The 61,580-nt window shown below is 34.2% G+C and overlaps 2 protein-coding genes across 2 annotated transcripts; both read right to left on the bottom strand.

The window, feature by feature from the left end:
• Positions 1-19,582: 19,582 nt before the first annotated feature.
• On the bottom strand, positions 19,583-23,577 carry LOC133180207 (uncharacterized). Its single transcript, XM_061314771.1, has 4 exons — positions 23,536-23,577; positions 21,348-21,785; positions 21,045-21,257; positions 19,583-19,828 (listed from the first exon to the last, which is right to left on the bottom strand). The coding sequence occupies exons 1-4, from the start codon at positions 23,575-23,577 to the stop codon at positions 19,583-19,585; spliced, it is 939 nt and encodes a 312-aa protein (XP_061170755.1).
• Positions 23,578-24,236: 659 nt separating this feature from the next.
• Positions 24,237-29,687, bottom strand: LOC133180206 (uncharacterized). The gene has a single exon (XM_061314770.1). The coding sequence runs from the start codon at positions 29,685-29,687 to the stop codon at positions 24,237-24,239; it is 5,451 nt and encodes a 1,816-aa protein (XP_061170754.1).
• Between the last annotated feature and the right edge of the window lie 31,893 nt (positions 29,688-61,580).

Genomic DNA, 61,580 nt, shown 5'->3' with positions numbered 1-61,580 from the left:
AGCTTTGACAGTAGCAGATAAGATAGTTAATGAATTTGTCTGTAGATTTGGTGTCCCTAAACAGATTCACTCAGACCAAGGTCGCGAGTTCGAGTCGGAACTATTTTCTATCTTATGCGAGAAGTTAGGCATTGAAAAGACACGCACCACTCCATATAGCCACACTCAGATGGTTTAGTTGAGAGGATGAATAGGACACTTTTACAAATGTTATCAACTTATGCAAATGAAAATAGGGATAATTGGGATGACAATATACCCTTTTGTCCTTATGGCATATAGGTCAACTATTCAAGAAAGTACAGGTTGCTCACCAAATTTAATCATGTTCGGCCAGGAAATTATGAGCCCAGTTGATCTTATGTTAGGGAATCCTCCTTCTTCACCTATTCCTACTTGCCCTGTAGAATATGTAGAGTGGTTAAGAATAGTTTTATCTGATTCATACAATTTTGTGTCTGAAAATCTTAGGCAGCTTCAAAACAGAAGAAATACTATGATAGGGGATTAAAACCTAGAGAGTTTTCAGAAAATGACTTTGTCTGGAGATGGTATCCACCCTCAGCTGGTGTTAAGTTAGGATTAGGATGGATAGGGCCATACAAAGTTATTAAGAAGATCACTGATGTGACTTACCAAGTTCAAAAAGACCCTAAGAGCCCTCTCATTGTGGTACATGTAGATCAGTTAAAACTAGGGATGGCAATTTGTAGCCGGTTAACCGATTACTCGGTCGGAACGATGGCAATCGATTAGAAAATCTGTAATCGGTTAATCGGAAAAAATAAAATATTTGTTAAATTGAACAGATTTTAAAAAAAAAAATATTAAAAAAAAAAAGAGAAATCTCTGCACAAAGAATAATCATTTAGGATTTCACTGATCTAATTTGGACGTACATGTAATTATGAATCTCCAGATTGAGACCGTAACGTAATTTGTCAGTTTATGTAGTGTTAATTACTGTGAAAACACCATGTCGTTATCCCGACTGTCCTGTAATTCTTTAATGATAATTGAATCATTGAGCACTGTGAATTGTTTTGTTTGTCGTTTTCAGTTTTCAATTCAATTTAATTATCAAACAAACATTGTAAATTAAGGGCTAGAGTTCACATGTGGTTTTGATTATCATAGTGAAAATGCAGAAATAACTTTTGTGTCATCTTCTCTGGAAAATTATCAAATAATCCTTAGGCTTTTTTCATGGTTTTCTCAATTTTATCTTGTCTACTCAAATTTGAATAAAAAATATGCACCCGTAGTTTTCTGATCCAGAATCAAGACTAATGGAATGTTTTAACTTCTATCATCTTATTTGGGTCTATTTGTGTATATGGGCAGAGCTACTTGAAAAACAATTGTCAAGAAAACGTGCATTTTGATACGATTAACCGGTTAATCGGTCGGAACGTCTTACGGTTAACCGATTAGCAATTCTGTAATCGATTGCCATCCCTAGTTAAAACCCTATGAAGGCATTTTACCTCCTAGAAACTGGACACCAGTAGTTACTTCCCTGGACGAGTCATTAGAACCCCCTGTAGATAATACTCCTGTAGATTTTAATGATCAAGAGGAAGTTGAGGAGACTGCTCCTCCTGTTTTAAGAACATACGCAACGTACCTTACCTACTGATAATTTTTTAAGATATTCTTAATTTAAGAGATTATAGTGCCATCAGATGTTCTTAGACAAAAAATCAGCTTGCATTACCAGGGGTTTTGAAAAGATATCAATTGATGAAAATTCTTGTATAATTCAAAGAAAAATATACAAAAATTACTAAACACATATTCTAGATGTTTTGTTTATCCAAATGTGTTTTAGAAGAAATGTACAACAGCATATATAGACATTAAAATGTAGCACACAGTTCCTTTAAGTATTGGAACTCTTCAACTCCAGGGGAAAAGACAATAAAGTTCAAACTACATTGCGTATGCCCTTAATTTACCTAGTTCTGAACCCCTTAGACAGTCCAGGTGGGGTAGAACAATCAAACCCCCTGTTATATACTCTCCTCGAGACCAGGCATCTAGGCATTTTATTTTTTAATTTTTTTTAAATGCCTATGTAAATAGTTTTTTTATTTTTGAATTCTATATAATATGATATATAAAAGGTTTGAGTTGACCTTTTGTAGAGATAACAAATGATATTTAATTTTTTGATGATTTAGTTTTTGGTAGTCATTTATTTTCTTGAGAATAACATTCAAGTTAGCACTGTGTTTGACTTTAGTAGATACAAGGTCAATGATAGATGTTTTATTTATTTAATAAGACACAGTAGTTGGCAATAATTTATAGTTATCTAGGAGTCAAAACTATATTTCAGATCTTTCGGTTTATTCAGTTACAGTATTAATAGATATGAATCATTGAGAGCTTGGTATTCTAAGTTTAATACTGACCGTAGATGATCTTTAAATTATCTCCCTTGTACTGTGCTGAAATCAACACTTAAGTTTTTCATATAGTTAATCTATGGAAGGTGATGCATAGGTCATCCCTTGTTTAGGTTATGTTATAAGTATGTGCACTACTTGATAGCATATTAGTTTTAATTCAGTGGATTCTGAATTTGATAGATAACTATATTGATTAACTTTCCATATATTAAGATATTATTAAAAGTCTTAGAATTTAAGATTTTAATTTTGAAAAGTTATTTTCTTAGGGATATGACTCCAAAACTTGTATTGATGGTGATTAATTTGCTTTGATTATTGTCTAATCCTTTTTGTACAAATTTTCACAATTAACAGATGGATGACGTCCTTGAACTTGAGGTGGACACCCAGGAAATAGAAGAACTTGTTGGGCAGGAGTGGCCAAGTGAGGGTCAGCAATGTTCGGTTGAAAACTGTACATCCAGACCCCATGTGTTTCAACGGATCGGGTCCTACCGACAACATTACCTACAAGTGCATAAAGCTAAGATCCCTTTCTACTTTTGTGCTGCAACACATTGTGGGTTTTTCACCACCAAAATAAACCCATTACGTAAGCATATGCAAAAGAAGCATAAAGATCTTCAAGGATGTTTCCTGAAAAAATTCACTGTTAACCCATGATTTTGTGATCCAGGGACCAATGTGATGCCCCTACCACCTGTGCATCGGGAGGCAAGAGACCTTGCAGCTGTGGCTAGAAGATCCTCAGTTCCACAGAGACCTTTATTTAAACTCCCTGATAATTTCAACCCAAGAGACAACAAACCACCTTTTCACTAACTCTGATAAATTTGTTCAACTATTTGTGTAAACAAAAATTTATTATGTAAATTTTGTTTTTTTAAGGGGGGAGGAATGTACTGGTTTAGATTTCTATTTCATAGCCCTGTTTTCGTAAATTATGTTTGCAAGTATTTGTTGGTATTTCAGTCTGATAATTTTATTTGCCTTTATTTTTGTCTTTTATAAATTAGGACATGTGTTGACATTCCACATGTTTTACTTTTTAAACAGGAAGTGTCATCCATGTTGATTAGTAGAGTTCATATTGGGTGATGTAGCTCATTTCCCTTACATTTTTCCAAATCATTGACATTTATAGCAGTTTTTAATAGATTTTTGACCTTTTTCATAAGTATGGAGGCTCAATAGGGACACTGATATTTTTGTTTAAGCATCTTTCATTTTTCAAAGGATTTCCACATTCCTCCCATTTTTCCTATTAAATTTTTCACAAACTTCGTATTTATTTATTGAGATCATTGTTATTCACTTGCCAAATTAAATTATATTTTTGATAAAACTATTTATTCCTGTGCAATTTTGAAAGACTTTATTCTCTGTTAAATTCTGATTATTATTTATTATTTGTTATCATTTACAAAGGTTAATTCTCACTTTATTAAATTTATAAAACTTACAACTGTGTTTTCATTTAGCGTTGATCATAGTTCAGATATCCCCTTACCTGGGTTGACAATCATAACTGGAGATAGTTTACTGCTTTAAGCTAAGTTGGCTAGAAACTTTGTTAAGTTATTCATTAAGGAGTTCTACTTCCGGTTACAAGTGAATTGGATATACGACATCGAATTCAATACTGCCGGTAAGAATTATTTTTTTATTTGATTTATTGTCCCCTTGGTTTAAATCTTATGTCGTTCCTACAATAAAATGCTTTTATTTGTTTTTGAAGACACCCAGCTTGTATTTATTTTAATCAGAAAATGCGCATTTTGCACCACGGAGCAGAGATATTAACAGGTTCATTTTTAGAAGACATGTTGTGCCCTTAACAGCTACATGTATAAGAGTGGTTTTTAAAGTTTTCATATTAATAGAAAATAGTTTTAAAAATGTTTTCATAAAAATATCTGTTCGTATGTGATAAAAAATTGGAAAATAACAATGGTAAGAACTTACGCGTTCAATTCCGATGTCGTACACAAATGAAAAACCGGAATGCTAATTTTTGTGTAAAATTCAGTCAAGTTTTTAACAGTTACAATATATATGTCCCATTTTGCATATATATCCCTTTTATTATGCATATTTACTTCTCAAAACGTATCATTTTCTCTGTAATTGATCTGACTTGTAACGTTAACTTTGAAAGTAAATATCTCCTTTTTTGCAAATAAAATAAAAAATCTGACAAATACGATCTCTTCCGAAGTCTTTTGTTTAGCATTTCTGAGTACTGGCATAATTGCCATACTTTTCAAAACTTTGCACGGACAGTTTTTGTAGACCCATCATTTTTGCCGAAAAATCGCCATTTTTTGTGTGTGTGCGCATGCGAGGACTCAATTTTCGGAGTCTTTTTCAGTCTCAATTTCTTACTTTCGGAAACGCTGTTTTTGGAGTTCGTCTAGACTGATTATACTCTGTCCAGAAAAAAGGAGTAGGGGACCGGGGGGGGGGGGGGGGGGGGTAAATGTTTTGTAAGACACCATCAGATTTTTCATTGTACAAAAAGTCAGCTCGTACCCAAGACTTCAGGAGGTAACACAGATCTTTGGCATCCTCTCCTGAAGAAAAAGGTTAACAATAAATGTCATTACTACTAAAATGTTAGAGAAAAAAATCTGTGGCCTGCAAATATTTTTTAAAACAAATTGAGTAAGGTAACCAACCTATCACCAGATGGGCTTAAAATACATCATATTGTGGTTGTGTCTGTTACGTCAAAAATGTCAGACTGAACTTCAATTCCTGTAGTTGAGTTTGCGTTTCTTTTACGTTGATGCCCTTTAATCTTCCTGGCAGTGTAGTCTTTCTACTGCATGTACATCTTGTTTTCAGAAAAGTTGAGTCTTGTACATCATTGTCTTCGTTTTTGGCTCACCTGAGCAAGTAGTATTATTAATGTTCTGCTTTCTCTCTTAATGAAAATGGGTAAAACTCTGGCCGTTACTTCTAGCATGTCGTGAGTAGTAAAACACTGGCCTGCAAATAATTTCTTTTAACAAAATCGGTGACCTAACCTATATATATAAAATATACATCTGGTAGTGTCTGTTACGTCAAAAACATCAGTCTGGATATTTTCCTTCAAGTTTCGTCGCCCGCGTGGCGCAGTGGTTAGAGCGTCTGCTTTAGAGTCGCGAAGCAAGGAGTTGATCCTTACGTCGCGGGTTCGAATCCCACTCTGGGACGTGGAGACCGGTCCTTTGGATGAGACCGTATAAACCGAGGTCCCGTGTCGCAGTAGGTGCTGGCACGAAAAAGATCCCTCACTGCTCAATGGCCGTAAGTGCCGAGTATAGGACAAAATTTGCAGCTCTCCACCGGCAAGTGGTGGCGTCTCCATATGAGTGAAAAATTCTCGAGAGGGACGTTAAACAACATACAATCAATCAATCAATCCTCCAAGTTTCGGTTTTTCTTCATTTCTTTCAGGCTAACAATTGGCAAGCTGATATATATTTAAAAAAATACCATCTGTGTCCATTCCTTTTAGGCTAACAATTGTCAAGCTGATATATATTGAAAAAAGTACCATCTTGTTGTGTCTGATACACCAAAGACGTCAGTCTGTACATTAATTCCTGATTAAGTTCGCGTTTCTCTCCCTTTCTTGTAGGTTTATGTCCTATGATCTTCCTAGAAGTGTTGACTTTCCACTACAAGTACATCCTACTACTTTCAGATGCATAGTCATGTACATCATCATTTTCGTTTTCTTCTGCTTCTCTTTATTCACGCATTTGTATCCCTTTATAATCTGCACTGATATGCGAACTGTAATTTTATACAATAAAATACTGTGTTCAGTGGAATTCACTTAAATTCTATGTCACGAACAATTTTAATGTTACTCATGTATCAACTGTACTTCAGTATAATAAAGAAAACATCATATTCATGTTTGAAATGGGACATTTAATGAGATTTATTTGCAATATAGACGGAAGGGCCATTAAATGGAGAAAGTGAACCTACCTCCATTAAAAAAATTAGAAATAAAAACAGAAGACAAAATCGTGACTTTAGTCAGATAGAAGGATTCCAATTTACTCCCCTGCACTTCATTTGCAAGGGGCGTGGGTCCGGTGGCGTCGGGGTTATCATTAATTTAAGTATCATATGCTTTGGTGTATAATTCTTTGACACCTGTCAGTTTCAACTTCCATTTCGTTTCTAGCTATTCTTGTGTTGTTGCCATGGAGTTGTCACATGCTAACACGAGCCAAGATGAGTTATCTAACAAACCCTGAAAAATATAGACTTTCATATGTATTTTAATATATCTAAATTTCATCAACCTATTCTGAAGCTATATAGCTTAATCAAGAGATTGTGCTGGACCTGATCTTTACAAGGAGTACAATATTCACGCATGAAACTCCCGTGGGGAACTCCACCATATTCCAGAGAACCTGTATTGATGAGAGTGAAATTAAAAACTTCATAATATATAGGGTATATTTAAAAATTAACCCATTCAGCTTATTTTGTATAACAATCAATATTCTACCGCTTGTTCTTTAGCGAATTCTCCCGCCTTGTGCGGAACCTCTATGCAACGAGTATCACACAATATCTACGTTTGAGGTGCCTGTGGGTAACTCCACCATATTTCAGAGAACCTGAATTTAAGACAGTGAAATTAAAAACATCATATGTAGAATATACCTAAAATTTAACCCATTCAGCTAACTTTGTACTTACAATCAATATTGTACCGCTTATCCTTTAGCGAATTCTCCCGCCTTGTGCTGTACCTCTGTGAATCGTTCACGGTAGCTCAGTCGGTAGAACGCTCACTCCGTGGTCGGACGATCGTGAGTTCGAATCTCGGCGTTGGCACGATGAAGAACCCTCACTGCTCGATGGCCCTGAGTGCCGAGTAAAGGTCAAAATTTGAAGCCTTTCACCGGTATATGGTGACGTCTCTATACGAGTTAAAATTCTCGATTGGGACGTAAAACAACATACAATCAGGGTTCGACATTCACGCTCGTCACCTCGTCATTTCCATCCTGTGATGATTTTTGACGACCTGATTTTCAGTCTGGCTCGCCCAAATGACGACCTGGGACGAGTTGGGAATATTCAATAATGATGTTTAATATTTTAAAATAAACTTTACAAGGCCTTGAAAACATTGTTTCCTCGTGGATTTTTCTTTCTGCCAAATCTGTGTTTGATCAATCAGTTGATATAATTTTTACCAAAAGTATTAAATTAAGTTTTATTAGAGATATAAAATATGTCAACCTAGTCAACAATCGCCATAAATATAAAGAGTAATGATCATTTTTGTGACATATAGTATTTCCCCCCACAACTTTCTGATGTTCGTACAGCCATGTTGGGTCTCCACTGTAAAAATCACATCTGGTTAATTCAGTCCAGGGATGTTTGACCCCATTTTTTTAAGGCCTTTATGGTAAGTGAAAATGAATGTTTTAAACTAGAAACTTTATTTTGTGTCAATATGTGAGGTGAGATTATACATTACAGCTTTTGACATTCCATAAATGTCTGGTTTACATTTTATAATACAAAAGCACAACTTCTGTTATCTTAACAAATTTTTAACAATTGCACATTTTTGTTTCATTTAATATTTTGTTTGGGCGACCTGAAATTCATTCGGGCAACCTGAAATCAGTACCAAGGTTGCCCAAATGGCGAGACCAAATTTTGACGAGTGTCGAACCCTGTACAATCAATCAGTACCTCTATGCAACGAGTATCACACAATATGTACGCTTGAGGTGCCCGTGGGGAACTCCACCATATTTCAGAGAACCTGTATTTATGACAGTAAAATTAAAAACTTCATAACATACAGAATATACCTAAAAATTAACCCATTCAGCTTACTTTGTACTTACAATCAATATTATACCGCTTATCCTTAAGCGAATTCTCCCGCCTTGTGCTGAACCTCTATGCAACGAGTATCTCACAATATCTACGCTTGAGGTGCCTGTGGGCAACTCCACTATATTTCAGAGAATCTGTATTTATGACAGTGACATTAAAAACTTCATAATATATAGGATATATTTAAAAAGTAACTCGTTCATCTTACGTTGTACTTACAAACAATATTGTACGCTCAGGAGACATTCCGCTACTCCGGCTAATCTGCCTAATCTGGTAATGACACATCGGGCTCGATATAACAACCATTGTAATAACTAAAAAAACCATACCGAAGCTTGTTTTTCCGAATTGCCCGACTGGTGAAGTAATACACTCTACCAGGGAAAACAGTACCTTACGCCAGTTGATCCCAAATTGACCCTGCAAAGGGAAATAACTTTTGTATGTCGGGGGGGGGGGGGGGGGGCTCTGCATTCCCATTACCTTGATATTGAAACCATCTGAATCAGATAGCTTTAATTAAAACTGGAAACCTCTAAGCCGTGTTTGTATTATGACACTATCGTTATCGGAACGTCGTGAGTTGGAACCTTGGCGGCGACTGACGTAAGTCAATAAAAAAATGGGTAGCAACTGTTCCTTCGCCATGCGCTTTGCACTTTTAAATGAAAGTTGCGGGTCCTTCGGATGAGACCTTAAAACCGAGGCCCCGTCTCACGGCAGGCGTAGGCACGAAGAAGACTCCGAGTGCCGAGTAAAAGTTTTAAATTGAAGCCCTTCACCGGTATATTATGACGTCTATATGAGTGCAAAATTCTCGTACGGGACGTAAAACAACAATCAATCAATGAATCTGAATCACATTCAGGATGTATGAAATAAAATATGGGACTACAATTAAATATTGGACTACAACCTTTATGCAGAATTGTCAGTGATTTGCAGAGTTAAGTTTGTGATGTTTATAAAAATATTTGTGACAAAATAAAACTTAAAATATAATAATGATTTTTAGTTCTATTAATTTCAAGATTGAGATGTAGGTTGAATAGGTATTATGACATTTTGTGATACCAATTTCGATTCTGGAACTCATCCGGTTGGGAGCTGGGGTGGTGAGGTAGATTGCTAGCTTTTCTGTGTGCTCATTCAATCTCATATTGTTAACTGACGTGAAAGCAGCAATGATTCCTTTGTGTTTATTGCAATAAAATTTATATTTGTACTGCACTTGAATATTATCAGTCTTCAGTGATGGCAAACACCATCCAGGCTTGCCCTTATATTCAGAATAAGTAAGAGTCTGAGGTGTTAATTATTTTCAAAATGTGACAGATACAGATCATGCCCTGGATTTTCTGCAGCAAGCAACTTGATTACTTTTGATGTACCTGTCAATCAAAGTTGACTGTTGAACTTGATCAGTCAAAAAAAAATGTAAAATACAAAGGATATTTTAGACTTGGTATAGATACAATTTTTTAATAACATTCAGTAATTCAAATCCTTATGTCAAGAATTGCCAGAGTTTGAGAAATCAAGCTTTTAACTGCAATCAGACATGCCTTAAATTTTTCGAAGTAGTATACTTTTTATTTTGTGAATCGTAAGCTAACCTGTCTATTACAGATGCAGACGACTGAAAATTGGCACGCTATATATACACACCCTACATCTGGATGTGTCTGTTACCTCAAAGACATCAGTCTGGATATCAATTCTTCCGATAGCGTTTCCGTTTTTCTCCATTTCCTTTAGGCTAAAAATTGTCAAGCTAATATAAAAATATATTTATTTGGATGTGTCTGATACGTCAAAGATGTCAGTCTGAATATCAATTCCTCGAGTTGGGTTTGCGTTTTTCTCCATTTCTTTTACGATGATGCCCTATAATCTTCCTAGCAGTGTTGACTTTCCACTGCAAGCACAACCTACTACTATCAGATTCTATCAATTTTTGTTAGTCATTTGTATCCATTCATAATTTGAACTGATATGACAGCTGTAATAATAAATAATTTCTCGGGATTTCACTTTAAAAATAGTAATGCGAGAAACTGACAGTCGGTGAGGGATCTGCTTTGGGCTTTCAGACAGACAGACAAGGTAATATATGTAGAACATTCCTGTACAAAAATTACATTGAAAATAATCATATATATTGTAAAGTTGTGAGCCATGGGAAAACATCCCCCTGCGGCAGATTTTTGCAGAGGATCAGTAAATGATAGCATGTACATTAGCCAGTTTCTGATCAACAATTCCCCCTGAAGTAATTTGATTTTTTGCAATTCTCATTCCTAATTGCTCATCATAAAATTTCAACCCTATACCTGCACATCTGCTAACCCCTAGTCGAACAGTCTGGATATATTACCTGCCAAAAATGTTTTTAGCGTGTACAATGGCATATATATTGAAAAAAAAATAATTAAAAATGCATGTCCACTGCTGCTGTGTGCGCGTAATTAGAAGGCTCAAAACTGACATCAGTTACATTCCTGGAGGGAGTAATCGCACTTGAAACAGTTGCAGCTGTAGTGGACCTGGTTAAGTACCGAGATTATTTAAGGACAGATGATGCAAACAGAAATATGGTTGGCTGGATTGGTATATATTTTTGGACCTTTTTTGGTTGTAAATTATTGACTAAAAAATTTCTAAAATATTAAGAATTTGTAAACTTTCTTTAATGTTCAAAATTCAACTTTTCTGCAAACATCCTTATTAATCTATACATTTTTTGTCACTTAAATTCTCATTATTTTGAACGAAAAATTAAAAATCTGTGCGGTTAAACGTATTCATTTTACTCATGTAAATATATCTCAGGTTGTTATTTTCAGGATTTTGGATAAAAATTTGTTTGTATCATCTGTCCTTAACCTGTAATACTGGAGCAGACAAACCCGAGTGGAAGGTTGGTTGAATGCAAAAACTGATCCCCAAGAACCCTTCTTCGTTAACTGGTGCTAGCTGGGCAGCAGTCTGGTAGCGGGTTACCTAGAGGTTTACCTGATAATGACTGATATTGGGGTCATGTACGTTTAAGACATAGAATCTGGAACTGCCATTTTATACATGTGTACGAAATTGTGAATTGCAGCTTAAAACCACTCATTAAAAATCACCAAGTATCAAAAATATTTTTCGGTAAAAAGTCCCTACAAATCTAAAATAATACCGTAACCTTATTAAAGAATGGTGCATCAAGATTACATAGTTCTTTTTTCTCTCATTTTATAATGCTGTGTAACAAATTTAAGAAAAACATTTTTGTTAACTGAATGACATTAATATGCATTTTCTATTGTACTGCAGACTCATAGTGCATTACACAGCAGATAGTGTAAATCCGTTTGTCACTTTCGAGTAATGAATGGACATCCCTTCAGTTTAGGATTTCTCTGATAATTGAAGCGTACTTTAATAAATATGCAGCATCTTCTGTTTTTCCATATAAATGGTCAAGAAAATGTGGAATGAAGTTGTCAATTGTTCTATTAACAATGAGTTTTGTAAATTTTAAAGGTTTGTGAAACTCAGAAAACTTTGATGGATTTGGATGGAGACAGACAGTGCTCTCTTGGAGCGAGGACCATAGGTCAAAACTTGATCATACCAAATTTTAGTGTTTGATTCTGAGAGGGGTGTTTGCACCTAGGGGAATACCCTCATCTATTGATAATGGTGGATGTACAGAACCATAAGGATTAGTGTTTGACCCAAGCTCACCTGCAGATAATTTAAGCAAAAAAGATGAAAAATGATTGGTGTGGTTGCAATTTGTGGATGGAGGTTCTCTAGTGGCAGATGGCTGTGCGTTTGAAAGGCCTGCTGCTTCTATTTGGGTTGCTAGGCTAGGTTGAGAAATGGTGATGCCATATGGGCCATTAACATCAATTGATGATGATTCCTGTGTAGAACTAACAGTCTGTTGTATAGGCGTATCGTTGTGCAGGTTGACATTTACAGTTTGTTGTTTTCGCAAAACGGCTTCGGCTAGTAAATCATGGTTAATGTTCCGCTGATTGTCTACAGATGAAGATGGCTGTCTCTGGTGCTAAGAAAGCCTTTGATTGTTGTCTTCACTTGAAACCTGCTTTGCGGGCTTTGACCCATCTCTGAGAACTTGAGGAAGAAGAGGGTTGCTTTTTCTTTTGGCCCATGGTGAAAGACTAAAAAATTGAGTGATAAATTACTAAATGACCACAATTTGAAACAATGCTGATATTATTTGAATGAAATTCAAAAGCAATATGTTGTTTAAAGTCTGATTAAGCTTTATAGCTAATTGATTTCAAAGCATTTAATTTTAATAATTTGGATATGACTAGAATCTCGCTATATGTAGGAAATGTTGTAATCTGATGTGGTTGTAAATGCAAATTAAATGATAAAAGACAAAGACATCTAGCATATTCAATACAATTATACTAGGAAAGAAATCATGGCAAAACATAAATTAGAGCTCAATTAATAAAAAGCATATATCTACCATAATTGACCTGATGTGAAGATGCCTAGAAAATTGCATCCACCATCATTGACATGGCGTGAAAATGCAAATTTTCAACTTTTTGTAATAACAAGCATTGGTCTTGAATAGTATGCCCTTGAATGCTTATAATATCGTGAAGCACATACAATTCAAGCATACGCCATAGCGACATGGCGTAAAAATGCTTTTAAAAAATGCATCCGCCATAATTGACATGGCGTAAAAATGCCGAGTAAAATTGCATCCGCCATAAATGACGGCGTAAAAAATTGCATTCGCCATAATTGACATGGCGTAAAAATGCTTTAAATTAAATAGTGGCATTGTTTTTCGAACTAATAATTAACATGGAATCAAATCAGAATGGAAATTGAACTGAATATATAAAACATTTTTAAATAGCTTGAAGGAGCAAGATGTACTGCAATAATTATGGCAAATTTAAATAATATGCTTTACGTATATACCAAAAACACGAAATTAAAAATGTAGGTGGAATAAATTATATATAAGCTACAGATAAATTTTTGTATTAGTTACAGTACCCGCAACGTTATTCTTGACAATTCTATCGTGTCCTATCGTGCGTGTATCCTATCAGGTTTTCCATTTTTCCTATCGTGTTTTGCGTTTATCAGTAATCCTATCGTGTTTTGCGTTTATCGTGTTTTGCGTTTATCGTATTCTGCGTCTATCAGGTTTTGCGTTTATCAGGTTTTCCGTTTATCGTTTTCTCCGTTTATCAGGTTTTCTTTCGTTTTGTTAAAAAAATCATATTTCGGAATCATTCAGAACAATGGCGCCGAAGTCGAAAGGAGGTAGAATGTCAACTGGAGAAAAATTAGCGATCGTCCGATACCACGCAGCTAATATGCCTAACCAGAAAATTAGAGAAAGACTACGTGTTCACCACAACTGCATGATAAGTCGCCAGGGAATATATGATTTCTTAGAACGCTGGAAATGTGGCCGAGGTTTTGTAAGGAAAACAAGGACTGTCGGTGCTAATTCCGTGAAATTGAAACCTCTGCATTTGAAGTTCATGGACAGTTGGATTTCTAAAAACAATGAACTTACAACCCAAACACTAAAAAGAAAACTATTTGAGGTCTTTGGCTTGAAAGTGTCTTGCAGCCTTATCAGAAAAAGACGGCAGGAGCTCGGATGGAAGACAGTAGTGTCCAAGACATGTCAGATCATCAGCAACAAGAACAAACTGGTATGTATTATTATTATAAATGCTTTTCTGTAATTTTTTATAATGTGCTTTTGGCAACGTTACTTATTTGGACATTGAAATATTCAGTCAGCTTTAGAATGTAAGGATTATGTTGTCTACAAAACAGCTGCTAAAGAACGGAAAATATAGATCTTTAGACATGTTACTGTAGATTAATGCACATATGACATGTATAAGTTATAATATCAAAGTACTGAAAGTACTCATGGGAGTTGAACATGGTGTAAAATCAGTTAGAAGTGATAGCAGTTTGAGTGGGAAGTTTGGTGACTGAACATTATTATTATTTTAATTACAGCTAGCTGTTTCAGATTTCCATAGTGTTGCAACAAACTTCAGGAATACTTTCAGAAGCACTGAATAGCAAGAAGGCGCATGGGCCATAATGCTTGTCTGCTTACTTTAGTCCTGGTTCTGTTTTTCTTTTCCAAAGTTTCAATATATTTTCCCTCATGAAAGAAAAGTGACCATATGTTATGGACTGACCAAACTTAACCATAAGGGACCTCACGTCCAATTGTTGTTAAAAAGATGTTTAACGACTCATCGTTTTCTTGCATTTTCTTGATTATCTCCCATTGGAAGCAATATGGAATGTAATATACCCAAGGATGTTTTGTGCAAAGTTTGTTTAAAAAGAAAGAAATAGGTCAGGTTTTGAGAAGTCTAAAATGTGAGAAGTTTATAGATGGACTGATGGTGGAGAAATAGTCAAGTGGGTGTTGCGAAGTCTAAAATGTGAGTTTATAGACGGTCTGATGGTGGAGAACAGATGATCAGAGAAGATAACTCACTTGATCTTTCAGCTCTTGTGAGCTGAAATTCAAATTTAAACCATGGTATTCAAATAATTATATGTTTGTAATTTTATACCATGGTCAAAATTGAACAGAGGTGGGGGGGGGGGGTTAACCTGACACTGGGAAGTAAAAGTTGATCTAGAATGGAAGTGGTTTTTTTTTTTTTGTTTTTTTTTTACATATACAAGATCCATAACTTTTTTCTCCTTAGTTCTATAATATTTTTTTTTTATGAGCACATCAGGCATGTATTTTAACCAGAGGAATTTCCGAATCCTTTTCTATAGCATAAATGCAATGGTGTGGTGCAATCACAGGTGGCAGCCAGGTTAAACTCCGACATACAATGAAGTAGTACATTGGGGGCACCTTTACCCATGTGTTCTGAAATTTCAGTTTGATCAGGAATATTTTCAATGTTGATAAAATGTGGCACTTTGACACAACATCCTTTTAAGTGCCGACAGGTTTGTTGTATAAAACTTCACTGTGAATATCAATGTATTTTGAGAATGATCTAACCGTGTCTAGGGACAAGCCTACACCACAGTTAGAATACATCTCATATACTTGCAATGTAGCAAATCGGAGCGGATCCACTCCGAAATGATTTTGAAGAATACAAAAGGAGTTGCACTGAAAATAACTACCAAATTAATAATAACAAACCTTTTCGAGATTGTATATGCATTTTGACCTAAAAAATAATCCATATTAATACGAAAATTCAACTCATTTTCTCAGCGTTTTTTCCTTGCTTCAAATTTACATGCCATGTTGACATTTGGAACTCTCTGGGTTGTTCTTAGAAAATGCACAGAGTTCGAATTATCGCCTGTGTTTATTTTGCTACATTGCCAATACATGGAATGAATTCTATCATTAAATCGGGTCCGTAGGAAAATATCATTTTAACTATAGAACATTATATCTATTTGATTACATGAGCATTATAAATGTAGAGTACGTCAGAACTTAACGTTTCTTAATATTGTGAAGGAAAAAAAAGCAATACAAGTTTAAAATAATTATTTAATCAAACATAAGAAACAATGGTAAATAGCTTACAATGAAGACAGAAGTCAATACTGTAGTATAAATCAGAAAATGCACCAGAAAATGTGTTCACAAATTTCAAATAAAAGTTAAAATTCCATAAATACTGTAGTGAATGGAGTATGGCACACATATAAGAACAGATGAATGAATGATTGCATCTAGGAAAGCTCTGTAAAAAGGAGCTTATTCTATTTTTAGAACGACTTTAAGAATAAATGGTTAGATTACAATATAATACTGCAACAATTTGAAATGACCAAAAGGAAATAAAGGTGACCAATATGAACATTTTTGGCAACATTAAAAATGAATATTGTGGAGGAATAACACTTGGCATTATCAGTTAAGAAAAGAGGTGCAAGGGCCACAACACTCACCAGAGCCACCACTATGGCCCTGCTCTTCATTATCGGTGGTTGTCCTCATATAGTCCTATTTAAAACATCAGTAGGTCATGGTGGTACCAACCGTACAACCGAGATCATAATGCAAACAAATTTGAATCTTTACTATGTGAGTATGCTCTATATGAATATGATCCTTTTAAATAACCCCATAAATTTCATATCTGGACATAGGTGAAAATTCTTCTTTTTTTTTGAAAGCTGTTGAAATAATTAACTCCCCTTGAAAGAGGGTGCAGCCCTTCATTTCATGAAAGTTGAATGCCTTTCACCAAAGGGTGGTTTTTGACAAATTTGATTGAAATTGGCCCCTAGTGGTGGAGAGGAAACAAATGTGAGAAGTTTATGACAACAGCAGACATCAGACAAATTTCAATTAGAAAAGTGCACATGAGCTTCTGGCACAGGTGAGCTAAAAAAAAAATTGTCATTTAAAAGAACAAAGTCAAGACAACCAGAACTAATCTAAAAGTTGCAACAAACAAAAATATTAGTTAATATAATGTATACTAGTGAGTAAAAATGTTACAAAATATGGTATAGTCATTTCAAAAGTTTCTGACAAATTACAGTATTCAATAAATTTTGTATATAATGTAGCTAATACTATTTTATGTACTTGACTGAACTATGGTCAACATTGTCATGTGTTGTTTTTTTAAATTTGTGAAGAGATTTAAATCTCCGTAGCAACTGTTCATGCAAGAGGATTTGAAATCTGGGCAGACTTTCAAGAAATGCCAAACACATATAAGTGTATGCAAAATATTAAAATATTTACATGTAACAAAACACTAATCAAATGAGCTAAAAAAAAATCCTGTCATTTAAAAAACACTCCAGAACTAATCTAAAAGTTGTAACAAACAAAAATACTACTTAATATACAAGTATACTAGTGAGTAAAAAAGTTACAAAATATGGTATAGTCATTTCAAGAGCTTCTGAAAAATGACAGTATTCAATATAATTTGTACATAATGTAGCTAATACTATTTTATGTACTTGACTGAACTATGGTCAACACTGTCATGTGTTGTTTTTTTTTAAATTGTGAAGAGAGTTACCTCTCCATAGCAACTGTTCATGCAAGAGGATTTGAAATCTGGGCAGACTTTCAAGAAATGCCAAACACATATAACTGTATGCAAAATATAAAATATTTAAATGTAACAAAACACTAATCAAATGAACTGAAAAATTGTCATTCAAAAAAACACTCCACAACTAATCTAAAAGTTGTAACAAACAAAAATACTACTTAATATACATGTATACTAGTGAGTAAAAAAGTTACAAAATATGGTATAGTCATTTCAAGAGCTTCTGACAAATGACAGTATTCAATATAATTTGTACATAATGTAGCTAATACTATTTTATGTACTTGACTGAACTATGGTCAACACTGTCATGTGTTTCTTTACTTAAATTTGTGAAGAGAGTTACCTCCCCATAGCAACTGTTCATGCATGAAGATTTGAAATCCAGGCAGACTTTCAAGAAATGCCAAACACATATAAACTCATAAAATATTTGCATGCAACAAAACACTAATCAAGTGAGCTATAAAAAAATTCTCATTTAAAAAACAAACACTCCAGAACTAATCTAAAAGTTGTAACAAACAAAAATACTACTTAATATACAAGTATACTAGTGAGTAAAAAAGTTACAAAATATGGTATAGTCATTTCAAGAGCTTCTGACAAATGACAGTATTCAATATAATTTGTACATAATGTAGCTAATACTATTTTATGTACTTGACTGAACTATGGTCAACACTGTCATTACTTCTTTATTTAAATTTGTGAAGAGAGTTACCTCTCCATAGCAACTGTTCATGCAAAAGGATTTGAAATCTGGGCAGACTTTCAAGAAATGCCAAACACATATAACTGTATGCAAAATATAAAATATTTACATGTAACAAAACATTTATCAAGTACAGTATTATCTAAATAATACTACATGTACTTCATAGTTACAGAAGACACTTAACTCAATATGTTAGAATACAGTTAACAATGTAACTGTTTTTGCCTGACAAATATTCAATCAATGAGAAATGTATACCATTAAAAACAAAGATCTTTCAAGTTAAGATACAATTTAGTTACAATGAAGATAAAAATATCAAAAACAGACATTTAATATGATATATATACAATGTGGACACTCAAAGAAATTGGGATGAAAATGAAGGAACACAAGTGTTATATCGACTAAGTAACCTAATACAACACCAGCTTTTAGATCACAATAAAAGGGCATCTAAGTTCCTTGGTAGTACAATTGAAATATGTAACAGAAGAAACTATTCAAAAAATTGTATGTGCCATGTCCAAATCAACCATACAGAAATGTTGATGACAACATTATCAAGGTAAATGGTGTAAAACAAATTATTACAGTGAAAGTATTTGTAAAAAAAAAGGCTAACAATATCACCTAAGACTAATGTTTTTCAATAAACATTGAGAGTCACATGTTCAACTACATGTTGCCAAATAAACTACATGTTGCTAAATAAACATTGATAAACATATGTTTAACTACATGTTGCTAAATAAACATTGATAGACACATGTTCAAATCACCATTATGAGACAGTCAATGTGAGAAACAGCAGCATACTGGCAAAGCATTAATTTTAACTTGCTTGAATTCTTGGTATTCAGTTTCTGTTTTGATCAATCATGATTCAGCATTCAATATAAGAAATGAAGAATTTCCAAAAATTTGGATAGAAATGTTTTGTATCTCTTTGTAGATACAGTCAAGTTTTTCTTTAGTACAGAATGTCTCTTTGATTAGCTTAAATGAGCTATATCTTTAAGGGGAATGTAAAATTGGAAGACATTTAAGTGTAAAGTATGGAAAACAATATTGACCAAATAAAGGAATGAATTTCTAAAAGTACACAGATGTTCCAATAAATATAAAAATGTCAAGAAAAGATCCATACAATAATATTTTTGTTACAATGTTTTAATTAAAGGGAGAAAAGGAAGACACACCAAAAAATAAATAAAATTAGGAAAACATAATTTTCATGTCACCATGAGAATTCATTTTTTTTAAACAGATAATTGTACATATTTCTGTACCTTATCGAATAATTATGTCTGGAAATGGAAGGAAAATTTCACGTGTTGTTATTTAAGGAATTATAATAGAATAACCATAATCAAAATAACAAGTACTAGCTGCAAACAATGTGGATGGGTTTTTTTTTATCATACATATGTACATTTCACATCGTTCATGATGATTTAAGCAGTAGAAAAGTCCTCCACATTTCCATTCAGTGTTTTGATTCTGCATTTAAATGGAATTTTTCCTGAAAGAGTTGTTTCAGCTGCATTTTGTTCACACTGAAGAGCCTTGGTGACTACGTTCAATGGTATATCAAGATGCTGAAAGTTTTCCCCTTCTTCAATCATAAGGGAAAATCCCAACTCATTCTTTTCATATGCAATGACACTGCCAACCAAAATGGATGGGGGAGCTTCACATTTCTAAAAAATGAAGTTTAATAATAGAGATGTTGGCATATTATTTTAATTATAGTTATGGCGCTGATTTTATAAGTAGTCATGTATAAAATGACAGTTTTTATTCTTTATTATCTTTGATATCGTCAACAAGGTTCATATATATTTAATTTCAAATATGAATTTTTATGAATTTAACCCTCTTTTTAGCTATTTTATTGTCAATTATTTGAACCTGTAATTAAATTCTTTTTGTTTTACAACAACATATTTACACTTGCAAATGTTTTCCCTTATTATATATAACACTATCTAAGCAAGTTGTATTTAATTTTGTGTAAAAACATGTTCGTCATGTGTCCTGAACTTCACTATTCAGTCACAAGGCTAAATAAAATTGAAATGATGGTTCTCAGGCCCATGCTCATCCGTTTTGAGGTAGCTGCATTCCAAATTTTATTGTATTTTTAATAAAATAAAAAGTTGGCAATGTGGAGACCAATCCTGGAAAAAAAGTTTTTCTCTTAGTACTCGAATATCGCTTCTGGTAGCCATTTTCAAAGAGACTAGGCTTCTTCATTTAAAATACATTAGAAGATATTGCCTACAATGTTCACACGTTGATAGGCAATGGATTATGCAAACCTATTTATCAGACATGGAAAGTATGGGAAGTATATCTATGAACAAAGATTTTTTTTTTTTTCGAATTTTATAGAAAATTCAGGTATGAAAAAAATACCTCCCTCATCTACTTGAGCACCAATAACATGATAAAAAGAAAAACCTCCCTCTCGCATCTGTATTGGAGAAAATTAGCCTGAGAACCAGAGAATTAAAATTTATTAGTCTAAGATTAACATAATTTCGGAGTGACGTTATGAGTGGTAGATAGTAGAAGTCCAGAATTTTTAATTCTTTATCATGGAAATTATCTTTTCAAGCATACAAGTTTTTATTTTTGACAATATAAAATACTGTGATGGAAATGGACAAATACAGCTGAAAATTCTAAGTGTCCAATCAGGCTGGTTCCAATTAACATTTACTAGCCTGACTCAAATTTTTATGTGTGTTAGGACTTTTTGTGCGCACCGAAATTTTAAACTACATTGCTTTTTCATTGACAATTATTCATCATGTGGAATATGGAATTTTAATGAATTGCTACAGCTTCAGCTGTGACAAACATTCATTAATGTCTAAGATATTTACAAATATGTTAATTTTTTTTTTTTACCTGTATTTGTGTTTTTGAAGTGGTTGACAAGGAAATTTCTTCCTGGAAATGGTTCACAACTACATTTGTGATTTGAAGGAAACTTCCTACACTACAAGTTGCAGTCATTTCTCTCCAGAGACTGACTTTCACTTCATCTGTGTCATCCTTAATTTTTATGTTTTGGACAGCAACATCCTGCCCCTTCACTTGAACTGTCCTCACCAGTTCCTCCTAAAAATTCAATATATCATGAACAAAGTAATGCATAAATTAAAATAGCCATATTATTGAAAAAACTCTACATAAATTTTGGCAACTTACTGAAGTGACTCTTCCTTTAACACTGATCAATGTTTTCACCGGAGAGATCTTGGCAGCTTTTACGCTGATGGTTTCAGCAGGTGGAGGATGACTAATCATTTTGGCTTCGTCAATGATGTTTTGAGGGACATCAAGACTGGAAGTTCTCATGATCTTACTGACCTTCGTTAAGACGACAACTGGCTCAGGGTCCAATTTGAAGACATAGTTTGTCAGCATCACAGTGTCAGAAACTTTCAGGCTGGGTAGCTTGTCAATGTCATACAATATTACTTTCACTACAGAGTCCCTGTCTGCAACACCTATTACAACACTCTCTTTCTTCTGTCCTGCAGATGTTGTATAACTGCTACGTGTTCCAACACCACAGACTTTCACCTTTAGAGGGTTTGAGTATGGTTTGGGTTTTGACCCCTTCAGTTTACCAATCGTGAACATCTGAAAAGAAAACAAATGAATTCAATGAAAAAATAAAACATCAAAATGCTTGAAAATCATGTTTTAAGAGAATTTACATAATTATTGATAAATTCTTCATTTTGGCCCACAGGATTATTATATAATTGGAAAAAAAAGAAGGGTGGAGGGGTCAAAGGGGAAAGAAAAACAAATTTAACTTACCTAGGGGTAAAATTTGTTTTTAACGGTTAATCAAGCAAAGTAACTTGTATGAATAATATATTTAACAATTCAATATTGTCTAATGAATGGATATTTCTCATAAGGAGCTTCTGGTATGATAACTATGATATGTTTCTGTATATTAGAAAACTTGAGCATTTGCCAATCTTATCATATGAGAACACTATACAGTATTTCATTTCAAAGAAACATAAAGGGGTTTATGATCAGAATAGTATGTTTCTAGTGTGCCCCAAGAAATAAGCTGATCAAGTGGAATATTTGTGTAAATATGATCAATCACAGAACTATAGTCAGTAGTAACATCTGTGGGCAAATATCTAAGACCAAAATTTTCTAACATAAAAGACTGAATCTGTTCAGTTGCCTGTACATCAATGTTGAAATCCCCTATTATCATATGAGGATTTTCCAGCAAATCAGAGCCAAGTAGGCTTTTTAGAATTTCCTGTGCACATGAAGTGGAAGTTTTGGGTGGCAAATGTAGGCACTTTAAAGTAATCCATCTTTTTCTCAAAGCAACATCAGCTGAAAGTATCTGTGTAGATCCATACATGTTTTTCTGTAAATTCTGGATCAAGACACCATTCTTCACATAAATGGCCAATCCATATACTGGTCTTTGCAGATCTTGACAAGGGTAATCAAAACGATGCAACTGAAAACCTGGCAATGAAAAATGTTCATTCTTGTCCGATTCAATGAAACGTGTTTCAGCCACTGTAATTATTTCAGAAAAAAGTAGATTAAAGTCTTTTTCCAAATCAATAAAATGACAGTGGAGATTGATTGATTGATTGTTATTGTTTTACGCCGAGTCGGCAATATTTCAGCCATATTTCGGCGGTAGGAATTATAATACTGTATGAACGGTTTTGAAAGTTTTTGGGTTTCTCTGGCGGCCCCCAATGAGCCTACTCTTTTTCGAAAACCATAGAAACGATTTTTAGCGTGCCAAGGAGGTTGTTATCCTTGACACGGGGCACCGTTTTACGTCCCATCCGACGGACTTGGAATTTAAAAAATAAAAACAGTTAAATTGAAAATTACAAAAATGCTAATAAAAATATATACATTTAAATCTTATTGTAAAAATCAGTTTCTTGCAAGTATTGCAAAATTGCACTAGGGCTCACATTTGCAAAAAGATCATGCATCGTTTGCACACCATTAAAATACCTATTTCGAACAGGTGTAAAATCAGAACATTCTAAAAGTATATGATTCATAGTTATTGCACAGTCACAAGGGATACATTCCGGTTGTTCTTCCCCGTTCAGTAAATATGAATGTGTAAACCTGGAATGTCCAATTCTTTTTCTTGAAATAATGACTTCGTCTTGACGTTTCAGGCCAAAGTCAGGTGATTGATTAACTTTGTTTTGTATGGTATACAGTTTATTATTATCACAAAAATCCCAAAATATTTGCCAAAGAGAATTTACGTAAAGTTTCACTAAGTACTTAAGATCAGTGTAAGGAATTTTAAAAGGTACAATTTCATATTGAAGAGCAGTTTTTGCAGAACTATCAGCCTTGTTATTACCTGGAATACCATAATGACTCGGTATCCAACAAAATTTGACATTTTTACCTTGTTTAGTGAGATGATAAAACTTATTTAATATATCCAAAATGTATGGATGATCAGTGTTCATATTGTGTATGGATTGTAAACATGAAAGCGAGTCTGAAAATATTGTAAAAGAGTTTTTACTAGAAGTTTTTATATATTCAAAAGCAAGTTGAATAGCTTTTGCTTCAGCTGTAAAAATCGTTGCTTCGTTTGGAAGTCGTACAGAAAAAACATTATTATTGACCACTGCAGCGGCAGCAACCCTGCCTTTGTCCTTTGAACCATCTGTGTAAATTTGTATTGTAGGATGTATAGATTGCTTTATTTCGGCTAATTTCTGTTGAAAAACGAGAGGGTTTGTTTCTGATTTCTTTAGTTCGGATAGGGATTTATTAACTATTGGTTGAATTAATTTCCAAGGTGGTATTTCAGAAAGAGTAGTAGGTTTTACTATATCTAATGGTAATTCAGAATCTCTAATATGATTTTTAAATCGTAGACAGATTGGTTTTATGCATTTCTTGTTTTTGTCATATAAATTTGCATGCTGTGGATGGAAAACACAGTCATAGGCAGGATTGTCAGTGTTCGCCTTTAATTTAATTATGTATTGTAAAGCAAGTTTAATTCTTCTTAAGTCCAGGGGTGGCTCATTTGCTTCCACATATAAACTATCTTTTGGAGTAGTTCTGTAAGTGGAGAGATCTGATGTTAAGAAACAGAATTCTTGCAGCAGCATTAGCATGATTTTCAAGATATTCATAACACAAGCTGATTTTTGAATCATTTCTGAGTCGATCCATCTCTTCGAGGACAGCTGTTGAAACTGATATCTTTTTTTCATTCAAGTCTAAAATATGCAGTTTGTCCATGTTTGTGACTCTGCTCAAACCAACATAATGTATATGATCCATCTTCCTTGTTCCACAGTGAACAACAGCACTCTGTAATGTAGAACCTTGAGATTTGTGTATAGTTTTTGCTGCTGCAAGTTGCAAAGGAAATTGTCTCCTTTTCACCTGATAGGTTCCATTGAACTGTACCTTTAGCATTCTAGTTATTTCTAAAATGGGAGTCCAACTTTTTTCAATACCTGAATGGTAAAATCTTGCATATTCAATTCGCATTTTCTGTCCAATGCGCACGTCTTCAAATTCAACCCATATTATACTGACTCTGCAAGATCCTTCCACAAGATATTCAAAATGTTTTATAATACAGGAGGATCCATTTGTTACACCATCCTGAACACTCACATTGTTTGTAATTTCAGCAGGAACACCCAAAACTAGCTTTAACTTGCTAGCTAACCCCATGGTTTTTGAGCTGTCATCTGGAACTCGCATTAATATTTTTGATTGCAAATCAGGATTTGTTGAACCTATAACCCAATCTATGGCTTCAACAACAATCTTTAAATGTTCTTCTGCAGCATTAAATACAGAGCAATTGAATATTTCCACTTCTTTCCTAGTTGTAAACAAATGAGGTACACTTTTGTACTCTGGCATTTCCACTGTCATGTTTTTTTTCAATTTTTCAATATCCTGATCTGTATGGTAACCTTCTCTCAACCTATTTAGCAATTCTGCAAAAATTTTATCATCCCTCTGTCTCATGATTTGTGTCAATTCAAACATTTTAAAATTATCTTTCCACAAATTTGCAGCAATGGGCCCATAATCAACACATGGTTGAGAGAAAATCAGTCTATCCATCACTGGTTTTAATTGAAAAAGGTCACCCACAGCAATAATGCTTATACCTCCAAATGGTTCCCTGACTCCTTTTATTTCTTGTAACCTCAGGTTTATGAAATTAAACATGCCACATCCAACCATTGATATTTCATCAATAAAAATAACTTTTAAGTGCAAATACTTTGTGCGAAAGGAGCTTAGCTGCTGTATATCCAATGGTTTGTACTTGAATCCTTGTCCTACAGGTAAACAGAAAGCTGAATGTATAGTTGATCCATTTATGTTATGAGCTGCTTTTCCTGTGGGGGCACATAGCAAGACATGCAAATTATCTGGTGAATTGTGCAACTGGTGTGAGAAGTATTTGAACAAGGCTTGATATAAAGCTTTTGTGACAACACTTTTTCCAACACCAGCTCCTCCACTGAGAAATGCAAATAATGGTTCAGAACAAGTTTTCAATCTGTGCAACACATGGTACATAAATTGTTTTTGCTGTTCATTTAATCCTCTCATCATTTCTCTGTAAGCACAATCTTCAAGTTCTCCCCACTGAGTAAGATCTTCTTCCACCTGCTTTCTAGTGATACCAAGGTCTAATCCAACATCATACACTGGGGCATTTTGTCCAGGATCAAAGCAACCATATTGATGAGATATTGTTTCTCCTAAGTTTCTGTCAATTTCTTCTTGATGTTCATTTTCAGGTGCAACATTACTCATACACACTTCATCTGCAATATTGTTTAGACATGCCTGTTCAACATCATGAAGAAGTTCTTGATTGTGTTCATATTCTGCTCTCTTCTTTTGAATAAAGCTATATCTTGCCATGTAACTCTCTTCAAAAGAACCAAAATTCTTTATCAAATCCTTCTCCTCATTTCGCCAATGAGTAAAAAGCATTAGAAGTTCTCTGTAAAATTTCTCAGAATCAGTTTCAATATCAAAATGAACCCAACGCAAAATACATGATTTCTTCCTTCGTACAATTTCTGTGCCATTCTTAAAAACATAGCTATGCTGAAAAACATCATCTTCCAAGGAAGACATAATGTCATCTGAAGTGTCTTCAACATACTCAGTTTCTGGCAAATCATGGTTAATCTGGGCCTCATTTTCGGTCTTCTTCGCTTTGTACTTTACAGAAAATTTCGAGATGAAATCAGCAAGGCACATATTTTCAATATCTTTTGGTCTCTGTTGATAAAGTCGAACAATGTTGTTCGACTCAATATCAGTTCTGTCCTCTTTCATTTCTTCTAAAATATGTCTTGGTTTCAACATAACAACTCTGTCTTCAGGGGGATGGGTATCAATGAACATAAATGATCTTGAAGTTCTTCGCAGAGGCATTTGTAATACAAGGTAAGCAGCCTCTTGAGCACCTACTTCCACGTGAGTCAAGAATTGGTTTCCAATTCGTCTTACTTGCTGACGTATGTCAGAATCCAAACGCTTCGCTTCTTCACAAGCTTGATGTAGTAAACTGGACATACCCCTCTGTCCTTTGGAAACATAAGAAACTATATAAGCAGCACAAGCATAAGGATCTAAAATGAACTGCATGTCCATGTTAGCTAACCAACTTTTAAGCAGTATGGCATTATAGGCATTGACTCTACTTTCACTGGGATTACTCTTTAGGAAAATTTTCTTCTGACTAATAGATGACCTAACTGCCAGTATGTATGTCTCTAAATTCATATCAAGTTTGCTCAAAAAACTGTCAAAGGTGAAGTTCCAATCTCTGTTTTCAGTGGAATCAAGAAATGTACATACTCTTTGATAATCTTTCTGGGCTGCTGCTACTTGATCTTTGTTTTCAAGTGGACATAAAACCGTTGTGTACGGCATTGGAGGAATTGGAAAATTAAATCGACAAATAGGTTTATTTCTTTTCATGCAGGTTCTAGCATGCCTGTGAGTCTGATAATTAATGAGAAATGACTCAACTTGTTCTTTTCTGCATGTCAAATATTTGTCAACAAATTCTGAAATTTCTTCAATTGTATTTGACTCTGTGGATGGTGCATTTTTGATCCAAAGAAGCATATGAACATGTGGTGAACCCCTCTGTTGAAACTCTATTCTATAAAAGAAATCCACAATTTCTCCAACAGGGTGTGTGGCATTACTTAAGATTTCATGGTCAAACCTTTGAAACCTGTAGTCAAAATAGCGTGCACATGTAACAGGATCAGCTTTGATGAGTTTGCATTTTTCTTCCCATGACATTTTTAAAACATCTTCCTCTGTATATTCAACCTTATTGATTAATTTCCCAAGTGTTATAAGCAAAGGAGTCCATTTAGTCTCAGCTGCTGAAAAAGAACAAAACCAAGTAGGAAGACCCAGTTGCCTAATCATACCAAATACGTCTTTCTTGGCCTTCTCCCAATATGGTGGAGATCCTCGGAGATTACGCAAAACATGGTATCCCTCATTCAATCGTATTATTGAATCAGCTGTGCACGAATCCAATATCTGAGCAACTGTAAATTTCTTTCCCTTTAATTTGCACTTTCTGACAGCTAACGAGACTTTGTCTTGAATTTGCTTAATTTGCAATTTTTTCATTTTGAAGAAGATATTTGGAACACAGGTGGCACATCTCCTATCTACATTCCTTAGTTCCCATTTACATAGTGTACTATAATGCAAAGGAATTTTTCTGTCTTTGTTATCAGGTCTAACCTGGCCACAGTATATTGTTGGAAAAGCCAGGAATTCAGAATTAATGTCTTTAAACACACTTATTGGACTGTTGTGTTCTCCAGGTGCCACATTCAAAACCTCATTAAATTCACGAAAGTCTATAGGTTGCATTACTTTGTCTGTGTTTCCTGTTGCTCTTTCATCAATATTTTCTTCTGTCCATTTTTCTACAACATCCGATTCAGAGTTCACTGTATTATTTTCCTCGATGATGTTTTCGTTGTCACAAGAAATTTCATTTTCTTCAGTTGAATAATCAGTAAACCAGCTATCATTTATTTCAATGCCCTCTTTTTTGAACAATTCACTATTATCAACTAGCCATTTTGCTGCATTCAAAACTTTATTAGGGCGAATTCTTTCAAAAGCTACAGAATGTTTATAATTCAAACTGCGTTTGAATTTCAGTGCAATTGTTTCATCCTCTGTCAGCATTCTTGGTAACTTGTTCACTGTTGACATCACATCTGCAGGGACATTTACAACATTTCCACTTATGCTCAACTGTCCACCCCTGGGCTTTTCTCTCAACTGCATGAATGGAATCCTTGGTGCAACCAAGCGTTCTTCTAAAGATGATAATTCAAGTTCTGGGGGTTTTGGTGGAAAACCCAGTGAATTCATTATTGAACATGGTGGAATTCGGTTTTCTTTAAGATGTTGATAACAAGTTCTACATACCAAATCATCATTTTTTATCTGACACTTTTGAAGCATTGTTGCAGAAATTTTGGATGCTTTTTGGACACTTTCTTTGAACCAAGTTTGGGTGCAACACCTACACACATAATCTGGACCAGATAAAACGCTTTTATGAAACTTCGCAATTAGTGCAACCTCAGTCTCATTATGCTCAATAGCATGATCACGAGCATGTTGTATTTGTTCAAAGTCTGTATGACCACAAATGTCACATATATTCAGATCAAATAAATTTGTCTTGACTTTTGCCAGACATACAGCATTCTCTTGTCTTGTAAAGTGTGCACGATCTTGCACAATAAAACCATGTATCTGATACAAGTCAAACTGAACACTTTCTTGACAATTAAATATTTGTCTGATCAATTTATTTACACCTGAGAATGTATTTACAGTGAATATAACTGCATTTCCATCAGAATTTGGTTTCCCAGAAGAATCTCTTGCATGTGGATCAAACACATGGAAGTAGGGATCAGAATACAGAATAGACACAGCAGCATCTTTGCATATAAATATACCCGCTTCTGTTGATCCATAAAAACATGAAGCCATAGCAGACTCCAGTGACACAAAAGGGCCATTTTCCACAAAAGATTCACAAAGATTTCCCGAGAATGTTGAACCCACTGAGCATCGCAACAAAGTTTTCTCAAAACAGAAGTAACTTGGTAAATCATTCGGCTGTAAATATGAATGGGTACAATACTGACGAACATGCCGATACACCTCATCCCCATTTCGTAAAATAAAATCTATATCCTCTGAGCTCCATTCTTTAACTTCACTTACACTGATATACTTGTACAAAATACTAACTATAGCATTTGAAACACATTGCCTCCCTCTACTCCTTTCCGAGAATGTATCAGATCCCTGGTGCAAACTACCAAACACACACTTCTCAATATCAGTGGTACTAACACAAGACCGTGCTTTGTCATTGTTTTTTCTTTTCTTCGTTTGACTGGAACATGAGGACGATACATATCTTTTGGGCATACTTTTTTTTTTTTAGACAAAATGATTGTTAACAGAATTTTTGTACTCAATATTGCTGTTGAATATATCTTTTTTTATCTTCATACTCCATGGGTGTTTTTTTTTTCATTCCACAACTTTAAATTTCATCTCCAGAAAATTTCATCTCTCAGTAATGATACTTGGATGCACAACTCCATGGGTTTTTTTTCACAAAAATTCCACAATCCAAAATTGAAATCATCATCTCTTGGAGTCATTCAACTCTTGATAGAATGCTTTTAAAACCAATATCACTATTTTTCGATAACATCTTTTGCAATATTATAAATAGGCTACTGGCAGGGGGCAATGATGATTGAATCCAATTATAAATAATTTACTCTTTGCGATTCTGATTTGATACAAATTTCAAAGTGATATAAACAGATGGAGAATTGTTTCAATTGATATAAAAGAATTGAATCTATTTTGAATATGAAAAAACTGAAGGCACTACAGCTAAAATAAAAATAATTAAAAAAAAAAAATGAACTAGACCTGCAGCCAAAAATAAAAATTGAAAAGAGGTCTAGGCTTTCTCGCAGATTTCGAAGAAAATTACCTAATCAACATTTTATTGGTGAACTTATAAACCATATCAACACATGTATTCATAAGTGAATCCCTGTACTTGGTTTAATAAAACAACTAATACATTTTTTGTTTATTAACAACGTATAAGATCTACTACCACACAGACAGGAATGTTGAGATGTATATATAACGACACAACTTGGTCCAGCAATTTTCAAGTTCAGTACATGTTATATATACTTGACCCACTGAATGCCAAATTTCCTCTTGGAAAGGGCTAAAAACTCATTATATCAACTAAAATCAGTTCTGCTTTTCCTTAAGTTAATTCATCTGAAAATCTTGCACAAGGACTATGCTCTCGTGCATCACGTACATAGTGTAGCTGATGAAGAATTGTATGTCTACCTTGTTTTCTTCCTCACATGATGCTTAGTTTTACTTATAAACCACATCAATACATGTATTCATATGTGAATCCCTGTACTTGGTTTAATAAAAAATCAAATACATTTTTATATTAACAACTTACAAGATCTACTATGACACAGACAGGAATGTTGAGATGTATATAATTATAACACAACTTGGTCATCCAGCAGTTTTCCAAAACCAGTATGTGTCATATATACACACTGAATGCCAAATCTCCTCTTGGAAAGGGCTACAAACTCATTATATCAACCAAAATCAGTTCTGCTTCGTCTCAAGTTAATTCATCTTAAAATCTTGCACAGGGAATATGCTCTCGTGCATCACGATTGTGTGATTTTACCTTGTTTTCTTCCTCACATGACGCATATGTATTTTCAGAGTTATAAAATAACCTCCCAAAAAAAACAAAAATAACACACAACAAATGTAAATTCTGCTTCAGCTTCTAATATGAACCTTGCGCTATACGCTAACGGTTAAAATTCCTGACTTTAAAAAATAGTTCGGATTTGTCAGACTGCTCTAAGAACCTACATTAATGTGTATTTCATATATCATATGCTTATAAATTTTAAGCCTCTGCATTAAAACAACAAGAAAAACACACAAAAATCTTACTATAGTAATTTACCTTTCTCTTTTCAGCACTAAACAACTTCTCTTTGCAGCGTTTGTCTCTTTCGTCTTTGTCTTCGATGTAAACAACTCGCGTATGAAAATATTAGCGTATGGAAATTCAATATTAAACAAATTTCACTCAATGATATTCAAATAAATGTTTTATTCTTTCATTTTAAAAGTATTAGCAAATATACATTGCTGAAAATTTCGAATATTGATATATTTAAAAATATGGAAAATAATACTTGAGAACTACTTTTTACTACGCGGCAGACAATGCAAAGAGGTTTCGCGCCACTGTGTCAGGTCTTTGTGCAGAGTTGTCGTTCGTATCTCTTTCAATGTTTATAGATGACGCTTCACTACAAATGAGGTCCGTTACGAAAACTTTTTGGGTTCTTTATCATTTAGTATTACTTTGAACGAAATCTAATCTTCAAAATAAGATTAATTCATCATTACATTTACTTACATTTCAAATTATTAAAATTAGATCATTCAGAAGAAAATGACATGAACTATTTTGTGGCGGATGTGTATACATGTTTGTGTTGAATATCACAGAAGTAAATTGGTCGACACAGAAGCCCCACTTTCGGCCACTATATAATCAATACAAATTACTGCGCACGAAAAGCCCGTGATGACTAGGGGAGATTGAACATAGTTCAACTCCCAATAAAAAGATGATAGTTGATTGGAATATAATAATGCATGTGCATTTGTTTCTTGTGTATCTCCCTCTCCCTCTCTCTATATATAAATATTACTTAATGTTATGGTTGTTGCTCAAGAATACCCAGGTCCCTGTAACTTTGTAAATCAAAATGAAATTTACTGTAAGAAATTTCACATACTCTGTACTTGCCGTAATATGTTTTTTAATAATTCATTTTTTTTTTTAGATTCGGCTTCAGTGGTGCTTAGATTCACTTAATCGTAAGGACGACTTTAGAGATGTGATTTTTGTTGATGAGAGCACTGTTGAAATGTCTGCAAATGGGAGGCTTTTCTTTCATCAGGAGGGCTCGAAAATCCAAAAGAAATGTTCCAGAAAACCCAAACATGCTTATAAGGTGTGATAATCTGATAAATAAATCATATTTTACACTAAAAATATATATTATTTCTTTAAAATTAAATGTCCCTTTTTCAAAACAGAAAGAAGCACATAATCTGTTTCTCTTTTATCAGATGGTAATAATGTTGAAGTTACAGTCAAAATACTCCTTTCCCATTCTGTAATTTACATATTACATCAATGTATTTTCCAAGAAAAGGGAAATAGGAACATTTCAAATTCATATATAATGACATGTATTTTAGGTCCACGTATGGGCAGGCATTTCCTACCATGGACGAACAAACATCTGTATTTTTAATGGAGTCATGGACTCTCTGATTTACCAGGGGATATTGCAACAGAATTTGCTGCCTTTAGTGGAATACAAATTTCCTAATGGGTATCGATTGTACCAGGTGAGAGTTTACTTATCATTTCAAGTATGTTACTTTAACAATGCAACTATAGAAAATAAACCCTGTATTTTAATTGTGATTTATTTTGTAGTATTAAAGATTTTGTTATGTTTATAGCATGAATTGGATGTTTTTCATGTAATAAAGGCTAACAGTATATAGACGTAATAGATGTCCAGTATGCTATGATTTGCACTTAAATTTGAATATCTTTGTTATCATAGGATAATGACAGCAAACACACATCGAAGTCAACTAAGGAATGGATGGCAGAAAAAGGAATGTTGGATAAAGTAATGAAGACTCCAGCCTCTTCGCCAGACTTAAACCCCATCGAGAATGTGTGGGCTTCTATGAAGTATCACCTGCAAACAGTGACAAAGCCAAGAACAAAGGATCAGCTTGTTCAAGGAATTCGAAGTTTCTGGGAGTCGCTCTCCACAAGACAGTGTTCTAGGTATATAGACCACATCCATAAAGTCATACCATTTGTTGTCCTCAATGATGGTGAAGCCTCAGGATTTTGACATTGTCATTGACTGATATTGTGACTGAATTTTTTGTGTCATACTTTGTTAATGTGATATATGGTGATATATGGTCATGCCATTTGTTGTCCTCAATGATGGTGAAGCCTTGGGATTTTGACATTGTCATTGACTACCGTAATTGTGACTAAATGTTTTGCGTCTTACTTTGTTGAATTTTGTTAATGTGATATATTACATTTTCAGATCATCATTGTATTCAATGTATTGTCAATTACTGTAGTTTACAAAAGTCAGAACTCTTGTAAGCATTTTTCATTTCATGTTTTTGTTCAAGATAACATTGATTTTCCATTCATGTTTGGTTTGAGTACTCCATACTTTTGAAAAACACTTCCAATTTATTAAATTTTTAGTAATGATTTATTTTTAAAATTCAGTTTTTTGTTTACCATAAATTTCATCTTACTCCCTTTGAACACCAAGTCATCAAAACGGTTATTAAAATATTCTCTAGAATTACAGTTGTTTGGTGTTTGAAACATATTTTTTATCTTAGCTGATGTCTTTGATACAATTTAGATTGTACTGTATATAGACACAATATTTATACATAAATGTTGAAAAATTCTACTTAGTTATGTATTTTCTACTGTTAACATGGTAAACTAGCACATATCCATTGTGCTACATGGGTCCTCTTCTCAGGATTTAATATGGCTAAATATTCCTTCTTGATTGATTTTAAGAATGTCTCTGTTTTAATACCAAGATTATTTAGATGGAAACAGTAATTTAATTGGCACAAAACTTTCAATATGAAATGGAAACCAATACCTTGGGGTTAAAATTTCAGAAGATTCTCAGGAACAAGTACCACATGGTATTCAATAGAGCCTCTGGATCTTAAGTTATAATAAACAAGAGGCCCATGGGCCACATTGCTTACCGGAGCACATTGGCTAGGTAAAAGCATAACTCAGTTCAGTATTGAAAAGTTACCGGGGGGGGGGGGGATCCCCCATTGTGGACCCATCTATCCCTGGGGGTCATCAATTAAACAAACTTGAATCTACACTAGCTGATGATGCTTCCATATCAATATGACTGATCACACCTTTGTTGTACTTGAGAAGAAGATTTCAAATTTTCCCATGTAAAATTTTGATTCCCACCCTACCCCCGGGGTCATGATTTGTACAAATTTGAATCTACACTATGTAATGAAGGTTTCACATAAGTTTAAACATTTCTGGCCTAATGGTTCTGTAGAAGATTTTTGAAAGATGACACAAAATTTTCACCAATTCTTTATTATCTCCCCTTGAAAGAGGGTGTTACCCTTTATTTTAATTACCTTGAAACCCCTTAGCCAAGAGATGCTTTGTATCAACTCTGGTTAAAATCAGCCCATTGGTTCTTGAGAAGAAGTCAATAATGTGAAAAGTTTACAGACAGACGCCAGACAAAATATAATCAGAAAAACTCTATCGAGTTTTCAGCTCAGGTTAGCTAAAAAGTCATCAGATCACCAACACATTTTGAAGTAGATTTATATTGTTGTCTGGTTTCTAACAGAGATGGTCTTCATCAGAATACAAATTGTCAAGTTGGTCAAAAAGGAGAGACATAAAACCTTAGGAGGTCAAGCAGAAGTTGTACTTGTGTACAATTTTAATTCATCTTAGATGCAAAGTTAAATATGGTAGTAGGGACTATAGCAACAGGAATATAAAATTTATTACCTTGGTACATGTATCAATTATTTTTATGATCTTTTTTTTTATTTAGTTCAAATGCAATATCCTACTATACGGTGTAAGACACTGTAATTAATTATAAACAAAGCTAGCAGACAAAATCCAGCATCTGCAATCACAGAAACTGATATGAATGAATTTGTTGTGTACAAGTAACTACATTGCATAAAACGGAATGAAATTGTTTCAAATTCAATTCATGAATAGAGAACTTTTATGCAGAAAAAAAATGCATGCATGAAAAGTGAATTAGGAAATTTATTCATTAAATAATAAATAAAATATGATTAATAAATACAGTTTGACAGCATGAGATATAGCATAGAGTCCATTTTTTTTAGTTCTACTCTGTTGTACAATATACAAGATAATACAAGTCCCTGGGACTAAGATTGAGGTCATTGTAAGATTTCAAACACTCTCAAGTTTCACTTTTGAAGTTAACGGCTAAGTGAGCGAATTCCATTGTTGATGCTGCTCACAGCTTTCGTAAATTCCTTGTAGCTTGTTCCACAGCATTCAATGTATGCGTGCTTGAGGCATTTGCTACGCCGAGGTGAAATTGGGGGTCGTCCTTTGCGTCCAAAGAAATTCTTCCCTCGCAACTCATGGTCATGAAACAGCTTCCTGGTCAAAAGCCACAGAAAATTTCCATCTGAACAAGCACTAGTTTGGACATCGGCAAGGATATCCCGTCTCATTCTAAACTGGACTTCCCCTGGCACAACTTTACTAACATCTTTGATTTCAATAATTGGTTCCAATGGCTTGTTTTCCAGGGTAAGAACCTTGTCTTCACTAACATGCTTTCTGTTGCTGACTCTGTGGGTGACGTCCATCAGTGGAGCACGAACTTCGCGATCTGGAGCACTGGGTTGTTCTCCAGTTTCTCTAGGTTGCTCCTCTTCTGTCTCGACATCTTCATTTACTTCAAATAAGGCCTTTTTTGCTGGAGGAGAAGAATCACAGTGATCATACTCTTCTTCCCTCATTACTGCTACAGTGGAAATTACTGGTGATGTTTTTTTTTCTTCCCTTATAGGCAACTCCAGAATTGAAGACTCCTCAACTGGAACAATTGTTGCTGTTGGCATGCCTGGTTGAGGTGTCGAGGTGTTTGCTGTCACCCATCGTACAATTTCACTAACGTTGTTGACTCTCATAGAATTGTCTATTGCTCCACGTAGAAGGCTCAAAATCTCGTCAAGCTTAAGGTTCACAGCAGTCAAATCCTGGGCCTCTGTTTGCATGTTGTTATCAGTTTGGGTAGATATTTCTCTGACTTGGTACATGTCTCTAGAGTCATTATCCATTTGGGTGGCTTTGTGATGACACTTTTTGTTGCTGGAAAGAAGGTCTACAATTTCTTGCTCATCTTGGATCACCACAACTTTTTCTGTTTGAGATGAGGTGCAGATTATGTTCTGTTTGAAATAGTTCATTTGGAGTTCAACAACTTCAGCCTCATCTGTACTTAATTCCTGAAGATAGCATGGAGCACGCAGTGGACTGGCATTGTTTGACTGATTCTCAGCAGATCCTTCATACAGAATGGTAATCTTTCTCACATTGGAGCCCTAAAACAAGTTTTATACATTGTTAATATCATCATCAGAGAAATTAACAAGAGGCCCATGGGCCATAACGCTTACATTTCTCACTTTGGCCCTTCCGTTCTCTATCAGATTTTTTTGATATATTCCTATGTTACATGTAAACTAGTCCCAGTTGTATCGGGAACTGTTATAGATGTTCCACAAACACTCAACCACTCCCTTGTGGGCCCCATTTCCTACAGGTTTCATTAAATTAGGCAGTTCTTTTGTGTAATAAATCTACACTTTATTATCAAAAGTATTTAATAGAAAAACAATGCTGGTATAGTTTTTGAGTGTTATCCAATCAGATTTCAGAGCAAGTTCATGCCCATGGTTTCTAAATATTTCACATATTCCTCATAAAGAGATTCACAATAAATACTTATGTAAGAAATCTCAAACATTTTCGTTGAAAACTATGAGATATAGCCATATAAGTATAAGCCAATCAGATTTTGTTTGGGAAACAAAGTTAAAATCACACAATGCAGCCCCACTCTTCTCTAGGTGTCATGATTTTAACAAACTTGAATGTACACTACATAAGGAATTTTCCATATAAATATGACTTTTCAAAGACTTGCTGTTCTTGAGAAGAAGAGTTTTAAAGATCTTTCCTAAGTATTCCAATTTTAAAACTGTGATCACTCTTTATAGTCATATCCCCCCCCCCCCTCCCCAGATTTTTTTTCCATTTACTCCATGTAAAAATTTGAACACCTATTGTTGAACTTCCAAAAAAATTTTGCCAATGTACATGTATAGAATACCATAGGAAAAACTACATTTGCTTAAAACCTCTGATGATTTCATTTTTTTTCTTTCTTCTGCTTGTTAAGGATTTCTGTTTGGCTCTACCCCTCCCCCCTCCTCCCCTTTTATAAAGAATTTAGTGAATATATAAATAGGATACTAAAAAAAACATAAGCTACCTTATGCTTGTACCCCTTCTATAATAATGTTCTGATTTTTTTTTTTTTTTGCTTGTCAAGGAAATTTAGCTTGGGAGTACCCACCTCCCACACAATTGCAAAAGTTTGGTTGTGTATACTGAAACTGCAAAATCAGTCAACTCTATCTACACTACAAGGGGTGCTTGCATATCAGTTGAACTAATAAAAGTGTAGTTTATATATGATTTAGAATTGTTACTTCTAGTTGGGGATAAAAATCAGTGGTGTTCTAGCCCCCTCCAATAATTTTTAGTAGAATAACCCTAATACCACTTAGAAATGCTAACACATCAATTTCAGTATCTACAGTTTTGTTTTATCATTAAGACTTTTAATATATTAAATATATTAAATGTTAATATATATTTTCCTACTGGTACATGAAAATTGAGAATTTTAATAAGGAAGTTTGAGCAAATTCGAATCTGCATTTTGTAAATTGCATTGATCATGTTGATTATGCCTTACCTTTCGTTCTTTGGCATTGTTTCTTTCTGGTTCCTTAGGCAGATTAACTTCTTCACTCTACAATCATCAAAATAAGATTTAAGTTTTTTTTTTATCAAAACAACTTCAAATCATAAATGAAGATTAGCAAGTCATTTTAAAGATTTTTGTGATATTATGGATGGTTGTTTATAACTCTTATTTGTTTTATACTTTTTATCAATCAAGTTTTCTAACTTGACGACAAAAATTGGGTAAAGATGTACACCACAGTGAGGAGATAACTCTTGAAACTTCATTCACCATTTAATATAATTGGTAATGTTTTATGCAAATTAGGAGCAAACTGATGAGCAATACAATTTGGCTGAGAATCCCTAAGAATCTTGATAAAATTTACATACTGGTTCTTCAGGCTCCTCCTCTCTGTTCTGGTTGATGTCAGATGTTGAGGGAATTATGTCTTCCTACAAAATTAAGTTATGGGTATTATAAATGCTTGTATATCAGATAATATATTTGCTTAACTGGAAAGATTCTGTCTATAAATACTTCTTGATGTGTTTAAGAAATGTATGGTAAAATAATTTGGCATTGTTGATTTTTAGAACAGTTAGTTCTAGGACTTTAATACTTTAAATGTGTATTCCTAATGATAAGACATTTCCTCAGGCCATCATTAAGATATCTTTGTTTTCATTAACCCGACCCTAAAATCTCAAGTCGGGTAGGTAGGTAGGTAAATTATTATTATTTTTTTTCTGACAGCAGTTTTGAAAATACATTTTGAAAAATTGAATATCTTTATAAATAAGAAAGAACAAAGGAAACCGATTTTTAAACCGAATATCATACAAATGAAGCAACATGTATGGTAAATTAATTTACAAATATTATTCATTTGAACTTGTGAAATATCTCAGGCCAGCGTACATTTTTTGAAATCGAATACTTACAAAAAGATTTGCAAATACTCAACCATCGGACATCCGAGTATATTTTTCAAACCTACTATCATCTTAGGGTACTTACACAGACAAAATGTCAATGGCCTCGCGTGGCGCAGTGATTCTAATGTTTCGTTTTGGAGTCATGACGTAATTCAGGAGCTTACTCTAAGTCACAGGTCCCGATAAGGGATGTGGAGACTGGTCAGACGAATGAGACCATAAAAAACGCAGGTCCAGTGTCGCAGTATACATGTAGATGTTGGCACGAAAAAGATCCCTTACTGATCAGTGGCCATAAGTGCCGAGTAAAAGTCTAAATTAGGAGCCCTCCACCGGCCCAACAAATTTCTAAAGGATTTTAAATCAAACAAACAATCTATTTCAAGGGCCTAACTAAAGAAAAATACACTGGACGTCTCAGGAAGCCGTACCATTCACCAATTTTAAAGATTTCAACACTATTAGGAAATAGTGTACATGTATAAACAATATTTAATTAAATTAAACCATATCTAAAATGATTGAAGTTTCATATATCTATTGTTATAGTCACGAAGTTAATATCCCATAGATAAAAGGAATGAAGAAACGACATCTGAATTATATTTATTAAGATGAAATAATTATTCAAAGACAAATTTACAACTATGGTCCTATATAGTAAAAATAGAATCATACAATACATCAAAACGAATGAAATGCAGTGAAATTTATTGATTTGTATACCCCTCATCTGCTCATGAGGCAGGCTTTGCCATGCTAACCACGTATTAATTTTAGAATTTCTTGTAAATAATTTGTAAATACCATCTTTACACTCCTTAGTCATGGTACATTTAATTCAAGAAATGTCTCAAGAGTGTATGATTCTAATAAGTTAAATATATATAATAAGATTGATACTCGCCGTTGTTTTATAACAAAAACTAACCCTCTGTGCCACAAGTTGTGGGCGCCAAATGAGAGTAAAACAAAAGCCGCCATTCTGATAAAAAAAGGAATTCGATGAAATTGTATTTTATAAATTTGATAAACAATAAAAAAAAATATTTGAATAATATTATTAAAAAAACTTTTCAGTCGGCACGATTTAAGTGAGTCGGTCGCGTTAGGGGAAATAAAGGTATTTTTTATTTTGGCCTCAGACACAATTTTTTGACCTTTTGACCTTTGCATTTGATCTTCTTTGGAAAAAAAACTTACACCTTAGTCATAAGTTTTGAATGGTTGGAGCTAGGATTTTCATATTAAAGTTATTTTTTCTTTGTGACAAGAACTCGCTTTGAGTACCAATAATTTTGACACTTTTGACCTTGACCTTGGAGTTTGACTTGCTTTTGAGAAATTTTAACCTTTGACATGAGCAGCCATACTGGGCATCAGTGTTTCACAAACACATCCAGTTGTTAAATACATTTCCATGTATAAAATCTTTTATCCCCTACAGTGCCCCATCCTACCACCAGCCTAAGATAAATTGACTCTGTGTATGCTATTCAGTAGACCCCACAATAAATGAAACTATAACCTACCTGATCATGTGGCCAAACAGCTAGATATCCATTTCTTTTGTTTCTTCTCTTTTTCTTTTCTTTATCTAGGGCCAGTGACCTATGGCTGGAGGACCAATCATCCTCATACTGATTCAGAACAGCTCTGGACTCTGAAAATAAATAAAGTTATTTATATTCCTTTTTTGAAGAAAGGAACAAGAACACTTCAGGCTGGCATATTTCTCATAGCACAATTGCACTTCATGATAAATATTAGGGCTGGGTATCAGCTGGGAATGTTGTATTGCGATATATTGTAATGTTTTTAACTGTATTGCGATGTGTATTGCAATATTTTAAATGACAGTTATAATGCTCTTTTTCTCATTTTATTAACCTTCATTTACAAGCAGAGTGTGTTACAAAAAAGGTCTTGTTGACTTCACTACAGTTTTTGAACAAAATGCAACCATACAACAGCTACCTTACAACTTGGTACTGTTTGGTACGATTGAAAACATTCCTGACCTATTGAATTCATATTTTACTGAGGAAATCTAAAGCCCAAACAGTTTGCCAGTATATCCGTACTGAATAAAGTGCTCCGCCACAGCATGATACCCCCGTCAAATATTGTTCAATTGTCACAAACAGTTTAGAGTGCAAGAAAATCATGTCAACCTTGATATAAGGATTTTTCCATTTCTTATAACATTTATTTATACATCTCCTGTGGTGTAGGCATTAATTACAACAAATATTACATTATAGATCCTCAACTGGTTGTGTTAGAGCTTGACAAATGCCCATCTGCAGACCCCCCCCCCCCCCCTCAAGCTTTCAGATTTGTGAGACATAATGCTCTGAATTAGTTGATATTTTCAAAAATTTAAATAAAAATATCATATTAAACAAAATTTATTTGCCATAACATAATACGTCCCGTCTAAAGACGGGCGTATAAAACACATCACAAAAGATATTTTTTGCTAACTTAATCGCTATATACTGGAATATAGTTATTATTGCTAAGCCCTAATAAATATATGCTGGCTTGATTGCCGTTTGTGGCCCTACCCTCAATCTAATTAAAATTAGATGTTCTGAAGTGGTAGCAGATTCAGAACATCTAATTTTAATTAGCTTGCCCTATCGTACACCTGTCAGGACCCCTGACCCACTCATGGGCAATGAATTTCAAAAGAGGCACCCTTGGTCATCTTAAGTTTTTTTTTTTCATTACCATGCACTTAGTACACATGTACAAGAACAGAGAAGATTTTCACAAATTTATAATTAATGCATTTTCAATCCATGATAGATATAGCCCTGCACTAACACCAGAATCCTGAATTCCACAATTTATTTACTGGTGTTCCAAATAAAATCAATTAACATTTACCAAATGAATTTTCTAACAAACTAAATAAAGTGATGTTTTCACATAATCATGATAACTGAAATCTTACCAGATAACTCCAGGATTTCAACTTTGAATGTCTCCTTATGATATTTGACATCAACATGCTGTCCTTTCACTAAGGCTTTAATGTCAGGGACTTGACACTTCTTGGCATCAATTATAGCAGGCAGCCATCCAAGTCGAAAAGCACAAGTGCAAACATGGCTTACAGTATTCTACGTTGATCCTGTTTATAATAGATAATTAAGATATTCAATCAACTAATTAGGCTACAGTGTACATCAGGGATGGGGTAATGGTAATGTGTAATGATAATTGACAGTAATTAATTACAAATTTCGATGTAATTGGATTCCCTATTGTGGCCCCATCCTACCCCCGGGGGTCATTATTTGAACAATTTAGAATCACTACCCCAGGATGCTCCTGTATAAGTTTCAGCTTTTCTGGCCCAGTGGTTCTTGAGAAGATTTTTAATGACCCCACTCAATTGGCCCAGTGGTTCTTGAGAAGAAGTTGAAAATGTGAAAAGTTAACAGATGGACAGACAGACAGTTAGACAGACAACAGAAAACAGGTGATCAAAATAGCTCACTTGAGCTTTCAGCTCAAGTGGGCTCAAAAAAACCCCAAACAAAATCATGAGTCCTATAATTAATTAAACTGGTCAAAATCTTTAAATTCTGTTAATTTCTTGAAATATTTGCCTACAATATGTCAAAGGCATATAACTTTATTGTTAGCATTTGCTGAAGAATAGATCTCTCTACTAGAAAGATAGGTTACATGTAATGATGCCAATTCTTTTGAATGACGTTATTTTTATGACTATAAAGTTGGAGTTTTATTTTTTGGCTTGTGTGGTTTTTTTTTGTGCAAATACATGTAGTTAGGTAGGTTTTTGACAGATGCGTGGATGCTAAGCAGAAAAAAAACTTGGAATTGCCTTCAGATGTAAAACAAAACAAAAACAAGAGATGTTTGTGAAACACGTAAGTCCAAGGGGCATAAATCTGTCAAAAATTGATCGATTGTAATGAAAACAGAACTTGACCTAGATATTCTTATGATAAATCTGTATACCAGATTTCATTTCAGTATGCAACCTCTGCAAAGAAAATGAACGGAAACTGCAAATTATTGGACCCAAGATGTATCAAATGACATAGTTTGATGATTCTAAGTCAATAATTACCTGATATATTTAAATAAAACCATAAAAATTCAAAAATAGGTCACAGTGACCTCCTCTTCAGTTGACTAACTCTGCAGACCCAAGAGCATCAACTGACAAAGTTGCACATCTGATAATTGAACTGTGCATAAAATGAATTGCAAAACTTTACGAGTCAATTAGTCTTATTTTTATTAAAAAAAACAACAGTTTAAGTACATCATTCAGGGAGTCAGCAAGATTCAAGTTCCCCATGAGCAAGCCTATTTCCCGAGGTAAAGTGGAGGGAAATAAACTTACTCGAGGGGAACTGGACTCCCTCAATGATATACTATAACTCTATCACATCTCACTAGTAAGACAGTCCAAGTTCTCTCCATATATGAAACACATACATGTATGGATGATACATGTACAAGATAAATTCTGATTAAATTTTCTCCCTCATTATGTGACCATTGAGGATTACACATTTGAGCCAAGATGTAGATCTATGCAGTATAATGCCAGTATTACGCTCTCATTATCATATAATTATACATTGTTCTATCATAGACATGTAAAATATCTGCCTGGGAGACTTTAATCTATTGTCTTTTTTTTACCTTGTTAATATTTTGAAAAATTTAGTTTCAGCAGTCATAGCCATGTCACACTAATTTTAAATTTTCAATTTAGGAAAGCACTCGACGTTTTATACATTTCTGATCACAAAAAAGTAACCTCCTACTTTCAGCACCTGTACATAAAAACACAAGAAGTACGTACATCAGGGACATCTTAAATTGAATATTTTTCATTCTTTTCTTCTCTGTCTCTCTTTGCTTATTCATTCTGCAATCAGTCTTTCGGGTCCTAAACTTATGGACAGCGTAATGAAAAGGGCAGAACACAAATGATTTGCAATCGATGTCTGACTAAAAAATCTCTTCTGTGCACACACACAGTTTAAAAGAGAAAGTGAAAGTAAACGTGTGCAACTTTAACAAGCTAAACTTTGTTATTTCGTAAGAAATTTTCTCTGAGATAGCTCACGCGATAATCATATACATATTCTAAAATAAAATAAGAAGGATGAATTGCAAGGAATACCCCAAAACCTAAAATAGTCATGGAAAAAGGATTACAACCAAAAAAGAAGAAAATTACCGATCGGGGAAGGGGGGTATGCAAATCCCACACTACATGCAGTCGTCAATTAATACAACACGGCAACAGTCCGATAATTAGTTTTATTTACACTTTGGGTTTAAGCACCCCCCCCCCCCTTTTCAATTAAGAGAAACCTAATACCATGAATACGGATGAAAATAATCATGCAGGTTTGAAGTGAGTTATAAATACACTGTAATACGTCTTTCAGTACTGATTTATGGCAGTGACACATTTTGTGATTACAATGATAGTCAAATTTTCAAAAAAAATTATAAAGGAGTCCTTAGGATGATCAAGAAGTTTTGGATGACTGCATGTCAGGTTACGACCATATAGAGTTTTTTTTTGTTTGTTTGTTTGTTTGTTTGTTTTTTTTTTTTTTTGTTTTGTTTTTTTTTTAAACACATAAACTTTGAATTGTAAACTTTGAAACTCTAAAATGTTATAATTAATATTTGTTTCCTCTCATGTTCAATTTTCAAATAATTTAAGTTTTCAATATTGTCATGTAGTTATATATATATATTTTTTTTTTGAATGAGGGAGATTGATATGCTGTCCACATTTTTTTTCTTCTTTTTTGTAAATATTTATCCTATTTCTGTAGTTTGCTTAACGTAACGCAGCAAGTATTTTTATGTATTAGGTATGGCACAAACAGGTATATAAAGCACTATAAATCAAATTTAATAAAACTTGCAACATATATGAAGTGACGATAATAAAGGGGGAAATGTACTGTTCAATCGAGGTTCAAATTACGTGTGGTTTCTTCTGTCATGCTTAACTTAATCTCTAACTACTTTAAAGTGATGCAGTAAAACTACTTACACTGTACAACTTCAATGCTCTTCGAAGCAGCTTTCAACTCTGAATAAGCATGCGATTTTTTATTGGCTAATGATGCGTGTATACAGATAGACCTCGTTTGAAACCCTTTTTAATGTGTAGGGGAGATTTGCAAGTGTCTATACCACACCTGTCAAAACAGGTACATACTTGTATAGGTGTACACCAAATACACGCGACATATCCTGGATCCGACACACGGACATGACCCTAATACGTGTGCTCTCAGAGAAGGGTTTCTCAAAAAAAAGTTTGTTAAAACGTTCAAGAACTTAAAACGTAAATACATATATGTAAAATGGAAAAAAAGAATACTTACGTAAATTAGCCACGTTAAGTTGCTCGTTCTTCAGTCTGTGGTGTAAATGATTTCATTCTTCTCTGTAGGTCAAGTACTGTCGGAATCAATAATTTTACCGATAATTATACAGCAATTAAACTGCTCAAAATTACTTTTGACCGACTTTGTACACGAAACACAAATTTACCATACATGGATTCAGAGATCTTTTGAAGTTGTCTTCAAAGCTAGTGTTTTTTGTTGTTTTTTTTTTTTTTTTTTTTGTTTACCAATAAAAACATTGTTAAGACAGTAATCAAATCAATTTATAAAATAAAATCTAATTATATATATAAAAAAATGATTTTCACCGTGTGCTAATTTAGTCCTTTTATTACAGCACACATTATTTACCATCATACTTAATTAATCGCTACATACATGTAGCTTCAACATCATAATAAATTAGCATTAAATATATACCTTGAAATAAAATAAGTTTAATATCGTTTTGTTTTAATTTATTCTTTATTTTTAACATTCCTATCAGGAAATGCGTTTATCGTGAAGATCGTTTATCAGGTTTATCGCGAAGACCGTTTATCAGGTCTATCGTGTTTTGCGTTTATCAGGTTTTGCGTTTGTCAGGTTCTGCGTTTATCGTGTTCTGCGTTTATCAGGTTTTGCGTTTATCCTATCGTATCGTGCGTGTATCCTATCGTATCGTGCGTGTATCCTATCCTATCGTGTATCATGTCAAGAATAACGTTGCGGGTACTGTATCTGGGAATGAAGGCGAGGGCACAATGCAGTATTGCACTTTTGATGCTTTGGGCGTATGTCTGCATGGGACGGGCATTTTCTTTAGGATTCTGTAGATGGACACCATCAGGTGAAAAGTGAGACATACTTGGATCACTCCAAAATCCATGATGGTTGCCAAAACTTTTAACTATGTGTGAATTTAGGCAAAGGGATTAATACCGTATATGATTTACATTATGACTCCTGGGTCGAGGCCTCTGGTGGTGGACTGTTAGTCCCCGGGGGTCTCTACAGCCCAGTAACCTAGTACTTCGGTACTAGCTTGAAAATACGGATATATATTTCATCGCTGTGGTAATATTTAGAAATTTATTTCAAAATTAAGGATTATCTCCCTCATGCATAGCTCTGATCCTTTGACGTACATGTATTTGGCTCCACTCTTTGGCACTTTTTTCAGCTCTTCCAATTCTTTTTATTTAAATATTTTGGATTCCCAACCTTTCGGCTTGAGCATCACTGAAGAGACATAATTTGTCGAAATGCGCATCTGGTGCATCAAAATTGATACCGTATATGATTTAACATTCTAGTAACACATAAAGTACTGAAATAACTCTGTCGTTGTACCGAGGATCTGTTACTAGTGGTGACCTAAAAAGGACCTGGCAAATAATCACAATTTCCACTTTTCTTCTTATTATAAAAGAGGCAAATGGTGTTATTACATTGGCAATGTCTTTGACTGGCAACGATAAGCCACACAAGTCATTACTTCCGATTTGAAGGAAACAAATATCTTGATCCACAAAGTTTATCAAGTTGGAACAATTTGCTAATTATGTTATGGTTAAGTCTCTCTTGCTCGAACTCAGTGAAGAGTAAATCCGCAAATTGTAATATTCCGTCATTGAATACCCACAATGACATTCTCACAAACGGCGTGTAAACGAGTGTCCCAGAATCACCAGTTTAACCTGCCCCGCAGCCTGATTACATTGTTTTAGTCTTATCTCGAGAAGTATACAAACCAGACGTAGCCAAATGTTTACATCAAATAAGATGCAAGTTATCTAAAAATATCACAAAACTTATCCATATTAGAATACAAAAACCTCACTTCAAAATGTTTGTGGCACAAAAATGCTGAAACACTGTAATTATGAAAATCTCTCGCTTCTCCTCCAATTAGAAATGGCAAGAGTAACCACGTGATACGCATACCATCATTTGATTGGTCGAATATGTTTGTTGTTTAACGTTCCTCGAGAATTTTTCACTTATATGGAGACGCCACCACTTTCGGGTGGAAGGCTACACATTTTGACCTATACTCGGCATTTGGGGCCATTGAGCAGTGAGGGATTGTTTTCGTGCCAGCACCTTCTGCGACGTGGGACCTCGGGTACTCATACATGTACCTCTCAAGTAGTGGAAATTAAAAAAAGCAGTTCTAATCATAAATACATGTTTATTTTGTCCAAGTGTTAAGATTTGAAACCGAAAGTACATTGCAAATGGCGGATTTTATAGGTGTCTCGTCTTTATACATGTCTTGCTTTCAATAACAGCCTTTCAGAGACCATTCACGTCCAACTTGCCCTTCATTGATAAACATATATTATTTCTGCACTGATGGTTTTCACTAAGTATGGAATTAAGCAAGTGCTTTTTTTTAAATTTGCAAATTTTTTGAAATTTTTTTTCTCAAAAAATATATTTTTAAAATATTTCTTTCTATATGTTAATCAGTGATATATTTATAAACTGTAAAAGTTTTAACTTTATACCTCACATGGTTTTGGAGCTATTGTAAAAATAAATTTTTAGACATCTTGACCTTTTGGCAAAATCTTAACTGCTCCGAAGTCTAATATTCTTGGAAAATTAAAATAATAGTAAAAGTCATAGATAGATCATATTAAGTAAAATTTTATTGATTTAGAAGGGGAGGATGGATGCGAGGCGACCGAACCCCCTTCTTAACCACTAAAATTTTACTTACTAAAGATCTAACTTAGAACCTATCGCGCTTTCCTGTTGGCTAATTGATTTACTGCGCCAAAATACGGGTCAGCAAAGGTCAGTTGGAAAAGCAAATAATTTTTGAGGATATAGATTTTTTACTCTGTGTTTTTTTACCGGATGATGATTCAAATGATGTTTTATCGCAAAGCCTTGTGAACATTCCCACTCAGCAGCTTTTCAAGGTAGAAAACGAGACCGATCATGCCAGATTTGCATCACCAGTGTCGGGATCCAGCGAATCTCAAAATAAAACAAGCTGCCGGGATTCCGAAAAAAAATCGCCAAGCAAATAATTGGGCTGTTCGTTTGTAGACTGAATAAGCTAAATTCAGAAATGCAAGACCCGAAACATATATGGAAGGTGGTGTTATTTCTGAGAATATATGCACTCTTTCAAATGCAGCATTGAACTTTTGGATGCAACGATTTATAATCGTAATTCGTAGAAATGATTGAACGTCTTAACCCCCCCACCCCAATACGTTAACTCAGATTGTAGCTCCATTGCAGCGTCTTTTAAGAAGTAATTGCGATGAAAGACATTTAATTTTTTTTTAAAGACGACGATCTGGATTATCGTGATTTTAGAAAAACTCTGGATTCACATATGAAAAGCCTGACTAGTCAAGGTATCGGTGTAAATAAGAAGAGGTGATCCTGTCACAGAAACAGATGAAATGAGGATGTGGGAGACAGGAGTGTTTTCTTTAGAAACCACATCAGGATTGAGTAATGCAGTTTTTTTTTCTATAACGGTAAATGTTTCGCATCCCGTGGAATGAGTAATAATAATTAATGTGACGCATACCAGTTTGAAATTGGATTTGATCATGAAAATTATCGTTCGTAAGTACGTTAAATATACTCCTAGGGTAACAAAAATGTGCAGGGACAAATTTGGTTGAAATACTTTGTTTTTGTCAATGGCTTAAAAACAAATGGTTGAGTTGATACAGGCACGTACTGTCAACGTTGATTCTATTGTTCCTTTCAAGTTTATTGTTCTTTATTTTGTAGTTAGATTTAAATTTTCCGAATTCTAAAACTTGAATATAAAATCAAAACTGTAGGAGGAGTGGCTTTTGAAAGTATTTCCCAGAAATCTCGATTTTTAGTAACCATGGCAACACCGTTCATTGAAATCAAAAACCGATAAACAGAATTATGTATCTTAGTGTAGTCTACTTCTGTGCCAAGTTATATTGAAATCAGACCAAACTGTAGGAGGAGTAGCGTTTTTGAAAAAATTGTTTGCAGACGGTCGGACAGACAGACAGACGAACGGACGACGGACAACTTACTATCGCATAAGCTCTTCTGGTCTCTGACCAGTAGAGCTAAAAATGAGATAAAATTTACTGTTAATAAAAAATCTGAAGCCTAAGAAACAGGTTAAAAGAATAAACTTTATTTCCATAGAAGTTATCACACCATCCAAGAAAAAGGCGCGAAGATAATTTACATGTGACATATGACGCGAAATAATTGTGTCACCCCTTTCGTAGAAGGCAAATGGATTGATCCAGTGGTTTAGAAACGCAGAAAAAAAATTTATACGGACATGTCCGTACAAAGATTAAACATGTGCATGCAAGAAAACTGAAGGAATTAAACCCATCATTATTTTGCATCAGTAATATGATTTTTTCTTCTGCAAAATGTATTTGTTTAAATGCAGGTAACAAATTCCGATGTAAATCAGCTTGCACAAAATCTACTTCATTAAGAATGACCGCTTAATTTCGGTCCAGGAAAATATTAATCCTTATACTGCCTGGCGTCAGGTAATAAAGTTTTGTCTATGTCATAAAAAAGCATGAAATGGTATAAACCCGAAAATAAACATCACAGTATGCTTATAATCATAACGTCATAAATGCCTTACAAATATAATTTCTCATTTTGACTATTTAAAGAATTGTGGTACACGTTCGAATATCATCAACGGAAAATAATATAAACGGTACAAACTATTATTCAGAATAATTTGCCCGCAAGCAGAGTTTCTGCAACAGCTGTTTCCTGTTCTTGTTTAAGTAGCGGAGATCCAACTAAAGAATTATGACAGATGGACTCCAGACCTCTTGCTGCTTCGACTGTTGCACTCTAACGCCATCTTATGAGAAACATTTTCTGCAACCTTTAGCATACGATCTGCAAAACCGGCTAAGAAGCGATCTAAGATGCCATTTGTCCTGACGAAAGTGTCAAAGTGCCTTGATCTTTCATCTGAGCTCTCTAAAGTATTTGTTCTGATAAGGAATTCCACTAATGTATCCGATGACGCCAAAAGCTCCTGGCGCAGACAACCAATATCTTCTTGATATTGCTGAATCACTTTTGGTTCAAGTTCCGACTCCTTGGAGTTATAGTCAAAAATTGGCACTTCTATGTCCTTCCATATTCGATCAAAGGCTGTAGTGAATTTCTTATCCTTGGATTCACATTTAGAATGTCTCTTTTCTGTCATTTTATTATTGTCTCACAGAATGGCTTAAAAAATATTCTTGCTTGATGCGTAACTTACTTATTTTTGCGTACTAAAGATCAATAAATGCGAACAATGTGTAATATAAAACCAAATCACAATATTGTTTTATGGTATAATCACACTGTCTATTTTAAACTGCCAGTATCAGCTGAATAAATTTATGTCATGTCACTAGGATACATACGAATATGCATATAGAAGGACTCTTGTACAGTGCATGAAAATGTACACCTCGCACAGGATTTCAGACATTCATTTCTGAAAAAACTGACTGGCTGAATTTATTCCAAACGGAAGTCTATTAAAATAGAATATCCCGTACGGAGTAAAAAAGGTTGTGAGGAGCTGTGATTCGGGTGCTAGGTTTATTTGCCAAAACCCTTATTTTGCATCCAGTTTTGAAAATATTTATTTGGTCAGAGACTCTTCAACTGAGGGGAGGGATGATTTTCTCTTTCGACAGATTCATTTAACTTTTCCAGGTCTACACATATCCTTACTTGACCATTGGGATTGGGGGCCATGACCACTGGAGCTCACAATTCAGAAAGCTCGGCGGACGAACCTTGGAGATAACTCTTAATTCTTGCATTCTGTCTAACTTCTCCTTAACCTTGTCTCTTTGTGCATATGGTACTTTGCGAGGCGTTGACAATATATATGGCTTAGAGTTTTCTTTCAAGTTTATCTTGTATTCCCTTTTACTTTTCCCCAGACCATTGAAAACCATTGGGGATTTACTACGGAAATATTTTTCAGATTTCGGTGCTTGAATATTTTTGGCGTTGACAGACGCAATATTGATCTTTTCAATGTTGTGCAGTGCTATGATCGCCGGTCTACTTAGTGATGCCTGGTTCAATCCTCTCACAACATACACACTGCACACTGAACACACTTTTAGATTCTAGCTCACAAAGAATTTAGAAACTTTCCCAACAAATTTAATTTTGAGTTTCCTGGTCCATGCAATGAGCGATTGACATGTGAAAGTTTAATCCGTTTTATCTGTTTGTATATGAACTCGGGTATTACTGTTACATCAGACAGTCTAGTTGCTACAGCTGACATGAATAATGATATACCAAATAATGATGTGTCCCAATTATCTGCAAATGATGTTATCCTTAGAGCAAATGGCCCAGAAAGACTTAAGTTTATGAATGTATGTTGTGTGCTACTCCCCTGAATATTATGTCAACTGTCATATTTTTCAGAAGTTTGGGAAGATTTTGTCAAACATTTTCCACATAAATTTTTCACAGAAAATGGCCGTTGCATTAAAGGTGATGACATTGCCCATCCAGTTAAATAATGAAGCTTTAAGATATATAATGTGGTCATTTTAATGTTCATTTAATGGTATTATTGGCCTACTATATACATCTACGTGTACATACCCCGGTACTAGTCTCCGGAATAAGCATATGTCATGTATGTCTTCCTTCTATATCTATTTTCCCCTCGTAAAACAGGTAAATTGGAGACTCAGAAAATCGAAAGTGGGTGGGGGGAGACCAGTTAACGAGGGCGGGATTGCAAGAGGCAAAAAAACCTGCGCACCATCTCCACAACACCTGAAAGATTTGAACCCAATTGTAATCGAGATGTGGCATAACAAACAAAACTTTTTAGAGGTGTCATCACCCTAATAAAATTTAAGAAACTTGTTATCATTATATGGAAAAGATTTTATTTTTGAAATAAAAACCGTACTCTTATGGATAAAATTATCTTTTTAATTGTACAAACATGGGAATTGTCAGACATAAATAATCCTCCCACCTTTCAGCTTGATGAAGTGATAAAAAAAATTAAAAATTCAAGTAGAATTTTTTGTATTTTAGAAATGCTTCAAGTGCTTGTACACGGGCAAAAATTCTGGAACACTCAGCTTCTTCAAAACGCTCTTACATTGGACAATGTGAATGGACAGGTGAAAGGAAGATTCCAACCCCACTTTTATCTAATGACTGTAGGGGAGAGACTGGTTAAAGAACAGTTTATTGATGGAGAATAAGTACAGCCAACCCATCCACAAGAACCTTTAAGATATTGACATCAAATCTTCTGAAGATCAGAAATCTTCATTACTGGTTACTGTTATTGATTGTATAAAGTATTTTGGATACTGCAATGCAGATACAGCTGAAGGTCTTCCTCAACCGCGAAGAGGAACATTAAAATATCATCTGCAAAAAAAGGAGATGAAAATCAGTGGATCCTAGTGCCCTACCATGAAAAAGCACTAGATGATGAAGTCTTTAATTATTCAATGCAACTCTGTCATTGGTATTTAAAAATTTTGGTGCTGCATGATACCGCAAAAGAAGGTGATCTAAATAGAACAATTCTCAACTGTAAATATTCAATTCCGTTTTTTTAATCTCATTCAAGATTAAGCAAATACCTGGTTGAGCATGAGGACTATCTAATGAAAACAGAAAAATTACTGTCTCCTTTTCAACGCATTCGTGTTATGGAGGGTTCCTATGTCAACATTTGGGGTGGTCATGGCAAACCGACCAATAAGCTAAATGAGTTGAAATGCATTATGGGTTACTATGAAAAATAGTACGTTTCACTTTGGAAAAGGCCAGTGACATGATGCATTTTTCCAAGCATTTTACGCACCTAATACGTTACATACATCACTATCTACTGATTCCATGCTGACATTTACAAACAATTGTTTTTCAACGGTAAAGAAATCGGGATTTTCTTCACTCCATTGTATAAGTCTTTTTGTGGACAATTGCCTGTATTTCCATACTTATTGTATCAGTGAATATAAATTTCACGTGTATTCCATGGTCCAAGACAATCGACTCCGAGGTGTACTCATGTATTGTCATGTATAAAAGACCTAAGATGGACATTTAAATTTTGAAAGGGTGTAGAGATGCTTTTGTGCAAAGTTCTGTTTTTGCTACTAGTTGTAATGCCATATAAGCGCCGATGCTCCTTTGTAAAACATTTTGAACATTGGACTGACAGCCTTCTTGACAGAAAACATCCCAGCAGCTGTACTGAATTCAGCCAAATTTTACGGACTGCGCGATTCACGCAGATGTATCTGCACTTGGTGCTGTGCGTTTTGGCCAGTTCGTCACGCAAGTAAGTTATATAATACAACTGTACTTTTTACTCAATCGTATTTATGTACCTTACTGTTGTCGGATAACTAGGTTCTGTAAATTCTGAGCTACAAACATCACATTTGTTTTAAAATAAATGTATAAAGGCTCATAAAATATATATAAGGATCTAAATAAGTACTTATTTAGAAAAACCATACGTAAAGAGTGAATGAACAGTGTTCCTTCCATAAACTGAGATTTTTCTCTACTGGTGGAATACGATATAAATCCAAGTATTATTTGATTTATATAATTAACGCATGTAAACACATCTTTCTTAAATTGTTTGTAAATAAATTTATCTATATATATATATTTACAGGTATTTTTTTCCCCATTAACATTGTTCATTTACCTATTAACTATATTAGTCATTTAAATGTTTAAAATTAACAAATATATTCCGGAGAAAGGGAGGAATACCCCCCCCCCCCCGGGAAAATACTCCTTGTATTTCATATCATTTTTATAAAGTTCTAGATTTACTATACTACATGCATGGATGATCATCGAAACATTTTTATTACTTTGACAAACGTAAACTGTTAACTAAAGATAAGTCTGGTTAAATGTTTATAAAGTGAAGGGTATCGACTTTTTAGAGAAAATCAGACGAGTCAGAACAGAAAGTGGCGCAGGAAAAGAGATCAAAAGTTCCTCTCAACGACGAATTATCTCACCAGGCCCACATCGAAGTCCAGACAGATATAGTGTGTCCAGTTCTAACTTCATCTACTTCTTTCTTGGACTCTCTGTTCAAACGGCGCCTATTCCATGTGAAAAAGAAGAGCAGACTTGCACAAGCATGTTAGAAGACAATACGTGTCAAACAGGTTTCATCTATGATACAATTATATATGTATTTGAGAATATTATTAAAAAGAAAGAAATTATGATCAACAAATTGAAAGATACGAAATGAGTGGTCTCAACATCCACAATGAACAAGATCAAATCAATTTTCTGAAAGAAACTTGATTTGATGTTAGTATATTGTTACATTTCTAGTCAACAAGTAATAAAGCAAGAACGAATAACACCAATAACATGGTAAAAGTACGAATATCAAGTGAAAAAAATGGATTCTTATTACTTGTGAAGACTTTGAAAGCGGCTTTCAAAGTACTATTTAACACGGAAAGTTATCTTGGTTTGTTAATGTGAGCATGGGAAATCTTGTTTAGTATCCAATGTTCGTATTTTTCACCAAAAAAACATTACAAATAGTAATTATTTGACTCTCCCGCAGGCATTTGAAATCGTGCCGTTAATTTACCTGAACGAAGTGTTTATAATAAAATGTAAACATATAGTAGACATGCATGCTTTGCTGCTCATTCATTAGTTTGGACCATTGTTCGAGGTAACACCGCTGTGCGCAATGACAACAATATCCATATGAGGTAGATTCCTCGACCTGTTTAAGAGAACATTAAACCATAAACGTTACGTTTCTTACTTTTTTCCAGATGTTGCTTTAATAGGATGAAAGACACATGGTCACATGTCATAGTCTCCGTCTATATATATATATAGATGCTAAACATGTAAACCATCTGGCATCAGCTCTTGTATAAATTTTTGACAATTTGTTTCACTTTAATTACCATCCTGTATGAAAAATAAAAAGTTTTAACATTCTTGTAAACATTAACAAATTATGAAAAAGATTGATCCACTCCTCTGTTCCCTAAACTGCGCGTCCAGCAAGTCGGTGACGTCATACACGTTCTGTTAGTATAGCAAGGTCATACTCGGTCAATTCAACGGCCATACTATTAGGTTTTGTTTGTTTTGTTTGTTGATTAACGTCTCTCACGAAAATTTTTCACACATATGGAGACGCCACTACTTGCTGGTGGAGGGATACAAATTTTGACCTATACTCGGCACTTAGGGCCATTGAGCAGTAAGGAATCTTTTTCGTGCCAGCACCCACTGCGACACGGGTCCTCGGTTTATACGGTCTCATCCGAAGGACCGGTCTTCACGTCCCGCAGTGTTTATGTAAGAAACAGGTCATAATCAGTATATGATGAAATATTTTGAGAAACGGGGAACACAAAAATTATTTTTGCATGGCTGTTGACGGAAATCTTATGTAGGTATATCTTATTTCGCTCATATAGCTTAAGAAATATATGGAGATAACGAACAGTACTCAAGCTCAAACGTCCATTAAACAATATAAAATAGGAGCAGAGGAAACACGGACCTCCAAAACATCAGAGGTGGGATCAGGTGCCATGGAGGAGTGAGCATCCCCTGCCGACAGGTTACACCCGCCGTGTGCTCCTTGTCATGATGTGGAAATAACGGAAAAATCCGTCGGCAATTCATTGTGTAAATAATGGCCTAACAATTGGTATGAAAAACGTCAGTCAGAATTTGACTTGTATAATTGCTGACAAGGTCATTGTATCGACTATAGAGCGTACGAAATGATGTCTTTAAACGAGACTGCTGCTATTCTTGTTTCATCAACTTGTTTGTCAATAATCTACCTCGTTTTAGAAATTGTACATACGTAGAGCATGCTCTTGTGTATTGAATCAACTGAGATATAAACCTTGTATACAGGTGATGAAGGTGTATTGCTGCATAAGTAAGGGAAATTGACGATTGAAAAGTTAAAGTCATCACGTTTATCATAAAGCTTGGTTGTTAGATTACCAGTCTTTTTCAAGTAAAATATCCAAATATGAAACAGATGTGTCAGACTCTGTGGTATCTTTTATCTCAAGCTCAACGGGATATATCGTATCGACATAAGGATGGAAATAACCATTGTTAATTGACAATACGTCGTCGATATATCTAAATGTCGAGTTGAAAGCCACAGCAAGTGTTTTCTTCTTTTCACGTACAAGATTTTAGACAAATTCTGCTTCATATGAATACAAAAAAAGGCCTGCTAATAACGCGGCACAATTGGTACCTATGGAATTTCCAATAGATTGTTGGAAGACCTGGTCTCCAAAAACCACATAGATATTGACAATCAGAAACTCAAGCATCTTTTTAATGTCAACTTCAGAGTATTTATGTGTACAATCAGACCAATAATAAGGTAAATAAATTTAAGTAAATTTACGACTTCCATTTTTATTGAAAAAGCAGCTGTCAATGATATCAAAAAGCCTGGACTTTAAGAACCCTCTCTACAGAGTTCTGATTCTATGGTATTTTTCTGCAGTTAGAGTGATCTGCCCTTAGATCTTAATTCCAATACATAGAAATTTACAGTTCATTACTCATTTTGTAATCAATACAAGTATTGATAACATTTTAAAAGGCCAGGATAAATTAATTGAACATGTTATTTACATGTGTTTTCTTTATGAAAGTAAACAACAGTGATTTTTGTTCACTGATACTGTGTATGTTTGAACATTTTTCCCGGCGGTAAATGCCACATACCATATATGAAAAATTAAATAGATGAGCTCAATATTTACACCTTTATTCAATATAATTTTCTGAATGTCCAAAAACATTTTTCACTAGTGAAGAAAGGGTCCTTAATTTATCGTGGGGAATGGTTGTGTATAAAGTTGAAAAGTCATAAGTTTTTAAGCTGTTGATTTTGGTAAAATCTTGTGATTTCAAATTTTCCAAAAGCTCCTTGGAAGTTTTAAGTATCCACATCTGATTTACACCACTTCTCGAATATATTGTTGCACAGTACTCTTGAAGTTTCTCCTTCACTACTGTTAATATCTTAGTGAGGAGTAAAGAAAGGGGCTTGGTTGAACATTTACATGAACCCGCTATGTATCTTTGTTTGTAAGGATTTTTATGAAGTTTCGGAATCCAATATAGATATGGTAATTCAAATTCATTTTGGTTGTTTGGAATGTGTGACGTCATAGTTGTTTTTACCGTACTTTAGATATGTAAACATGACGTGTATTTGTCATGCTTACATGTATGTCTTCTTTAACGATGTCCTGTGCAATATTGAGGTCAGCTTCTCCATTCGAAATTTTTACAGTTAATCAATAATACGAAGGACTTATATTTTAACGTAAATTTACAAATATTGAAGTCGCCCGCGTGGCGCAGTGGTTAGAGCGTCTGCTCTAGAGTCGCGAAGTAAGGAGTTGATCCTTACGTCGCGGGTTCGAATCCCACTGTGGGAAGTGGAGACCGGTCCTTCGGATGAGACCGTATAAACCGAGGTCCCGTGTCGCACTAGGTGCTGGCACGAAAAAGATCCCTCGCTGCTCAATGGCCGTAAGTGCCGAGAATAGGACAAAATTTGCAGCTCTCCACTGGCAAGTGGTGGCGTTTCCATATGAGTGAGAAATTCTCGAGAGGGACGTTAAACAACATACAAACAAATATTGAATGATAGAATTTTTTGGCAAATTAAGTTTTCTGTTGTTTAAGTTGTCTTCAAAAGTATGCTATTTTCCCTATCCATATGTAGTCAAACAGAGGAAACTTTCTTTTTCAAATTTTAAAGCCTATTCACACTCTGAAATATTTTAAAAGATACATGTTCACTTGGATGTTTTTTTTATCTATGCTTAAAAAATCCCATTATGGACAGAGTAAGGTCCCGGAAACATGGAGAATTAAAACTTCACTTAGATACTGTAGGGCATAGTATTTGTAATTCAATATCTCTAAAATAACATAAGAAACGCAGTGATATAACTGCTTTAAGATATGTGTGACATACTTAATTAGAAATATACAAAATATGAAAAAAATTGAATGACAAGTATTTTCTCAGCTCATGGAAATTCCGCTTAAAAAACATTAGTTCAAGAAATTTAAAACGATACGAGTCATTTTAAATGGGTTTTAACGCTGATGGTTTTTAAAGGGAAATAGATGTGTTTAAATGTAAACTGTTACACATATAAATGTATATACCATGTGGACATTTGAAAGAATGAATGACTCTTAATTAAATAATATTATTAATACCAAATACATTTTAATTTCATCCATAAAACAAACGGATTTTTAATTGAATTGAGTCATTCTTCATTTTATCAAGGGAAGAGAGATATATATATATGATAGACACATCTTGTACATAATAGTAAATTGTCTTATTTTGATTTCGTACTTCATGAATTTATTATGCAAAAAGTCCAAAAGTATAACATTCTTAATTTAAACGCTTGTGTTTAATTATCTACAACTCCTTGCGATTGTTTTTTTTTTTAATTTTAAAAGATAAATACGTTTCTCATGTTACAATCCCCCCTTCAAGATTAAATACCTCAAAGTATTTTTTCTTCTTTCATCGTAGTTATTTATTTTTTAACTGGTCAGTAAAATTTCATTTTAATTTTTTAAAAATGTGTATTATATAATATGTCAATTGAAGTCTTCAACAAGTTCTAAATTACTCTAACTTATGTAGAGAATACATAAGTCGCTGTATACAAATAATGAACTTTTATAGAAAAAGTTTCATTTTACAGAGTACATGCATACTAGATATTTTTATAAATGGTAAGTACCCCCTTTTTCTCTTCATCTCTTTAGAACCCCTTCAGCTAAACCCACCACTCGTTTCCTATTTCGCGGTGCCACCACTAGCTATTGATTAAAAATTACTATTGAAACCTTATATACTCTAATAAAGAGGAAAAATAATCGAATGAAAGATGTATGATACTGGATTAATTAACTTACCAGTTGCGGACTCGGTGGTCCTTGATTGGACTTACGGACATCCTCCACTGCTTTGTTGATTGTATAATATTGATCATAAATGCATTCAAATATGTCATTTGTTGTCTACAACAATAAAAGAAAGACAACTCTTTGAGATATTTTTGCAGTATTGCCGTTGTGTTTAAGGTATTCAATGTATAATGAACAGATTTTTAACAATTTTGAATTATATTTTAAACTAGTTAAAAATGCATTGCTAGATAACGATGAAAGTGAAATAAACCAAATTTATATGACATAACATGAAAGAAGCTGGTCATTTTGCACCATAAAGTTTTTGAAGAGTTATCTGCCCTTGACAAAAAAAGAGAAAATTTTAATTGTCAAAATATCTGTGGTAAATGATTAATTTTATTTCATAGTTTTATAAATAGAGAGTTTATGCATATTTTCACCAAGAGATCTGTATGAAATTCAAATTACTTTTTACAATATCTTAATAAAACCTGCGCTGCCCATAGACTTCAATGTAAAATTCAAGGTGCAATTTATTTGACAATAATCAAAATTTTGTAAATTACTTTGGTGGAGTATTTTTATTTAATAACACCTTCAAAATGCTACCATAATTTAAAAAATCGGACCATTCGTTTATTAGGTACAATATATGGTCGTTATACATTGAATACCTTAAGTAAAAAAAAAATCATTATTCTAAAACAAGTTGAAATATCACTTACCCTGCAAGTGTAAAAAAAAACCCTTCCCCTATAATAGGACAGTTGGATGGCGTACTGCCCTTTGGCAAATCCGGTAGACTCTTTCAACACAAACCGAACAACTCCGTTAGGTTTTACTTCTCTTTCAAAGGACTGCATGATTTTTAAGGTCGGTGGTGTAGGCATTGAAATTAGAATGAGATATTAAACACAAGTATTCGTAAAATAAACATAGGTCATCAGAGATTACAGAGCTCACATCAACGAAGGTCTTTAAGTAAGGCAAATCCTCAGATTAAATCTAGCAGTGTGCATCACTAACGTATCATTTATGCAGTTTTGGTCCGATATGGATTGCAGTTACTTGGGAATGGACCTACCAAAAAACTTTAAACTAGTCACTCATCCAGAAAATGTAAGTCATATCCAGCATCTGATGCAAGTTTGATAGTGTTCATCCAGTGATGCATCATCCATTATGATGCAAGTTTGGTTCTGATAGCCCTTATAGTTTACTTTAACCTGGTCACTCATCTGGAAAATGTAGGTCAGATTAAGCATCCGAAGCAAGCCTGCAAGTGTGCATCTTTAGATGTATCTTCCATGCAAGTACACATTTACAATGTATTCCATATGAAAACAAGAGGCCCAAGGGCCTTAACGGTCACCTGAGTATAATACAACAATTTAGAGGATCCATAGAGTAGAAAATGAACTGAAAGGTGAAGCTTTGTTGCCCAAAAGCAAGAAAAATAGGGTGATCAAGATCAACAAAATAATTAGTCTAGTATTCATTAACAGATCATAAATTAGGTTCTAATCTGTTCCCCATTTATCACTCTCAATATACAGTATATTAACAAACTATCAGTGCTTCTGAACTATTTAAATTCCTTGTTGAAATCTCTAACATTGGCCTCTCTTGCATGGTCTTTGATGAACATTTAATAAGAGAAGTTATTTTTGTCTCATTTTTATTTATCTATTACTTACAAGTCTACCTGATCATTAAAACTATGAAAGTACTTTTTGTATTATACAATAAAAATTCTTGCATAATTCTCTTATTCTATTAACCTTTGAAGTACAATATTTACAGTGTTTAATTATCACAAGTAAATGGCAAAGGGGAATAACTCCTCTCAGTAGAATACAAATTAATAGAGCCCTGGCCTGGACCAAAACACTTAAACAAATGGTCCTGATGTTCAAAAATCTGGTAAAAATACCCTTCCTTATTAAAACTTTTACTCTTTTTGCCTCTGATATGCCCAGGTGCAGAGAAGATTTTCAAAGCATTAATGCATTTTCACTATATAATAAAAAGAGCCCCGCCCAAACGTCAGAACCTCTGATCCAGGGGTCATGAAATTCACAATTTTGGAAGAGACATCCTTGCTTATCATAACCATATATTTGTTTAGATAATACCCAAGAGAAGAGAAGAAAA

The sequence above is a fragment of the Saccostrea echinata genome, unplaced genomic scaffold, assembly GCF_033153115.1.
Source record: "Saccostrea echinata isolate AGI-Se365-2 ecotype Australia unplaced genomic scaffold, CSIRO_AGI_Sech_v1 ptg000006l, whole genome shotgun sequence".
Taxonomy (NCBI): Eukaryota; Metazoa; Mollusca; class Bivalvia; order Ostreida; family Ostreidae; genus Saccostrea; species Saccostrea echinata.
Note: the sequence above shows the minus strand (reverse complement) of the source record. Positions and strands in the feature narration are given on the sequence as shown.

What these genes read in the sequence shown, in the direction of transcription:
- LOC133180207 (XM_061314771.1), bottom strand. Translation starts at nt 23,577, where the DNA reads ATGTCAAATTTTGTTGGATACCGAGTCATTATGGTATTCCAG. An exon ending in GAGTCATTATGGTATTCCAG is followed by an intron (nt 21,786 to 23,535) that starts GTAATAACAAGG and finishes TTTTCTTTTCAG; the next exon opens with ATGTTCACGATTGGTAAACT. An exon ending in CTTCAAAAACACAAATACAG is followed by an intron (nt 19,829 to 21,044) that starts GTAAAAAAAAAA and finishes TTCATTTTTTAG; the next exon opens with AAATGTGAAGCTCCCCCATC.
- LOC133180206 (XM_061314770.1), bottom strand. Translation starts at nt 29,687, where the DNA reads ATGCCCAAAAGATATGTATCGTCCTCATGTTCCAGTCAAACGAAGAAA.